General features: G+C 38.0%; 2 protein-coding genes across 4 annotated transcripts; one reads left to right on the top strand and one right to left on the bottom strand.

The window, feature by feature from the left end:
• Window positions 1–18,840: 18,840 nt before the first annotated feature.
• On the top strand, window positions 18,841–56,300 carry FAM3C (FAM3 metabolism regulating signaling molecule C). Of its 3 annotated transcripts, XM_087969362.1 has the most exons (11): window positions 18,841–18,898; window positions 29,385–29,418; window positions 36,279–36,337; window positions 39,158–39,262; window positions 40,042–40,071; window positions 45,219–45,342; window positions 48,823–48,881; window positions 51,153–51,203; window positions 52,018–52,102; window positions 52,401–52,527; window positions 54,091–56,300. In XM_087969362.1, exons 3-11 carry the CDS (start codon window positions 36,325–36,327, stop codon window positions 54,178–54,180), a joined length of 684 nt encoding a protein of 227 aa, XP_087825488.1. In that variant the 5' UTR covers window positions 18,841–18,898; window positions 29,385–29,418; window positions 36,279–36,324; the 3' UTR covers window positions 54,181–56,300. The 3 variants fall into 3 exon arrangements, with proteins under 3 accessions (XP_087825488.1, XP_026524853.1, XP_087825489.1); XM_026669068.2 differs by lacking the exon at window positions 29,385–29,418; XM_087969363.1 differs by lacking the exons at window positions 18,841–18,898; window positions 29,385–29,418 and adding an exon at window positions 32,545–32,620.
• A 780-nt stretch (window positions 56,301–57,080) lies between these two features.
• Window positions 57,081–65,876, bottom strand: WNT16 (Wnt family member 16). Its single transcript, XM_026669070.2, has 4 exons — window positions 65,688–65,876; window positions 63,165–63,442; window positions 62,276–62,562; window positions 57,081–60,977 (listed from the first exon to the last, which is right to left on the bottom strand). Exons 1-4 carry the CDS (start codon window positions 65,783–65,785, stop codon window positions 60,513–60,515), a joined length of 1,128 nt encoding a protein of 375 aa, XP_026524855.1. The 5' UTR covers window positions 65,786–65,876; the 3' UTR covers window positions 57,081–60,512.
• Window positions 65,877–72,089: the final 6,213 nt, after the last annotated feature.

Here is a 72,089-nt window from a genome sequence, read left to right as displayed (position 1 = left end):
GAATTTGATAGGACACTCCCAATTTTGACCATTTGTTGTCTGTTTGACAGGAATGCTTCTATCCAGTAATGCAGGTGTCCAGAGATACCGTAAGATTTTCATTTTAGGAGTAGTTTGTCGTGTACCACTGAATCAAAGGCTTTACAGAAGTCTATGTAGATTGCGTCTATTGCTTTGCCCTGATCGAGTTGTGTAGTCCATATGTTTTTGCAGTGTAAGAGTTGCAGATTACATGATAGTTTTTTCTTAAAACCAAATTGTTTATTAGAGAGTAGGTTGTTTGTTTCTAAGTGGAGGATGATGGATTGGTTAATAATTGATTCCATGACTTTACAGGTGATGCAGCATAAAGAGATTGGTCTGTAATTTTCAACTAGACTGGGGTCTCCCTTTTTGAAGATGGGGATGACCGTGGCTTGTGACCATAGTTTTGTCAAGGAGCTGGTCCTGAAAGATTTTTCAAAGATTATGCTTAGAGGTTCGGCTATGGCAGTGGGTAGCTTTTTAAAGAAGTAGGCACATATTCCATCCGGTCCAATAGATAGAGATGGTTTTAAATTGCGTAGTGCTTTTTCAACATTGTCTTCTGTAAAATCGATATGTATTAGATCATTGTAGTTGTCTGTGGTTCAACTAGGAAATACTGGGCATGATCCATTGCTGTTTACAAATACTGAGCCAAAGAATGTGTTAAAGAGGTTGGCTTTAATGGTGTCATTGTTGCAGTCTTTACCATTAGGTCCTATCAGAGGTGGGATGGACCTTGAGTATTTTAGTTTGTTGTTTACAAAATTGGAATTGGTGCATAGAAGGTTTTCCTCTTGTTTAATGTGATAATTGGTGCATTCAGTCTTTATCTGGTGGCATAAATTGTTGTATCAGCTTTTGAAGTTGGCAACGTGACCAGATTTGTTTTTCCGCCAAAGTGATTTCTTTTTGGATTGAAGCTTGCTTATTGTTTTGGGTAATTTGTTTTTTCTGTTTTTGGGAGTTGTTAATGGTACATATAGTTTGATGACTCTTTTGACTTCAAGTAAAAATATGTTGTAATGGTCTTCTGCAGTATTGCATCCAGAGAATAGAAATTGCCAATCAAGGGATGAGAGATCATTGTTTATAAGATCATAGTTGCCTTTTTTGAAGTTATAATTGGGGATTCCGTCGTTGTGATTATTTTTGTGTGGACGTATGTTGAGACAAAAGTCAATCATGTTGTGGTCACTGTTGGAAAAGGGTTCTTTAATTTGTATTCTGTAAATTGAATTCAAACTATTGCAGAAGATGAGATCGAGGCAGTTGTTAAGTCTAGTGTTGTTGGTTACTAGTTGTTCCAGTCCCAGATTTGTTACTGCATTGTAGAAGGTTGCATGTGTGGGTTCAGTTGTACATTCGTTTAGTGTCCAGTTAATGTGAAGTAGATTGAAGTCACCAAGAAAGATAAAAGTGTGTGGGCAGGATGTTGCCCGTGTTAGTAATGTATTTAGCTTGTTTGCATGTTCGATGTCATAATCAGGGGCTCTGTAACATAGTAAGAACCGAAATGTGATATTTAAGGACAGTTCACAGACGATGGTCTCAGGAATAGCAAGTTCCTAGGTAACTTGGATGTTTTTTAGATTAGGGACTTTTTATAGAAGATAGCAACACCACCTCCTTTATGGATTTCATGATCTGATTGATAAACATGATAGTCTCTTACTGTGGTAATGGAGTCAGGAAGAGATGTGTTGAGCCATGTTTCACAGACAAATATAATGTCGAATTTAGCTGTATTTAGTAAGAGGAGAAATTCAGGTATTTTATTTACAAGGCTTCTTGCATTGAGTAGCTTGCATTTAAGGCCAGTTGTGGTTGGAGTAGAGGTTGTTATTTCTTTTACATTCTTATTTTTCTTTCTTCTCAGGGCATGATTGGTCCATCTAACTTGCTCTAATATGCTAAGCCCAGATTCTCAAATGAAGGAAAAAAACAGTGGTGTATCCCAGGATTAACAACTTGTAACTGTTGAGTCCGGGGAAAGGAAGATAGTAGTAAGTGGTTCAGGTTGATTCCTATCTGACTTGGATATAAGCAGGGAAGAAAAGCAGGCTCCTATTACTATATCTACACCTCAATACAATTCACTCCTGGTCTTCCAACAGAGATAATTTCCTGGTCTGACTACTGTTGTACAACTGTTCAAAATTTTGTGCTTTCCATCTCAGCTGAAGCATGTTATTAGGATAAATAAGTCTGTGCTGAGAGTAGGATATAAAGGTTACTGATAGAAGCATTCCAAGATTGTTTATTTTAAATGTTCGCTCTTTCTCTTTCTATAAATGTGCTTAATTACTTTCAATCCCCTTTGCAATGTTCACAGTTCATAACACATTAGTAAGATAACAAGATACAGCATGTTAATCGGAGAAGAGAATCTTGCTTTCCTAAAGGAAAACAATTTGGCAACAAAACAATATTTACCAGCATTTTGAAAACACCTCCTTGATGAGACATTGGGATATTTACATTAGGAAAGGTGATCAAAAATTCTCCGTGTTGCCTACTTTCTCTTGGGTTGCATTTAAGAGTGAATCCTTTGCTATGATTAGGTCTCTTTGTCTTCCAGATAAAACTAAGTGCCACTTAGGATCTCCAGGAGTAAACAGGCTGGTTTAGATGGATGGGTTGGATGGGTTTTCGAAGATACTTGGATGTAGGGGATGTCCGATGATGTTATAGGCAGGTCTAGTAGAAAGGGGAGGTAACACAGACATTGAATGTGATTGCTCCTGGAAAGCTTCTCTCTATTGGCCAATCCTGGTGGCTCTACCATTTAACAAATAGCCTTAAGAGACAGAGTGGACAGAAATAGGACTTAGAAAACCAGTGGAGGGAGATGAACCTGACTTGAGCATGAAGACAACCTCAAATTTGAGCCATATAGCACAGTGATAGGGAGGTGACATGCCTTATTAGTGACCATCTGCACCCTTATTTCATCAATGGAGCATAGAGAAGGGGGCAGCAATTAAGCCTCCCAATTTTGACCCATTTTCCCAGCACTTTGCCAGTAAAGTCTGTCCAGTTCACTCTAGGTTTTTTAATAGGCAGCATTCTATGTGATGTATGGACCTGTGGATTCTGATGAAGTAAATAAATAGTTGGCTTTTTCATGCCCCACCAGATAAACTAGATCCATGCTCTGGGGGTAGGTTAGGGATGGAATGCTGCTGGAAGTCTTGAAGGAGGCTGTGACGTGTCCATTCCTTAAGACATCCATCTTAAACTAGTTATTCTTGACAAAAAAATCAACCTGATGATTTTCTTTTCTGAGGCAGTTTATTAAGATGGTGGTACCTTTACAGGAAATAGATTAGCTATGCTATGTTCAGCCAGGTTTCAGACACAGATATGAAATGGTGATGGCATTAGCTACTCCTGGGATTAGCTAATTTGGGTGACATAGTGCCCTCCTCCTCTCTGTCTTAAATCTCTTGGCAGCCTTCCATACCACTGACAATGGCTTTGGTGTCATCGTCATTTCTTTTAAGATTTATATGAAGGTGTTGGTTCAAGATACAATACGATGCCAATGATATTCAATTGTACTTCACTTTGCAGGACCTTACCAGAGATTCTATCTTGTGTCTTGACTGAATATCTGGAGACATTTAGGGTCTATATAGGAGGAAGCAAGCTGAAGCAAATTGGAGTTATTTTTTTCTACATCAATATACTCTGTAAGCTCCAATGCTGCCTCTTGATGGAATGGACCTATATCCTGAAAGACCTAAGATTGAGGATGGCGGTGTCCTTCTGGGACTCCACTACTGCTAAATGAGCAGGTGGAGAGTGTGACTTGGGGCATTTTAAGACTGATGCGACAGGAAAAGAAGTGGGGCTTAAAGATTAAAGGGAGGTGTTGTTGGTTTTCTGGATGGCCCTGGAATTTTAGAGTCTAGGAAGGCTATGAAGACAATTATGACAGGACTTTAGAGCCTGGAGTGATTGTCCCACTATATTCAGTTATGTTTGTTGTGTTACTGGCTGTATTTATAATGCAGACAATATTCTTAGATGAGCCACCTAGAGGATTGTTTCTCAATCTAAGCAAATTTAAGATGTGTAGACTTATTTTATTTTATTTATTTATTTTATTTGTCAATCGCTTACAAGATAATAGATATAAGTATACACATAGTTATGAATCCATGAAATGGGTACATATAAGAAAAATAAACAATAGGACAGGGACGGTAGGCACATTGGTGCGCTTATGCACGCCCCCTACAGACCTCTTAGGAAAGGGGTGAGGTCAATAGTAGACAGGTTAAGGTTAAAGTTTTTGGGGTTTGGGGAAGAAACCACAGAGTCAGGTAGAGTATTCCAGACATTGACCACTCTGTTGCTGAAGTCGTATTTCCTACAATCAAGTTTGGTGCAGTTAACCTTGAGTTTGTATCTATTGTGTGCTCTTGTGTTGTTATGGTTGAAGCTGAAGTATTCATTGACAGGTAAGTCATTGCAATGTATGATTTTATATACCATATTTAGATCAGATCGGAGACGGCGTAATTCAAGGTTTTCTAGGTCTAGAATTTCAAGTCTGGTGGCATAAGGTATTCTACAACGAGTAGAGGAGTGGAGAACTCTTCTTGTGAAATATTTCTGGACTTTCTCAACTGTGCTAATATCAGATACGTAATGTGGGTTCTAGACTGATGAGCTATATTCGAGTATTGGTCTAGCAAATGTTTTGTATGCTCTAGTTAGTAGTGTGATATTACCAGAGAAAAAGCTACGTAAGATTAGGTTAACAACTTAATGCCTTTTTGGCTATGTAGTTACAGTGGGCTCTAGCACTTAGATCATTTGAAATGAGTACTCCAAGATCCTTGACAGAGTTTGGATCATCAACAAGGTCTTGACTTGTTTTTTTTATTTTCTGTTTTTTTTTTTTTTGCCAATATGTAAGACAGAGCATTTATTTGTTGAGATTTGAAGTTCCTGGAGTGAAAGTCTACACACCTTAAACTTGCCAAAGTTGAGGAATACTGTCTGCTGTCCAATATTTTTTGAGGTAGAAATTATATAGTGAGTGAATGAATATCAGATTTAGCTCATATGAAAGCTGATGTTTCCCCATTTTCCACCAATATCTTTGAGTAGTTGACATGTGCTTAGTCCAGATTTACTAACCTATAAATAGGGTTAATGCTTTCCAGAAATCCACTATGAGTTTCAACTGACCCGTTCACTGTGTATGTTAGAAACCTTGGGGACAATTATGAAGATTCATTCTCAGTTCACAGAGGGTTTGAATGAAAGGGTTTAATTTTAATTTTGTGTTTAACAGAAACTCACATACACAAGGCTTATCTTTGTACTTTGGAATCAAACACCCAAAATATGTTTCAGAGCTGTTTTCATCATTTGAATAATGATGGGAAGCTTCAGCTAGTTTTTAAAAAATGCAATATTTAAATTTGCGCTATCTCACAAAATTGGATTTCCTATTATTCATTAAGGAGACCAAAATGACTTAATCTTGCATATGAAGAAATGACTTCCTTCCATATATTGGCTACATAAACTATAATTTCCACTGGAAGATCTGCCAAAGATGACATCCTGGATTTTATGGTAGTCCTTTTCTGTCAAGAATCTGTATATTTTTTTAAAAAAATATATTTAAATCTTAATCTTATAAAAAGTTGGAAGTTGTGAATAATTATTTCTTGTTTTGTCTTTGGATACCAGTAATAAAAGACTGTAGTTGCAGCACATATTGATAGAATGGACTCTTATTCTGTATGCTACCATGTAATTAACCTATGCTAACCAAAATAATCTTTTCAACAGTCTATATAGTGTTGGCCAGTAAAGTGGACAGAGCGTCTAGAATAAAGCATGGAACTGGCTTCATTCCACTGAACTTCACCCTTCCAAATTCTTATGAGACTAGATTAATAAACCTGCTTCATTTAGGCAGGGCATGAACCTGCAGGAAATATATACATTTCATTATTATAGAAAGGTTTATGGTATTTTGAGCCACATAAGACATAAATGAAGAGTGACTCTACAAGCAGTCATCCTATAGCTCAACATTTTAATTTCAGTACTGAAATCCAGCACCAGTGAATCAGTCTATTAATAGCTCACGATCACTAGAATTACAGAGAATCTCTAAATCCTTTTCATTGCCTGACGGGGATAATTTTATAAATGTGCCTTTTTGGTGAGATAGTTGCATCCCAAGAAAGAGGTTTAAAAGACTTTATTGTTTACATATCTCTTCATCATGTTGTATGTTAATACTGGCACTATGTATACACTTTATTAATCTTTAGAAAAAAAAAAAAAAAAAATAAAAAGCGGTTTAAAAAGCATTTCGATTGACATGTTGTATGTTAAGCCAAAAAACATTTGTGACAGTTGATGAAGCCAAAAAAAAACCCTCCCATAATCTATTACTGAAATTCTCATATTTCAAACAGTTTCACAAAGTGATGCTTTATTTATTTCCTTCATTAAAGCAAGGTTTATTTTTATTACAGCAGTATGCCCCTGTAAGCTGCAATTTTTGATAAAATCCTCCCTTTTGTCAGATATACTGTAATCGCCTTTTAAATTAATTACATGTAATCCCACATGGACTTCTGTATCAGAGATGGCGGCCCAGCTGCTATTAAATCATTCCTTTTCATTTCTCACTGTTTAAATGGCCTTATCCAAACATACATAAAACACAATTTTGAAATGCACCAAAAAACACACACACACTAGAAAAAGAATCACACCGAAGGGAAACCCTAAAATGAAACTCACTTTAATATATTCATATTAATATTTCTGGGAAGTTACCCATATTATATTTAGATTTCCTCTTCTGCTTTAGATCATTGCCCTGAAGCTTGTTGTCATGCATAAATTGCCCAGGTCAAATACTTCACTTTCATCCCACAGCAGAAATTTCCGAGGTTAAATTACTGCCTAGTGTGCAAACGTATTTTATGTATTATTTTTTATTTAATCAGACATGAGTGGATTGCTTTGCAGTAGTGAAATTTTAGATTTATAGTGTAGGGTGCTATATCCGGCATTTTTTAATTTTGCGTGTGAATATTTAAAAGCCTTGTGGAAAGTGTCTACTAAAGAAAAAAGGTACACACATCACACACACACACACACACACACATATATGAGGGAGGGAGGATGCAAATGTGTAAGAGTGCAAGATTTGGACAGCAAAAGCAACCATAATTTTTTTTCCTTAACAGTTTATTTGTATATGATTGTTAAGAGGTGTGTATTCTTGCTTTCCTGCACCTATATAACCAAGTTATTCCACATAAACCTTTTCCCAAATTAAGAAAAATCTGTCACTTTACAATCCCCGCTGGTGGGAAAGCAACGAAAGCAGTAGTGGGGGAAAAAAACCCCACTTTTATAAACACTGCCAAATAAATTATATGAGGCAGTCACTAAGAGCTGGCTCAGTTTCAGGGCTTCTTTGCATTTCAAACTTTTTTCAAGTTATCTCAGTTCTGATGATTCACCCTTCGGCTCCAAGCTATACAGAAGACTCTTAATCCTATTTTTGGTAATCTCCACTAGAGGGCATAAAATACTATCTAATTATTTTAATCCTCCCTTCCCCCCCCCCCTTTTTTTTAAAGGTTCAATTTAATATCTCAGGTGCTTCTTTCCCCCCCTTTACACATACATCCATGCATATATACATAATAGTACCTCCATGATTAAAAAATAATACTGATTTAAACTCATATTGGATGACACATATTCTGAAGAAATACACGTAGTCCCTGGGCATTCATTTAGTGACCGCTCGAAGTTACAATGGCCCTGAATTTTTTTTTGACTTATGACCAGTTTTCACACTTACAACCATTGCAGCATCCCCAGGGGATGTGATGTGATCAAAATCCAGAACCTGGGCAACTGGCACCTATTTATGGGAGTTGCACCATCCCATTTGGAAGCTTCCCAGCCAGCAAAATCAATGAGGAAAACCAAGATTTGCTTAAACACGGAATGATTCATTTAACAACTGTCATGAATCACTTAACAACGGTGGCAAGAAAGTCGCAAAACTCACTGAATGACTGTTTTGGTTAGCAATGGAAATTTGGGGCTCCATTGAAGTCATAAGTCAAGGACCATTTGTGAGGCTGTCTTTTTAAGCACTTCAGGGAGAGGCAGCATTGTTAATTAAATTTCGACCTGGAAAAAACCAACAACCATCCTTCTCATTCCTCCTCTCCCCATTCTGTTTTATTGTAGGCTGCATTCTATTTTTGCTTTCTCTATGTTGCCATTGGTCATCTACACACCTCAGAGTCCTTGAGTCTGAAGCTGGTTTTAAACCAATGAAATAAGTGAACTCTGACTGGAAACACTACTTTCTACTTTCCACGTAGAAAATCTCCTTTCCTGAATACCCTGATTACTTTGCACCGAGGTATATGTGAGTAGCTAGCTTCCAAGAGTGTTTTACAATTAAGAACTAAGAGCTCTGCACCAAATATCCTATTATTATTAATGTTGGTTTAATTGCTCATTAAATTTAATAGCTGTGTCAATGTTACCATAATCTACCTTATGAAGGACTGCTTAGAAAAACTTCTCAGAACATTCTTCCCTGCTGTTATCTTCCTTTTTTGTCTTTTGCGGGGAGATTTTATGAATTCAACAGCTTTACTGATCTGTCTTACATGAGCAATTCTATGGCTAGTGAATTGATGCAGACCAACTGAAGGCAGTTCCACAAGGGAATATTTTCCTTGTGACTTCTCCTGTAGTGGGGCTGACCAGGCTAGAAATCTTTGCTCTGAAACTTTAGGATAATAACCACAAAAATAGACAAAATAACACAAAACGGAGAAGCTAAAATGCTCTGGACTTTAGAATTCAGACAAGCACCTGTCATACAACACAGGATTTCCAAGATGGTTTTTTTTTAAAAAAAATAAAAACCTCTGGCCACTAAATGATTTATTCTTCTAGCCAAGGATATGCTAGTTGGCACTACTAAGTAACCTGACTGTAAGTGCACAACTTCTTACAAGTTATCACAGAAGAATAAGGCGCATCAAGAGAACCGCGTGAAAGGTTTTGCAAAGCTAATTTCCAAGCTTCATTATGTTTTGTAATGCAGCCCCTTCTCATTTTAGCTAGAAAATCCATTAAAAATGATAGTCCCAGGTCACAGCATGTTCTGACGCTCAAGGAATACTGCTTAAAATATGAAATATTAACGCTGCCTTTAAACATATTAATTAGCCATTTAAAATGATCTTTGTAATTAAAAATTGCCATACAGCCAAATTTGTTATAAACTTTGAACAGTTTTGTGTTGTTTTAATACGTGGCAGCTAAGTCACTTATTAAAAAACTTGCCCCGATCTAATCCTTGGAAGATAGCAATAGAATAACACTTAGACTTATATACTGCTTTACAGTGCTTTCACAGCCCCCTCTAAGCGGTTTACAGAATCAGCATATTGCCCCAACAATCTGGATCCTCATTTTACCCACCTCGGAAGGATGGAAGGCTGAGTCAACCTTGAGCCTGGTGAGAATTGAACTGCCAACTTGAGGCAGCCAGCAGTCAGCAAAAGTAGCCTAACCATTGTGCCACCAAGGCTCATTCAAGATACTCAAAGATGCAGCTTACTCTGGAATGATTCAAGGAAGACTGGAAGAACAGTTGTGCACAGATCCAGATATGAATGGCTTTTAATGATGGTTAGTTTTCAATTGATCACTTAGCGACTATTTGAAGCTTTGACGGACCTATTTATGAGCGAGATTTGATGTTCCAATGGTCAGCCTGGTCAGATGATCACATTTTGGGTTTCAGCAACTGGGTCACCTTTATGGCTCTTTGCAATGTTGAGTCGCCATGGGCGAATAGGCGGCAATATCAATCAAATAAATGAATGAATAAATAAAATGCCCTACCATCACACAATCACATTTTATAACGGTTTTGCCTCAAATCAGCATTTACTTCTGGTTTTCTGCAAAACTGCATACATAGCAAACCACTGCCTTGCTTAATGAACATGGTGTTCACTTAATGATTATAGATTTGCTTAATGACCAGGATGGTTTGTTTAGTGACCACCGTAAAAAAAAATTATAAAATTGCGTTTGTTACATGACAGACCTGCTTTACAACCATCATAAGCTACAACTGGGATGGACAGGCTCCATTACGGTTATACCTTAAGGACTATTTGTAACAGATCTCATTTCTTTGAATTGCAGGAGGTTGGAGTATTCTGTGCATGCATTTGAGCTTGGTGGCAGGCTGCCACCAAGAGTTCTGTTTCATTAGAGGTCTTTTGTCAGTGACTGATCTCTTATAACATGCCTTCCAACTTTTTATGTTCTAATATAGATATCCTTTTGGGGGGGAAAGTGGCCTTTTTACATCTGTCAAGGGAAAAGCCAGCTTCTTTTATTGAGGACAAATTCAGAAAACCAGTCCAACGTGGCTTTCACCAATCTGGTGGACTGGGCAAAGTATGCCAGCATAGACTTTCCCCGTACTCACACTTAACCTCTGCTTTGATCAGATCAGTCATAACGTACACTGAAGATGGTATTTAATTTCGTTGTATGAGATGCAATGACAATAAACTCAATTAAATCAGGCAAGACCCAATGATATTAGAACTACTTATGGGAGAAGAAATTAAGATGCAATAATTGGTAAGGGTTTTTGGTTTTTTGCCAGCATCGAGCAAACATCCAATATTTAGTCTCAATGATGTGGAATGGGACTGGAGTTTCGACAGATGGCCAGAATGGTGGGTTTATTCATTTGTTAGCATTAGATCTGTGGGGACTTTCTTCTCCTGCTTAACAAAGCAGTCCTTACCTACCTGTGATTCACCTGAAGCACTAGACCCCTAGGGGCGGAGTCCCTGTAAAACAGTGGGCTGTTCTTTTTGTCGGTCTTCCTCCATAGATCAAGGATTGCAATTGATCCTTATGGTGGGTTGTCAGGCTGGTCACTCAAGAAGTCAGCATTGGTTAAAGCAGGATTTCCTTCCTTCCACAGCTCTGGTCCCAGCATGTAATCTGTTGACTGGGTGTGCAGAAATTTGGTATATGGAATTACACGATACATACCTCCTGGTTCTGATGACCACCAGTTCAGTATTGCCAAGGTTATGGAGTGTGGTGCTGGCTGATGTGGGGGGGTTTTCTTCCTTCAGCCACTGCTGAACATAGCACGCAGTCGGGAGAACCATTTGCCTGCCATCACTCACCATTTGCTGTGTGAACCTAGAAAGTGACCATATGACACACTGTCCCATCACTGATCTCTTTATAACCAGACTTCTAGTCATTTAAAAGCTGAGGAAATGGCAGGTTTCTATAAGAAGATGGAACTGTACTTCCAGAAGTTGAGTTGATCCTAGCTACGGGTTGTGAGGGAGAAAAATTGTATCCTATGGGCGTTCTGTGAAAGATTCAGCAAGAAATCTTCCACCTGAAGGTAGGGCAACTATGGGTGTACTCAAAGTGATTCATGGGACACAATAGAAAATGGGAAAGATAAACCTAGGTGCATCACAGCACACATGCATTTAATCCCCTGAAAACTCCGCGTGGTGGAAATCTTGCACACCACATTTTCATCCGAATGCAAAAGCTCAGCAGCCAAATGAATACATTAAACAACTAATTTCATTTTAAAACTGTGATTTCTTTATTGGTCACAAGAGGGCAGAGGAGGATTTTTTTTTCCAAATAAACACAATCCATCATTGACTTCCAACAGTGAGAGTAGAAGGGGAATAAAAAAATGCGTCTTACATCTGCTTCTTGTTGTCATGAGTCTTCCATAGTGTGCACTTTGAAACTAGTAATTCAACTTTCCAATTTAGGTCAGTTCTGTTCACTCTAATTAAATACAGGGAAAGGGATTAATCTGAGTGCTGATTTGAAATAGCAGCATCATTTTAAAGTTATTATATGAATGAAATGTTTTGGACCCTGTATTCTTTTAAAAGTAAACCGGGAGCAAGATGGCCAAGCCTGCTTCTATTTTGGATTATCAAGACTATTAACAATTAAAAACAATTATCTGTTTGGCTTTTGTGGGCGTTAACTTTTATGAATAAAGCTTTTTGGTCTTTCTCTTCATTCTTGAATTATTTTCATTAAAAAAAAAAAACCATTCTAAGCTTCATAAGGATATTTAAAAAACATTGTGTATTTGTATGTGTGTGTGCAAACAGGCACACACCTTTCAATCAATTTTTGATTGCTGGCAATTGTCTGGACTGGTTCCTTGCTTGAACCTACATAGCTCTCAGTTTCATACATGGGAGGCCAAGCTAATTAAAACAAAGACTATCGTTATTACAGAAGGCCTGGCAACAGTATATCTTTTGGAAATATCCTCCATTCCTTAAAATAAACAACATCCTAAACTGAGCTCTGTCCTTTCTCAGGCAGATATATCTGAAATCAGCTCAGCCTTCATCCTTTACAATTCTGCTTTTCTATTTTAGCGTCCTTCTTTTCCAGTCTGAATTTCCCTAATTATTTTTTTCATATCTTTCCCCACCTGAAATATGTTTTTTATTTATTTTGTAAATAAAGCATTTGTTATTCTATGACTCCAGGGCCCATGACATCACCCTGAATATCGTAGACACATTGCAAACTACTGTACATCTAATGCCTAAAGTCTTTTCTTCACGTTTTCAGTGTTAAGCAAAGCAAGCAGTAAATAATATGTTGGCCAAATGTAGCTATTTTCTAATAACAGTCATAAGATTATGTTATATAATACAAGTTTTGTCATGTGGCTGATCAATCCCATTACTGCAAGGCAAAGATGGCAGAAGAGAGCATTTAGAACACTTTATTAATTAAGACGAAATTAACGAAAATATATGCCTTCCTCATCACCAATGCTGAGATTTTCCCAATGATATTTTTTTGTGACCAACAGCCCAATTCGAACCAAATTGATGGACAAATTAGGCCCATTACTTTTTAATAAGATTGGTTTCCAGTAAGTTTGGAAGTCCATGCTTCTTTTAACTGCATGTCTGTTAATCTTGAAATGGAGTTGCGTCTGAAGACCACCCAGAAGCTTCAGCTGATGTAGAATTTCTCCTGGTAAACACAACCTCCCACCCATTGGAGGTTTGCTTGTCCCCGCATTATCTCCATTCTGGAACAAGTTGAATGATCTTACCTGGACAGTTTTAGGGTCTGACATCAAATGCGTTGTACTGTAGCTGAGTTTTAGTTGCTCTATGCTTAAAGTGTTTTGTGTATCTTTATTCTGTGGGCTGCCTCCAAAAATCTTCCAATAATAAATTGTCTTTTATTATAGAAAATCTGTTAGATTTCAGGCCTCATCCACTCCACCAAGGAGTGTCCAGGAATTATATCTATAGTCCCACAATATCTACACAGCCAATAGTCCTCCAGTCCTGATTTAAAGATTTTAAGATTACAAGAACATGGCATTACTTCCAACCTCTGAATCTCTTGCGGCAGCAACTGCAGATTTGGGGCATAAAAATGATTACATCCTTGTTACATTTCTCACTGAGGTTTTGTAGGAAGTTAGCACCCACCCCTCTCCTAGAAAATTGAAATATCCTAGGAAATATTAAAAAGGCAGAATATTTCCCCTAAAAAGAGTAGAAACTCAAGAGCAGAAACCCACCTCAGAAGCAGAAACTCACCCCCACCTTTGTTAATGGGTGGGCCATTAAGGCCTGGGCCAGAATACTTTACATAACAAAGATCTCCAGGTAAAACTGTAGCAATTGCCGAAAGCCCTTTTTAGTGCATCATCATCCAGCAAGGCTCAACCAAGCCTGGAACTCAGGACAGCCTACAGAGTTGCCCCTGCATGGCCCCATGGGAGTCTGACAACCAATCAGAATACAAGCTCCAATTCAAATCCCAACAAAGGTTATAAAACCCAGGCACTCTCAGCACCTCAGCTCTTCTTGACCTTCTCTTCTCACTTCGAAGCATGTGATCTTCCTTTTCACTTTGGAGCTTCGAGCCTTGTGGTCCTGCTGTCCACCATTAAACCATCTTTCCCAACGGCCTCCATGTTTCCAGTGTCTTTTCCCCCCACTTGGAACTAAACCCAGAAGGATATTTCTTCCAACAGTTTCAAAAATACATTTTGTTTCTACATGGGTGTTTCTCAACCATGGCAAGTTGAAAACATGTGGACTCCCAGAATGTCCCAGCCAACATGACAACATTGTTTGAAGTTCTGCTTAATGTTTCTGACAGTTTCACAAAGAATAGTGGGACAGGTATCCTTTTTGGGGGGCCATTTCTCAGATTGAAGATTAAACGTTGTACTTAACTAGTGATTAGGACTCCTTTTACAGGAACAGGTTAATTGTTTTAATAACTTAATTTCCTCCTCTGTCAAATTTACCCAGTCACATCTGTTTCTTTGAAATTTGAGTTCAACCATGTTAAGTCTGCAATTTTCAGAGAAAAGTAATACCCTGACTTTGCAAGAATCATTCTTACAAAATGCTGGTTGGCACCTACAATTTATGGACTGACAAGCAGTAATCTTTTATATTCCGCAATAGCTACTTAAAGAGTTTCTCATGCCAACATATTTTAGGAAGAGGCAGAGAAGGAACAGATATTCAAGCTGTTCCCAGGCCCAGAGCACTGGAATTCCGAACAGAATGCAGAAGTTGTCAAGTGGTGACATTTCTATTGTAAAGTGTATCCACAAATACTCAGGAGTAAACAGTTTTCAGTGATGCATAAGAAAACTAGCAGAGTCAATACTAGGGATTTCAAGTATTGAGCCCGTTTCTGGTTATTTCAGGCAGAAGGGGAAAAATAAGGAAACTGACAGTGATGGGTGGTGGGAGAAAGGGAAGGGACAGAAAGATTGGGGGAGATGGGGCAATGAGAAATTCAGTGCTCAGACAGTAGACATTATTATAGATGCACATATATTGCACTGGAGTATTGGTGGAAGCAGCTGAGCAGGGCAGAGTTGGGCAGAGCATTGATACTCAACAGGTTTGTCCTGTTTGCTCTGCAAAATTTTCAGCCCTTCAGCACATTTTCCGTTCCATGCACACACTTATTTAAACTAGGGAATGAAAAATATAAGTCATGGATGCTTAATCGGGAGTATCAAAAATGCTTTCTCAAGAGGAAAGTAGACTTTCTGGTTTTTATTTATTTATTTATTTATTTGATTTGTCAATTGTTTACAAGATAATAAGTATAAGTGTATACATAGTTGTGAATACATGAGATGGGTACATATAAGAAAAATAAAAGAATAGAGAAACAATAGGACAGGGACGGTAGGCACGTTGGTGCGCTTTTCCTGAAGATTTCGCTTCTCATCCAAGAAGTTTCTTCAGAGCTGATAAACCAGTTGCCTCTTGAAAAAACACCTTTGGGACAACCATGACCGGGATGACTAAGAATCTCCATAGACATTTAATCAGGAGTAAATGAAAGAATGTTTGAGCATGAAGAAATATGCTGACCCTTGAAGGCATATTATTATTCAGAATTTATGAGTATGACACAGTGTGTTCAAAATTGTAAAAAAAAAAAAAGCCTCTATTTTGGCTTTCAATAAAGTAGGTTATTTTTAAAAATTAATCACATTCATTTTTGTACATAATTTTTGAAATAAGTTGTAGTTTAAGAATCATGATTCGATTCTACAATTGCCTGCTAGAGTTATGCTATACCATTTCTAGTGTTCCCATTATGTTTACATTGAGAATAGATTCAATACAGGCTTTTGTGCTGTATTGTGAAAAAAATGTGGGTATTTTGGGCAAAGCTGCTTTGAAAGTTCTTTGCTATTCCAAACAACTTAATTGGCATATTGTCTTGTATCATTCCAGGATTTTTAAACATTAAGTCACGTCCCTTCTATTCATGTAGGATGAAGGCAGGGTGAAACAGAAGGCAATATTAGAAAAAGGAAAAGCTATGCTACTCTTAATGGAGGCAAGGTTAAGTTCCTCCACTCTGTTTAAGTCAAAACAGAACACATTTTACTGAGTTAAGTAACCACACATTTTAACACAGCTACTCTAATTGCTAGAAATACATGCTTTAAAATTATTTTGTTGGCTATGTACATTAAATAGAAAGCTTTGATTTTTTTCCCTTAATGCCAGGAAGTCTATTAAAACAATATTTAATCTGCTTGGTTTTTTAAATTAGCGTTGTTAATTAAATACTGTTCTGCATTATCATTTTATTAAATTTAATATAGCCACCCATTCCAGTGGATTCTTGGCAGCTTACAAAACCCAGTACTTAATTATTACTTTTGCAGGGAAAAGTTGGAAATGTCTTTCAGAGTCGATTAGATGTCCATGTTCCTTCTCCACTTGACTAAATGAATCTTTGGATTAAATATCCCTTTCCACACACATCCCACGGGCAGCAGTTGAGGTCTCCCATCTCACTTGTCAACAATTGAGTTAATTCTGCATAAGGCTACTGTTATATATTTGCATACTTGTAATACTGCATTATGATTGGTCTGCCAATGCTGCCTATTGATTGGTCCATCCTGAATACTTGAATACTGTTTTGTAATTGGTCCACCTGACGGCGGGAAGTTTAAGGAGCCATCATTGGCCGCGAGCCGCGAGCAGCTGCTATAAAAGAGGCTGCTGCGGCTCCGGTTTTTTTGAAGTTACTAAGAGCAAATAAAGAGCTGAATTCACACTGGTCTCGAGTCAGATCTGTTCCCGCGACAGAACAGCTACTGCTTTGCCGTATTGTGAAACCCCACTTAACAAGTCAAGACGTGGATGAACTGTGGCGCCCTTGCTGCTCTCCCATGGTTGTTTTGCTTGCAGACCTTTCGCGAGCCAACTAGGTAACATCATCAGTCCAAAGGAGTTGCGGCCTGTTTGCTTCCTGACATTCGGGTGCAACGACGGAGCTACTACGTACTCTGGCAATGAACTGTCTGCAAGCCAAGCAAGCAAACTCAGAGAGCACCAGAGAGTTAACTCCGAGCTACAGATATTCTTTTCTATTGGAAGTTCCTTGAAACATAGCTCCAGCAATGTTCAGCCTCTGCAAATAATGTATTTAGGGACACATCCAACGTTAACATCAGGGGTCCCCCAAATTGGCAGCTTTAAGACTTGGGGACTTCAACTCCCAGAATTTGACCTCACCCCGTTCCTAAGAGGTCTGTGTAAGGGGCGTGCATAAGTGCGCCATCTTGCCTCCCGTCCCTGTCCTATTGGCCTCATTTAGTCGTACCTATTTCCTGTGTTCTTACTCATGTTTATACTTATACCTATGGTAAAGCGATTGACAAATCAAATAAATCAAACAAATACATAAAATAAATAGAATTCTGGGAGTTGAAGTCTACAAGTCTTAAAAGTTGCCAAGTTTTTTTTTTTTGGGGGCGCTCCGGTTAACATCCTCACCAAGAAGCAGCATTATGCAGTCCTCACTCCTGAACAGTGTGTGTTTGCACATTATTTATTTAGATTTGTCAATCGCTTACAAGATAATAGGTATAAGTATATGCATAGTTATGAATACATGAAATGGGTACATATAAGAAAAATAAAAAAGAAACAATAGGACAGAGATGGTAGGCACGTTGGTGCACTTATGCACGCCCCCTACAGACCTCTTAGGAAACGGGTGAGGTCCATAGTAGACAGTCTAAGGTTAAAGTTTTTGGGGTTTGGGGAAGAAACCACAGAGTCAGGTAGAGCATTCCAGACATTGACCACTCTGTGGCTGAAGTCGTATTTCCTACAATCAAGTTTGGTGCAATTAACCTTGAGTTTGTATCTATTGTTTGCTCTTGTGTTGTTATGGTTGAAGCTGAAGTATTCATTGACAGGTAGGACATTGCAATGCATGATTTTATATACCATATTTAGATCAGACCGAAGACGGTGTAATTCAAGGTTTTCTAGGTCTAGAAATTCAAATCTGGTGGCATAAGGTATTCTGCAACGAGTAGAGGAGTGGAGAACTCTTCTTGTGAAATATTTCTGGACTTTCTCAACTGTGCTAATATCAGATACGTAATGTGGGTCCCAGTCTGATGAGCTGTATTCGAGTACTGGTCTAGCAAATGTTTTGTCGCATTTCCTGCAATCAAGTTTGGTGTGATTAACCTTGAGTTTGTATCTGTTGTTTGCTCTTGTGTTGTTGTGGCTGAAGCTGAAGCATTCATTGACAGGTAAGTCATTGCAATGTATGATTTTATATACTATACTTAGATTGGAACCGAAGAGACGGCGTAATTATGACGAGACGAGCGGTAAAGCACCCAAAAGGCAGCTGCTTCGGGCAGGCTTATAATTAAAAAAGGAAACAAGCTCCTTCAAGCGCGGCCAATGCCTTCCTAATCGTTGTGACGGCAGACCTCGCTCCGTCAGTAGGCAACCGCAGCTCCAGAGCCTTATCAGGCTCCAGCACACAGGAGCTCCCCACCCTTCACACCCTTGGCCAAGGAGGCGAACTTTCGGCCCGGGCCTGCTCCACAAAAAAAAAAAAGCAGCTCGGTCCTCCAGCGCTAGAGGGCGGCGCACTTCCTCTCCTCGGCGTAAGACTTGGGGAAAAGAGACAAGCGGAGGGAGCGTCGCCCGGAGAGAACGCGGGATCACGTGGCTTCTTCTCCTTTTTTTTTTTTCTTCTTCTCCTTTTTTTTTTTTTCCTGACGCTTCCTTGCTCGGCCGCCGCGTGGGTTCAGCCGGGGGAGTCTCCAAAGCGCAGGCGCCGACGGGGCGGGGAAGAAGAGAGGAGGAAAAAAAAAAGGGACGTGGGTGGGGGGGCGTGTGTGTGGGGAAGAACCGACGACGACGAGGCGACTTGGCTGCGCCGGAGGTCGCAGGTAAGGCGCCACCGGCGCGGGGCTGGGGGGTTCGCCGCCCCCTACCTACCCGCGTCCTTTTTCCCCTTCGCTGCCCTTCTCACACAAGCAAGCCGCTTCCTCTCCGTCCCCTCCGTCCTTTCCCTCCTTGGCCAGCCGAGCTGCATCAGCCCACTGTGGCTCGCCTCTGCCCTTTCTCTTCTCTCCTCCCTCCCCCTGCGCCGTTTCTAGTCTTTAGTTGCCTTGAAACTCCTGGTGAAGGGCGTTATTATTGCTCGGCTTAGGGCAAAAAAAAAAAAAAAACACCCCCAAAAACCTCGGGGTTAGATACTCTAATATGCAGGGAGGCTCCCGGGAACCTTTGGCCACTTGAAGCCTTGGCGGACTTCAACTCCCAGAATTCCCTCAGCTAGCTTGGCTTCACACCCAGAATGGCGGGGCGGGGGGAATTCTGGGAGTTGAAGTCCACCCAGGCTTCAAGTGGCCAAGTGGGGGGGGGAGCTTCCCTGCTCTATAATGTCAAAATGGGGGAATGTTTCCTTAAGCAGCTGCTGCTGCCAGCGCGTGATTGTGTTTAACGGTGTGTGTCTTCTCCGGTTCCTGCTTCTTGTGGCTCCACCGGTCTACAGAGCGTAAAGTACAAGTTTCTCAGGGCCAAATTGGCGTGAGGTTTTGGAGGCAAGATGCCTGAAGCGTGCCTGATGCAGGGTTGTTGTGTCTCTTAAGGATGTTGTGGAGGGCATTGTCCTCAGCCAGGAAGTAACCTCCTCTTGCTCTTTGTGCCTCTGGAATGAGAAATGGGGAATTTTTAGCAGGAAGGATGCTGTTTCTAGCCATTCTGAGCACTAATCTTTCTCCTCTAAATGGATAGAAATTCTTTTATTGGCCAAGTGTGATTGGACACACAAGGAATTTGTCTTGGTGCAAATGCTCTCAGTGTACATAAAAGGAAAGATACATTCTTCAAGAGTCAAGAGAAGAAGGAGGAGGAGGAGGAGGAGGAAGAGGAGGAGGAGGAAATAGAATAGAATAGAATAGAATAGAATAGAATAGAATAGAATAGAATATAGAATAGAATAGAATTCTTTATTGGCCAAGTGTCATTGGACACACAAGGAATTTGTCTTGGTGCAAATGCTCTCAGTATACATACAAGAAAAGATACATTCATCAAGAGTCAAGAGAAGAAGGAGGAGGAGGAGGAGGAGGAGGAGGAGGAGGAGGAAATAGAATAGAATAGAATAGAATATTGGAGTATAGAATAGAATAGAGAATAGAGTAGAATAGAATAGAATATAGAATAGAATATAGAATAGAATAGAATTCTTTATTGGCCAAGTGTCATTGGACACACAAGGAATTTGTCTTGGTGCAAATTTACTCTCAGTGTACATAAAAGATACATGATACAAATGGCATTCTTTTATCTTTTTTTGGGTGGTGGGGGGCAGGCAGCAAAAAAATGATAGGGTGGATTTTTTAAAAACTGAACTTGTTTCCCAGGCATGGAAGACTATAATGTATGCTGTCAGAAGATTAGAGCTGTTGCATACCCAGATTAGCCTGATCTAATTATCTTTTTTTTTTTTTGCTCCTATTGCTCTTTGAGTCATGAAAGTGAATTTTCAATTCTCCGTAGGGATAGAGAGGATCCTTAGGGCGAAGAAGTAATTTTTGTGACCAGTCCTCGTGTTTATGACCTTCACAGGTCTGTAAAGCTAAAGAAAGCTGAAGTAATGTCATTATAAAAATCCGCTCTGTTTTTTAGGCGCTGCACAAAGGTTCGTGCAACATATTTAGCTGCCAGTGTAATATGATGACAGATCATTTTCGATTTACAACCACAATTGGTATCAGAATTTTGCGTTGCTAAGCAAGGTGGTTACATGACCCCCCTCCCCCCTTTTATGAACTTTCTTGCCATGGTTGTTAAGCAAAACATTGAGTTGCTAAAGAGAATCGTGTAGTCACGAAACAAATTGGCTTCCCCCCATTGACTCTGCTTGTTGGACCTAGTAGAAAGTTCACAGGTAATAATCATATGATTGTGAAATGCTTCAGCTGTCACAAAGAGTCATATGAGACTGATCGTAAGTCACCTTTTTCAGTGCCATTGCAGCTGTGAGTGGTTGCTAAACACATGGTTGTAAGCTAAATAATACCTGTGTACAGTGTAACTTCTGTATCTTACTTTCCCTCACCATTGTCTTGTTTCTTTCTCATCCTTCACCAGATTTTAGCTCCTGTTGAGGTAGGCCATCTGATACTCCCGAAATCATAAAGACTATCTTATAACAAGTTACACCTGGCTTTATCTAACCTTTACTCTTAGTGCTGACTGGTAGTGCTGTCAGGCACAATTTTTCTTGCTGTCAGGCACAATTTTTTCCAGCCTAAAAGGTGGAACCAAAGGCTTGACACTTAACTGCAACCTTGTTTAAAGGTCACAAGATTTGGGCAGGTATATATTCCACTGTTTCATTTCTTCTGTTTTCTTACTGTGCCAGCCATTTATATTTGTCCTGCCCCTTTCTTCTCTTCTGCCACAAGTATTTGAAGTGTTTCAGTATTGTGGGATGGGGGGGTGGGGAATGTCTGTCCTTTCGGAAATATATCTCTTGGGCAATTCTGCATCTATTGCTAATACTTTGTCTACAGCCTTCACCATTTATAGACCTATTAAGATCATAGGTTCAGATTAGGTGGATGACAGATTCCTAAGCCATGAGTAATTGTCAAGCCCTTTTCCATGGATATGAAGGAATTGGGTAATGGAATTGGAATTTTGGTATGTGGCACCAAAAAGAAGCCATGTGATTTCATCTTGTTCTACAGCACCATCTCTCTGCATTACAAGCTGACCCCAAAATACCTCCCCCATAATGAACATTCACTGTTCATTAAACTTTGTATCTGAATTTTAGATGGATGGGATAGGGCCTGTCAGATCACAGAAGATATTCTAGAAGGCAGGGGCTGCAACAGAAAAAGACATGCTTCCGAGGGCCCACAAAATTGCACTGTTTACGGGAAGGAACACACTTCCCCTTTCTGTTCTGATGGAGCAGATATAATTGCAAGTTATGGAGCTTTGTTATTCTGAATTCCCTTGCCATCGCAACCCTTCATTTCTTCAAATTACTTCTTTTAAATGTCTCTCTACCTTTTTAATGAAGTCTCTGGCCTTTCAGGTGGTCTCCACTCAATGTAGGTGTATATATAGTGAAGGAAAAACTAATGTTGTTATTTAGGTCTGCCTCTATTTTTCCTGCGCCTCTCTTGTTTTAAAATTATAACCCCTGAAAAAAATGATATGGCCTACTTGAATTCCATTTATGTTACAGTTGGCAGTTGAAAAAGGTATATCTTTTTGCACCTTTCCATTACATTAGCATTTTAGAATTTTTCAGGCTTGATGAAAATGTCATCTTTTTAATAAATAGCATAATTATAACAAATGTGTCAGTTGACATGTATTTTTTGTAATATATGTATCTTACTATTAAGTCATTGAAACAGTAAATTGCAAAACAATTGATTCAGAATATTTATACTAAGGCACAGTGTGTATTTTGCATGGATCTTTGGAATTTTTACAAAATGTAATGCGATGACCATGATTGTCCCAAAGGTGCTTTTTCAAGAGGCAACTGGTCTTTCTGATTTTCTTGGAAGACATTTTGCTTCTCATCCAAGAAGCTTTTTGAGCTTGAAGGCCAAGGTGATCAATCTTCAGAAGGACACTGCTATGTCTGAGACTCTGAAGAGAGACCCTCACCAGCAGATACAAGAAAAAGGTCATTGAACACTGAAATCACTTCTACCAACAGAAATATTGGAACAGGTCACAGAATTTATAAAAAAAAAAGGCACAACTAACATAGCACAACAAAAGCAAAGAACAACAAAAAGGCAAATTTTCTACCTTATAGTTTAGATAGGAAAAACACACAAAACAGAAAAACTAACCCAGATGGACAGTGATATGACCGATGGGTGAGAATCTGTCTGACAGAGAGCTTACCCAAACAGAAAGTAATGTTTTGGCCAAAGGACTGAATTTTTTAGTCACACCCATACAGCTACCAACTGTAGATCTCCTCACAGCCATGGAGTCAGCCATCAGGAATAATAACTAGCAGAACCACAACAATTAAAGGATGAAGATATCTGCAATCCTCACCAGTGCTGAAACACCCCTTCCAACTTCACAATTCAAGAAAGGAGAGCAGTGACATCCCTAGGAAGACACCCCAAACACCAACATCCTACCAGCTGATAAAGGAAGATGCAGTCATCTTGAACACTGATTGCTACAAGGTGAACAATCTTCTGAAGGACACTGCTATGTATGAGATTCTGAAAACAGACTCCACCAGCAGTTACAAGAACAAGGTCATTGAAACATCTTCAAAGAAAAATTGCCTCTTGAAAAAGCACCTTTGGGTCAACCATGACCTTGATGACTGAGAATCTGCATAGACAGATGGCCATGATTCTTTGTATTCTTTATTCTGTAGGTACTCTTTTGTCATTCTTATTGTGTAATCTATATATATAAAGAGAAATACAACTCACGCATCTCCAGAACCATAAAGCCTACAAAAATTGAAATTTGGCACATATGTTTTTCTTGGCTTCTAGGTGCTCACTAAGAAAGGATTTTTTGAAATGACCATCAGCGCATTAGTATTTCATATATTACTATTCTCTGATACTAAAGAGTTCTACTCCCCACCTGAAAAGAAATCTGTTCCAAATGCAAAACACAAGCAGAGGACAGGAGTTTCCGTTTCGGTTTCACAGCAGCAAACAGCTTTAGTACAGAACAGTTGAGCTAAGACATGCCCAGGCTCCTTGCTGTTTCCTTCTTGCTCACACAGCAAATACTGTTTCAGTTTCCATGTTTCAGTTTCCAAAGAGCCCTCAACTCTCTCACGCACTGACAGGACACTAGTCAGATGAATACCGATGGATGCTGGTAAGCAGAGGCAGAGGTGATATTCAGCAGGTTCTGACCAGTTCTGGAACACCGGTAGCAGAAATTTTGAGTAGTTCGGAGAACCGGCAAATTCCACCTCTGACTGGAGATTTTACAGTATCCTTCCCTTGCCATGCCCACCAAGCCACGCCCACAGAACCTGTAGTAAAAAAAAATTGAATCCCACCACTGGGCAGAGGCACAATTTTTGTTTCCTTATTTTCCTCCCCCAAAACTAAGCCCAATCGCATAGTTTCATAGCAAAGCATGGGTATAGAGCTAGTTAAACATTTAACCATGTACAGGAAATTTTAGAACAAACTTGTACTGCTTTTTTAGCTCTTGTTCTGTGCTAGACCTATAAACAATTATATGATTGCAGGCATGTAAATTCATATTTGGCACAAGCAACAAGCAACTGAACAATTTTCCTTCTTTCACTAAAACTCTTGACATTTAAGACAGAAGGTTAGGTGAAAGTATTTGGAACAAAGGATGGAGCAGATTTGTACAAGTAACACTTTGAATATTTCATGTAGTTTCTTTTCTTGCTAGTAGAAGGAAATATGTTAAATACAATACTTGCTTAATTTATACAGAATTTTTCCATGTTTGCCATAACTTTTTTGAGAGTAGCCACCATGCAGTTTGGATGGGTATATTCAAGTCCTGGCTACAAGATTTTCTTTGAAGAAGGTGCTTTTTTAAAATAATTTTTTCATTTTGTTTTTTAGCGCCAAAGTCAATTTATCCATTTCTGCGCATTTTGAGATTTTTTCAATAAAAACAAAGACACTTCACTATACTATGATAGCTGGAATTGTTGGTATAATTGGATTGACCAAAGATAAATAATATATTAGAAGGCATAAAAGAAAAGTATCAATACATAATAACGAGGTAATGATATAAGTTAAAAACAGGTGTGGTTATATGACACAAGTTAAGGTGATGAAAACAAAAGAAGATCTTGCAAACTGTTAAAATAAGAATACTTTTAATCCTGTAACCTCTTTCTTTCTTTCTTTTCTCAAAATTCTTTCCCTCTCTTCCTCTTCTCTCTTCTTTCTTTTTTTCTTTCTTTCTTTTGCTTATTTGTGTATGTATTGTGACTGGTTTTAATTGTAAAAATTTAATAAACTATATTTAAAAAAAAATAATAATAATTTTTTCATTGCTCTAATATTGATTAGCACATGGTTGTGCATGACTTTGAGTTGAAATAGAGAAAGAAGGAAGCATTCCTCAGTTGAAGAATACCAGCAGAGACAGTGATTAGGGATAAGAGGAAATACAATTTAAAATATCTGGAAGACATCAAATTGAACAATGTTGCTTGACCAGTGGTGGTGGTTCTCAGAATTGCTTCTATGTCTGAATAAAGCCATAATCATTAGAGTAAGTAATAGGGAGTTTTAATACCTGAAGGTTTTAAGAATATTTGAAGATTAAACCCTTACGTTGCTTCATCTTCAATGAAACACACACTGATACAGTTCAGCCACATCTGCCTATATGCCATTTGTTGTTAGGTTTTTTTCATGGAACCTGGTAGATAAAAAAATATCATATTGACCCAATCTTCCACCAATTTATGGTGTGACAATAGTTCTTTGCAGAGCTTTGTTACTTTTTTCCTTTCTTTCTTCTAATGATCCTGTCATTTTAAATATCAATTCCAAAATTACATTTAATTTCAAGATTCAGACCTTTAGCATTTGGAAGAACTAAATGTGTGAAGCTTGATGAAGTGCTTTTTTTGAAATTATTTATTGACAAAATGTTATATTTAATGTTATAATTGTAGAAGCATTAATTGAAGTTTAAATAAGAGTTGAATGGATAAAAATTAAAAGATACAAAGGTGTCATACTCCAATTAATAACTACAGGGGAAAAATTTTTTTAATGAGAAAAGAAACTATGAAATTGAAACAGGACAGACAAAAGTATAAATATGATGACTAGAAAGGTATTGAAACTTAGAAAAAGGTGTGTGTGTGTGTGTGTGCATATATATATGTGATATATATATGTGTGATTATATATATATATATATAATTATAATTTATATATATATATATATATATATATATATCATATATCATATATCATATATCATATATATGTGTATGTGTATGTGTATATGTATATGTATGTATGTGTATATATATATTTGAATTTAGAAAGGAATGAGATAATTAAAAGTAAGATTGAGAAAACTAAGGGAAGGGAAAAATTATTGAGAAAATGTTAAAATAGTAATAAGATATGGTATAGAACACAAAGATGAATATGAAATTGAATTTGTGTCTGTATGGAGAAGTGATAACCCGGGACCATGCTATTCTCAAAAAAAAAAAGAAAGAAAGAAAGAAATGTTACTTGTATTATGTTTTGTGAAAACCCAAATAAAATTTTTATAAAAAGAAAAAAGAAAATGCCCATTCTGAGTTATTGATGATAACCTGTGCCCTTTGGTGCAGTACTCACTAATGATAATCATAATAATGACAAGCCTATATATAGACAATTATGTCCTGCAGCTGATAAAAATAATATGTAAAATGAAGCTTTGTGTGTACATTGTATAATGTCCTCAAAATGCATACAGTTTTTGGAGGATCACAAGTTCTGTATATGTTGTTCTTAGCACTTGCTTTGTTTAATACTACTCTAGTTCTTACAACAAAGCAATTAATGGGTGATGGGTGTGCATATGTTATCAGGCACCTTGCTGTAAAACCTGACACCAATTAGGGCAGAGAGGGAGGGCCTAGCTGGCTTCTGTGCCTCAGGAAGGACTAAACTGTGGGTGTCTCCATTCCTACACCAACATCATGCATCACATTGACTTTCGTAAGCTATATATACCATGCATGATTTTGCAGCTGTAAAGTTTCCAGAAAAAGATTTAGGAAGCAGCAGTGTGCAAATTTTCACTGGCTAAAGACTTTTTTTAACTGAACCTGATTCTCAAAGTTTTCTATGATTACTTATATGACTTTTAATATGTGAGCAGCAGTTATAATATTTTTATTTACTGGAGAGTGCTCAGTACAACCAAACAATTACAACATAGCACAAATAAATTGTTATCTATGTACAACCATTTATATATCAGTTAAACTTCTAAACGCAATCATAATTCAACCTTATATTGGGTGCTGCAGTACAGTATGGAAAAAGGAGGATTTTCAGCTTCATGAGATTGGGCTCCAGCGATTGTTCAAGGGAAAACTGATTCCAGAGCAGGTACAAAATGAGTGAAGACTCCCAAAAGTTAGGTTCCGTTCCCACATATGGGAACACTAAGTGACTCTGGTTGCATGATCATTCAAGGAGTTCAGTTTGGCCACAAAAAGCATTCAAGACTGGTGTTTGTCACAGCACATTTGTGTGAGTTACGTTCCCTTTTCAGAAGAATTAGAGAAACTGCATCTAAATTGGCATACAGAAAGATAAATTGTGAGTATTCATGCTTTGCTTCACTCTTCATTTAATCATAAATATTAACTGCCTTTCTGCCTCATGCTGCCTTTCATAATTTCAGATCTATAATAATATGAGAGAGAAAGCTAATGTTGGATGGTAATAATTGTGATGAGTGTACTTTTACACCACAATTAGAGTTGTCATGTCTCTCAGTGCCAGAAGTTAGACACCATGAACAGGAGATTGCAATTATGTTAATGCCCTGCATATAGATGCTTTCTTGGCATCTCTTGAGTTACTCTGGAAAGAATAGAAGTTAAATATATGGTTTGATTCAACAGGTTTCTTCGTACCATTCCATATTAATAGTTAGGTTAAGATAGCCGGTTTGGTGTAGTGGTTAAGGCGTCAGGCTTAACCTGGGAGTGAATCCAGTTTTGTGTAGACACAAAGCCAGCTGGATGACCTTGGACCAGTCACTTTCTCTTAGCCCTAGGAAAGCGGCAATGGCAAACCACTTCTGAAAACTTGACCAGAAAACTTTATGGACTTGTCCAGGCAGTCTCTGAGAAAAGAAAGGTTAAGTTGGATTGTACAAAAGATGTAGGTGGTAGTGACGTGCTAAGGTTTTAAGAACAGCTTAATGACATCAAGTGAAATAGAAGAAAATGGTGCCCCAAAAATTATCATGGCGGTTATGTATAATAATGGGACGTGGATCAGTAGTAGAAATTGATTTATACAAATCCAGTAGTGTTTGAACTTTCAAACTTATGAGAAAACTATGGCTTAGAGCTTTGTGTCTTGTTTCATTTTCCATTCTTTGCACACTTAGGGTTTATAAATTCAGTCACATTTCTCTGGTGCACTGTTACTGATCTGTTAAATGCTATACCAAGAAGTAGGTATAGCTAGCAAGCATGGCTTTGAAAAGAACATGCTTCATTGAATGTTTCAAATACACTTGTGATTTTCTGTGCAAACTAATGGTTCCATAAACTGAAACTTGACTTGTTGATTCTCTTTAAAAAAATATTTTTATTAAACATATTTTATCATTTTATATCACTTTTACAATCTTTGCAGTGTTCCATCATCGCTGGTACTCCTATATACATATCAATTACATTCCTTTTTCTTAAATTACCTTTATATTTAATCTTTACTTCTATTTTCCAACCATTTATACCATGTGTCCCAGACCAAATAATATTCCATTTCCTCTCTTTATTTTAATTCTAATGTTAGCCTGTCCATCTCCACACAATCTAACACCTTTTTTTAATCACCATTCCCTCAGAGGGCGTGCTGGCCTGTTTCCAGTGTTGCGCATATGTTACGTGCAGTCATTATGTGCAATATAATATATTGAATTTTCTTACTATAGTTTCCTCTTATTATCCCTAGTAGAAATATTTCGGGTTTTAACTCAATTCGTTGACTCATGATTTCCTCTAGCCATTTTCTTATTTTGGTCCAGTACTTCCTAGCTTCCAGACAAGACCACCACATATGAAAAAAATGTGCCTTGGTTGAGTTTGCATTTCCAACATTCTGCAGATCTATTTGGAAATATTTTTGCCAATCTAGCTGGGGGGAAACGCCAACGATAAAACATTTTATTCAAATTTTCTTTATAAGATGCCAACATTGTTAATTGATAGTTTTTTCCCCAGTGTTTTTCCCAATCTAATTCAATATTATAGCCAAAGTTCTTTGCCCAGGCTGTCATGGTTTCTTTGGCCATTTCTTCTTCCATTTTAAATCGCAGGAAATAGTTATATGTTGTTATCATTTTCTCCTCCGTCCCCTGTATTATTTTGTCACATTCTTGTTGTTCCTTATAAAAGCCATATTTTTCTAGATCCTTTTTATATCTTGCCTGAATCTGCAGATATGGCCACCAATCTATATCTATTCCTTGTTTTAACTCTTGGTTTGTTTTTAACTTCCCTTGGGCATCTAATAGTTTCTTATACCTTACCATTTTATCTAAGTCTAGTACATTTGGGTATATAATGGCCTCCACAGTTGATAACCAAACTAATATTTTAATATAATGATTTTTCTTTATTTCCCCCCAAACCTGTAGAAGAGCGTCTCTCACTTGGTGTCTCTGGAAATAGATGGGTATTTTGCTTTTCCCTTCCCAAATAAATACCTGCCAACCTAACTGCAAATCTTAGCCTTCTATTGTCAATATCCTTTTGTTGTTTAAATTTATTCAATCCTTTATCCACGTCACAGCTGCTGCTTGATAGTATAATTCCCAATCTGGGAGTCCAAAGCCGCCTTTACTTCAGCTATCTTGCAGTAGTTTTAGTTTTAACCCTGACTTGTTAATTCTCTGATGGGCTGCTAAAGCTTCACGGTGCTTCCTCGTTTTCATCAGTTAAGGGGCATTTCTGCTGCTCGTGCCATTCATATTGTCTGCATACTTCCTTCCACCTGCATCAGCAATTAAGACATTTTTTTTCCTATGGGAAAGGCCAAGTCTTATGATGTAACTGTTATTACATCCACTGCTAAATAAATATTTCTTCTGATGTGTTATATTCCTTAAATGTCAACATCTTATATACTCTAGCTACAGATACATTTAAGGATGGCAGTTATCATTGCCAGTATATATTTGTGTTATTATGCCATTATAAAATACAAAAAAAGATCTGTTGATATTTTATTTTCAGTAGTGGCCTACCCTGTTTTATATTCTGACTTTAATCAAATGTGCACTTCACAGTCTAGCATAATTTATCAGACTCTTGGATAATGTCACTTGACATCTGGTTCAGTGTGGAAATAAGTCTTGAGATTGTGTGCTTTCCGTTCATATCCATGTACCAGTTTCACTTGTGAGACACTTGTTTGTGCAACCTTGTGGTTTATTCTTGTATTTGCATTTCAGTTAGTTCAGACAATGGTTACATTATACGTAACACTAAGAACCTTTTAAAACAGAGTTGTTGACTTACGGCATTGGTTAATTATTCATGGATGGATTTGCCCTACTGAGCCAGATAAAACAAATTTGATCACAGATAAACTGACTGGCCTATGTCATCTGTATTGTCCACTTTCTTAACGTAGCCACATCTCATCTCTCAGCATTTGTCTCCCAGTCTTTGGTGTTCCAATATCTAAGGGGCTGCCACAAAGAAGAGGGCGTCAACTTATTTTCCAAAATACCTAAGGCAGAACAAGAAGCAACAGATAGGAAATAATTAAGGAACCAACCTAGAACTTAGGAAAGATTTCCTGATAGAACAATTAATTAGTGGAACACCTTCAGAAATTATGAGTGCTCCAACACTGGACATTTTTAAGAACAAATTGGACAGCGATTTGTCTGAAATGATATATAGGGTTTCCTGTTTGAGCAACGGGCTTGGACTAGAAGATTTCCAAGGTCCCTTCCAACTGTGTTATATTCTGGGTTTTTTTCTGGCCAGGGAACACATAAAATGGTCCTTAAGAGTTCATAGGAATCCTGTCCATCTACCATCAGTCTATTGTTGGCAATCACAGTGATGGTCAGTTTAAAGAAGATAATTTCTTTTTAATTATTTTTTAACAACTCAAGACACTTGGGAAACCTCAGTGGAAAAAAAAAAATCCAGAATTAGAGTAACTGCATTCGTGTAGGATGTTGTAGTGGAATTCTGAATTCTGGCTTATTACGAATGGGTTTGTGCTGTGTTGTGTGCATCCATCTTGGCTCTTTTGGTGACACCCACAGCTAAAAGGACGATAGTTTAATCAGGGATGAGGATCCTATGAACGTACAAATGTGGTTTGCACTTCAGAACTGCTGTAAGTAGTCAAAGTACTGGAGGTCTCTGCTGTGCTTTTTGTAGCAAGTTCAGAGTGAAAGTTCAACGGAAAGCATTGGATGTATTATGCTTCATGCATTATTGCATTATATAATAAATACTGTAGAAAAAATATTTGCTAAAGATACAATACAAGCCTAACAAACAAATGACTGCCAGTACTGTAGCTGTGTGGATTTTACCAGACTTACTTATTATGTGTTCTTAGATTCATATCCTTGAAATACTTCAAAAATGGAGGTTTTTAATAAGGGTTTTCATGCAACAAAAGGTTAAATGTTGTCAATCTCCATATTTGAATTAGATTATATGCTGAGTGCCTGGAAAAGGTTAGATAAATAAAATAGTTTAGAGTTGTACTGGATGTAGAATCTAGAGTATAAAATTCCTAGTACTTTAGTTATTTTTAATTTAGCCAATATTAAATTTTCCAGGCACCTCTCTTCAAATATATTTGTGACAATAATAAGTAGAGGAAAGAAAAAAAATGAAATTAAATCTATAAAAGTTATATTCCCAAGTAATGTAAACAACTCAAATAAAAAATACTAAATTATTAGGAAGGAGGGAAAACTGTTAGAACTTCACATATTCATTGGCAAAGAAATGGTTTATATAAAAGCTGATTCCAGGTTATAATATATATTTGTAACAAGAATTATTCCAAGTTGGTTCAGAGGCTTTGGATTTTGAGGTTTGCTGTATTTCAAATGTATATGAACGGATTCTAATGCTTGGATTCTGGCTTTTAACCCAATGTTTTACTTTAAAGTATCAAGAAAATAATTCTTACCACTAATTTTTCTTTATTCTCAACAGTCCATTCTCATTTTTATCAGTATTTACTTTTAGTTGGGAGTGCCAAGTAACGATTATTAGCGTCTTCTACTTTTCATCTTCTATTCTGAACTTTGTGTGTCTTGACTTAGGAAATATTCATAAATGTTGCAAACTGTCTTTAGCTGGAAATCATTTCGCTTTTCCTCTTTCTATGATAGAACAATTATTGCACTGTACAAATAATGAATCAAAGAGTTTGTGAACTTCAGTGGCATATTGTCCCCATTTTAGTTTTATTTTTAAATTATACCATGTGACATTTCTTCAGGTGTTTTTGGAAAATCTTTGAGAACTGAAAGCTGATTAAAGAGTTTTAGTTTTCAAACTAGTTATGCAATCCTTTGCATTGATTTCTTGGATAATATAATTATCATTCTTTCAGAGTGAAGTGAAATTGTAGCTGATTGTGTGCAAATGAACATAGTATACTTGCTGTTTCTTAATTTATACCATATGCATCAGTTTGCAACTGAGTGATGTAGGGAAATACATAGTGGATATTCATGATTCCACTAAGGTAGAAATAAAAAAAAAAATCATAGCTGTGTTGATACATTAAATGAGTTTCTGTCATATCTTTAGGGTTATGTATCCTGTACAAGTATTCCTCAACTTACAACCGCAAGTGGGCCCAGGGTTTCTGTTGCTAAGCAAGGTAGTTATTAAGTGAATTGCACCAAATTTTATGGCCTTTTTTTGCTGCAGTTGTTAAGTGGATCACATGGTCATTAAATGCGTTCAGCTCCCCCATTGATTTGTCTGTCAGTTGCTGGTTGGGAAGGTCTTGAATGGTGATAACATGACTCCAGGACACTGCAGCCATCATAAATATATATAATCCCAATTTTGATCACATTAGGAATGCTGCGATAGATATAAGTTGGCAAAAAAGCCAACTATGATCTCATAGATGCTGACCTATCTCTTGATTGGCACATTCTGTTCTCTAGCTGTAAGACCATTATAATGCATTCTTGTTTGAACTTGAAAGAGTCATTAAACTACATGTACCATTAATAACCCCCCCCAAAAAAAACAAATTACCCATAACAATAAGGAAACTTCAATCAAAAAAAGATCGCTATGGTGTAAAAACAAAACTAGCTACGTAGCAAACTTTAAAAACCAATACAATACCCTATGCCGACAGATAAAGGCAGAACGCACAAATTACCACTGCAAGCAAGAGGAAAACCTCCTAGGTGCAAAATCTACGCATGCCTTGTACAATTTTGTGAACACTAAACTTAAGGAATCAAGAACCATCCCACCCCTAAAAGGACCAAATGGGAAAGACTGCAAAAATGAAGCTGTTAAGGCCAATCTCTTCAACACATTCTTCAATTCAGTCTTTGTAAACAGCAATGGTTCATGCCCCTCATTTCCTAGTCATACCACAACTAACTGTAACAACCTACTACATATTGACTTTCAGAAGATAACTAGAAAAGGCACTACGAAACCTAAAACCATCCCTATCTATTGGCCACGATGGATTGTGTGCATACTTCTTAAAAAAGCTCTCCTCTGCCATAGTGGAACCCCTAAGCATTATATATGAGATATCATTCAGAACTAGCTCCTTACCAAACCTATGGTCTTTAGCTACAGTCATCCCTATCTTCGAAAAAGGTGACCCCAGCCTGGTTGAAAACTACAGATCAATCTCACTGTGTTGTGTCACATGCAAAGTCATGGAATCAATCATTAACCAATTAATCACTCTCCATTTAGAGTCAAACAACCTACTGTCCAAAAAACAATTTGGTTTCAGGAAAAAATTGTCCTGCAATCTACAACTCCTACACTGCAAAAACATATGGACTACTCTACTTGACCAGGGTAAAGCTATAGACATAATTTACATAGACTTCTGCAAAGCCTTTGATTCAGTGGTACATGACAAACTACTGTTAAAACTAAACTCTTACGGCATTTCCGAATCCCTCCATAAGTGGATTACTGCGTTCCTGTCAAACAGGCAACAAATAGTAAAAATAAGGAGTACTATATCAAACCCTGCTCCAGTTAACAACGGTGTCCCTCAAGGCAGCATTCTAGGACCCACACTCTTTATATTCTATATAAATGACCTTTGTAAGCTCCTTATAAGCAACTGCGTCCTCTTTACAGATGACATAAAACTATTCAGCACCACTGACAATGCTACTATCCTTCAAAGCAACCTTGATTATGTGTCTGAATGGTCAAACATCTGGCAACTCCAAATCTCGAACAACAAATGCTCTGTCCTACACATTGGTTAAAAAAAATCAGTACACCAAATACAAACTAGGCGGATATGACCTCGTTGATGATCACTCTGTCAAGGACCTTGGAGTTCTCATATCAAATGACCTAAGTCATTTACTGTAACAGCATTGCCAAAAAGGCATTAAGAGTTGTAAATCTAATCTTATGAAACTTCTCCGGAAATATTGAATTGCTAACTAGAGCATACAAAATTTTTGCTAGACCAATATTCGAATACAGCTCATCAGTCTGGAATCCGCACTGCATATCAGACATTAATACAATCGAGCGAGTCCAGAAGTATTTCACGAGAAGAGTACTACACTCCTCTGCTCGCAACATAATACCCTATATCAGCAGTCACCAACCGGTGGGCCGTGAGAAAATTTTGGTGGGCCACAGAGAAATCTCACCCCCAGAGCACCCCCACAAAGCAATCAATACAGGCTGCGCTGAAACACAAGGCTGCGCCATCCACATGGCCTGCAGGAACCCTCCCCACCCACTTACTCCTTACCCGTTAAACTTGCCTGCTAAATTGCTATTTTTCCTTTTTCCGACCATCATCTGTTCTGCTGTGCCAAGAGATTTAGATTAGCTAGGAAGCAGGAAATGGTTGGATTTCTTGCTTTCCAGCTAGTCTTTAGATCTTCGGCTCAGCACAGCCGAACCTCCCTTAGGACTGAAGGTTTGCTTGCAAGCAAATTCAGTGCAGACTCACAGCAAGCAAATTTGAGAGACTGAGCTAGTTGATGGCTGATAGATAGATCACTGAATGATTCTGTGAGCAACTCAATCTGCCTGCTTTGCCTGATTTTGGGTAAAAGTTGCTCTTTTTTTATAAAAAAATTCAATATTTACATGCATGGTGTATTGTGAGTTAATTTTGTGAGTTTGCTTGCAAGCAAATTTTATGTGACAGACTGAGCTAACCAATGGCAGATAGATCTCTGAATGAATCTGTGATTCTGTGAGCAACTCAATCTGCCTGCTTTGCCTGATTTTGGCTAAAAGTTGCTCTTTTTTATAAAAAATCCAATATTTATATAAATATTTATAATATTTACATACAAGCCATGCCCAGTCAGTCACATGACCATCAAGCCACACCTACAAATTAGGCCATGCCCACAGAACCGGTTAGTGGTCCCTGGGATCTAAAATTATGAGTTTGGTGGTCCCTGAGGTTCAAAAGGTTAGCAACCCCTGCCCTATATCACCAGGCTTGAGATTTTGGGCTTGGACAACCTTGAACTACCCCACCTACGGTTAGACTTAAGTGTAGCACACAAAATTATCTGCTACAATGCCCTACCAGTCAATGACTACTTCAGCTTCAACCACAACAATACAAGAGCACACAACAGATACAAACTCAATGTAAACCGTTCCAAAATTGATTGCAGAAAATATGACTTCAGCAACAGAATGGTCAATGCCTGGAATGCACTACCTGACTCTGTTGTTACATCCTCTAACCCCCACTCCTTTAACCTCAAACTAACCACTATTGACGTCACCTCATTCCTAAGAGGTCTGTAAGGGGCGTGCATAAGTGCATCATCGTGCCTCCTGTCTCTGTCCTATTGTCCTCATTTATTGGTACCTATTTCCTGTATTCTTACTCGTGTTTATACTTACATCTATTATCTTGTAAGCGATTGACAAATCAAATAAATAAAATAAAATAAATAAAGTACAAGGATTGGTTGTAAGTCACTTTTTTCAGCGCTGTTGTAACTTCAAACATTTGCTAAATGAACTGTTGTAAGTCAAGTATTACCTGTAGTTTCTGTTTTTAATCTTCTATTTTAAAAATGAAACGAAAAGTATGTTTATGGGATGAAAATGTATATCAAAATTAAAAGATCTAGTTAACCCTTTAATAGTCTCTGACCTGACCTTTATTTTCCTTGTGTATTTTGGGTACAGAGATTATGATATCATTACTATTATCATTGCATCTTAGAGAATACAGGCTTTTTCGGTGGAATAAATGAATCAAAGCATCTCCTTGCTTATACTCTTCTGATTGAAAACTATTTTTCCTTATTCTACAGGTAGCTGGTTAAATGAAATTGTGCCAGTAACAGAGGGAAGATAAACATGAGAATAGCAGGTAAGAATTATAATTTTAAAAAAAAATCTCCGGAAATCAGTAGTTCATTTGAGTCACAGTGAGTATTTCTATCCTGTAACCATGATGAATGATGAAAAAGAAGTTTTACTGGTTCTATTTATCTGAAATCCACATTCCAGTGAAGCTTTAAAATGTGAGATAATGGACCCGTATTTAGGTTGATTGCCTTGTGATAGTTTGAGAAGTGTCTGTTGTGTTTAAACTCAAGCTAAATGGTGGTTCATATCCAATTTAATTTAAGTGTAGTTTGAACTACATCACTTCACCAATTTCCAGCGCATCAATAACTAGAAATAAGAGCAATTTTGGTCTTATAAGTTCTTATAATTGACTTGGAACTACTGTTTTACACACACACACACACACACACACACACACACACACTAATGTTTACAATGACGATGTTAGTATTTCTTAGGCAGGAAAAAACGATTAATGGTGGAAAATATTTTAGGTAATGACATGGCAATTTGTTTTCCTTACCAAGTCTAGCCAGGAAGAAATTTTAAGTTAAATATTATTATTGCCTGACATATACAGATTACTCAAAAAATTATTGGGTAATGTCACCTAATGCATGATTGGCAGAAGTTTAACAAAATGAAAAGTATCTTGCAGTATCATACTACATTTATGTCTGACATATTAGAGTTAATACCCTAATCTGGAGGAGAAATGGAACTGAATTGCTTTTCCTATTCAGTTCAGAGGGAAATAACTGCGTGGAAAGGACTAGAAGCTTAAGACTCCTTCCAGTCCTAGAGAGGAAAGCCTCTCCTTTTAAACTTTCTATTTTCTAAAAGAAGCAGCAGGTTTTCTCTTGGCTGCAAAGGAAGGGAAGGTAATAGGAAAGAACGCTGCTAGGCAAGGGCAATTAATATTTCTAGTGTTACAGATAGCAAATTTCATTTCTACAGGTGAAAGAATTTAGCTTTATTTCCTTCTTATTTATTTACCTATCTATTTCTTAATTTTCCACATTTACTTTGAATACATGAATGAAGACATGTGTACTGCAGTGAATCCCCAAGTTTTGAGGAACTGAATTAAAATGTAAAAGAAACAAGGTTTTTTACAAGAATCATTCTGCAACAAGGAATAGGTGCTTTTGGGAAGTTTGTGCCCAGACGTGCATTTCAGCTATCCAAAATGAAGCAGACTTTTTTTTTTTTCCTGGGGATGGAGCAAAACGTGGTTTTTCTAGACCGAAGTATTTGGAGAGGGGAGGGTTAAAAGTGGGAAAGAGTCCGTAAAACGGGGAAGAGAAGATCATGGGGACATTGGGAGCTGCTGAGCGATGAGGGAGCGAGATGCCCTCCCTCTGTTCTAACTCGCCTTATCTCTCTCAAATCACTGCAGATTTTCTTTTGGCTAAAACAAATAAAACCTTTGACTTTCATTTCATCCAAAGCTTGGTCCGCCTAGAATGGTTTGGCTGAACTACTGTAAATGCAGGGTTTCTTTTAAATTCAGAACAAAACATTTCATGCACACCACCCTCGACTTAACAACAGCGCATTTGGTGACCGTTGAATGTTACACCGAAAAAAAGCGACATGACCATTATTTCACACTTATGACTTGCAAAAATCCTATGTGGTCAAAATTCAGACACTTCGTCTACTGGCTTATATTTATAACAGTGCTTTGAGGTCTTGCGATCCCCTTTTGCGATTTTCTAAATAAGCAAAGTCAATGGGGAAGCCAGATTCACTAAACATCCGTATTACTAACTTAACAGCTGCAGAGATTCACTTCACAACTATGGTAAGAAAGGTTGTAAAATGAGGCAAAGCACACTTAACTGTTTCACTTAGCAGCATTAAATTTTGGTCTCAATTGTGGTTGTAAGTTGAGGACTACCTGTATGTATGTATGTGAGATAATGTAAGTCTAATTGAAAGTATAGCACCATTTTTACCCTTTCTCATTGACCAGACTGGTTACCATGCAAATAACTATATATATATATGTGCTTATGAGAATCTTAGATGTACTTGTTAATAGTTCTTACCTATAGAATTATGACTTCAGAACTACCGTATTACTGTTATTTTAGAATGTATAATTTAAAGGTCTTTGAATTGCTTTAAAATTGAAAGAACCCTTAAATAGCCTTTCCCTGTCTAGTCACCCAGTTGGTTTTATGCCTAAAGGCAGAACTGGAACCCCCAGTCTCCCAGATTCTAGCCTGGTGCCTTAATTATTACAGAAAACAAGGCTACAGGCATTTCTATGCTGCCCTAAGATATAACAACTCAGAACGCCTATGTTAAATTGGAAGGCAGCATTATGGATATGTGAATAGGTATGTTTCCACTAACTGCCTTTTCCAAGGATTTTGGGATCACATCACAAAAATCTCACTTTTATTGAGACTCTTTGGTGACTATAGAATGATCATCTATAATCCTCCCCCCTTTTTTGTTTTACAAAAACAAAACAACCCAGGACTTCTGTTTTCCTGTAATAGTTTTAAAATATATTTACTGACTTATACACCTGAAATAAGAATAAGAATAATCAATTTGTTTCTATTCAGCGGAAAAGAAATTTCACATCTGTTCTCACTACTATTGTTTCTAAATCATATATTTATGCAGATAAACTCCTATAATTTGCTTCTAATCAAATTAACAAGAGGTTCTTCATCAAAATATTTGTTTCATGAAATATTGCCATTGCTTTATTTGGACATAGCTGTATTCCCAATATTATTGTAGTAGCAGTGAGGATGTTTTATTATATTAGGCAGTTGTAAAGTTGTTCAGTGACTTCTTTTCGCTTTATTTAAATTAGGAGCAGCAAAGTTGGTAATAGCAGTGGCTGTGTTCTTGCTGATGTTTTATGTCATATCTCAAGTATTTGAAATAAAAATGGACGCCAGTTTAGGAAATCTGTTTGGTAAGTGACCCACTTAAGTTATTTTCACTCAGAATTGCATTATTTAAGCACAGTGCAGTCATGTACTGGTGTTCTCAAACATAATCCTATTAGTGAGACTTACTCACACGTAGATCAATTAAGGATTGTAGACAAAAGTACACTTCATATACTTTGGCTATGCTTTCAGTTCAGAATCCCATTTCTGTCATAAGATTTGTCACGATAAGTATGGTAATTTTAAATTATATCAAACAAGTCAGTTTTGCTTTTTTAAATATTCCCTTCTGATTTATTTACATTGATTTAATGGATGTTTTGAGGGAAGGAGATGACCCTTAAATACAATTTATAACATTGGTGTAATTACATACTTGACATAAATGGCATCATTTACAATAATGCTTTGATTTAACAATCAAATCCTCCAGTTTAAAGGCCATTAAAAGGTTGTTAAATGAGAGGGAAACACAAATGAAAAAAATGGTCATTGTGTCTGAAGTCCACCAAACTGAGATCTTTTAAACTAAAGCTTTACTGTATGACTAATTAGTATATATGTGTGTATAACTCATGGTATATATTCTGTAGTGATCTTCTCTAGTACAGCATAATGTTGTAGTCAGTTGGACCAAAATGTTACTGTGCAATTGGTAACCATGTCATCAAATATAATGATAAGCTATAATTTTCAAATCTTAATTTGGTTAGTTAGGAATTATGACCTACAATTCCATAAAAAGCATAATTAAGAAAGACATTTTTCTAATATGTATTTATTTCAATGTTAATTTTTCTAGCAAGATCAGCATTGGACCTACCATTGCGAAGTGAGTTTTCTGCATTACAGTTGTTACTTATTGGTATTTTTAATACATCATAATTAAGATCCATTAGTGATATCTGGTATAGTAAGGATGTCTTAGTGAGCTATGCAAGGCTGGTGCCGATTTTGAAGGGGAAGACTTGTGAAATTCCTCAGAATTCAGGTTGTCTAAGAGCTTCCTAGTAAGAGATAAATAAAAAGTCAGCAGTTCAAGAGACAGGGAAAGATTTAGAAAGCTTTATCTTCTCCAGCACTTATTTTTTTGATAAAGATCTTTTTAAACCTATGACTCTCATTCATCTAAATGTTTAGTATTTATTTTGATTTGGGTTCATTTTTTTTAAAGATTGAAGGGTGTGAAGACTTAGGCAAGGAGATGCTGACTTTCAGATTAATGCCACCCAAAATAATTTGGTAAAAATATGACATTTTCACTTTGGTCTAGAGCAAAGCTGGCTGAGGAATTCTGGGAGTTGAAGTCCACAAGTCTTAAAGTTGCCAAGGTTGGACACCCCTGCTCTAGAGCAAGGGCCCCCAACCTTTGGGCCGCAGTCCACTACCGGTCCGCGGCCTATTTGTAATCGAGCAGCATGAGTGGCTGGCTGGTGCACAAGTGTGTGTATGCGCTCACAGCCTCCGTTGTGTAAGGGCTCAGTGCCCCACTTACACAAGTGTTGCAGGTGCTCACTCTCGTGGCCCACTTGTGTGAGCGCTTACAGCACAAGCAATGGGTGTTGCCATTTGAGCATGCGCCTGCCTCTCCCACAAAACTACCCCCCCTTTCCCCCACCGCTCTGGGCCACCAACCCAGAAAGGTTGGGGAACTGTGGTCTATAGCAAGTCACTTCGTTTGAAAATTGTCAAAGGAGTTGATTTTTTTTTTGTCCCCTACTTGTCACAGTTTATCATTAAATCCACAGAAGCTGGACAGAGTCACTAAAACTGGAGAAAAGGAATTAAATAAACACATAAACCTTCTTAACCAAGACAGATTGAGCAGCCCTGACAAAAGGGTCTTAGAAATTCAGAGGTTCATACTGCAATGGAAATATGTATGTTTTCAGTATTAACAACTCTCTATTTGGGCCAGCTCTGTATGTGTTTATTTGACACCTATTCACTCTTAGTGGTGGCCTAAACCTTTCAGAGCAGTAGTGTTCAACTTACAACCTAGCACTTAGTTACTGTTTGAAGTTACGTTGGGCTTCCCTAGTTGTCTCCAAGTTCCGATTCTCTGACATCTGCCCTTCCCCCCCCCAGTCACATGACTGCATTTTGGGCCTTGATAACCTTGCCTGCATTTATGTCTGTTTGCCGCATCCTGCAAACAGCATTTTATGTTTTCACCCAAAACCAGCATTTCTGGTTGTAGCATTCCCTTAACAATCACCGCAAAAGTTTTATAAAATTGGGTTGGTCATGTGGGTTTTAAGTCAAGAATTACCTGTATGCAGAATTTAAAAGTAAGATTTGAGACCTTATTGGTTTGAGCCAAGAATATGTATTGGAATGGTTGGTTTTGAATCTGTAGTCCAACAGCAGAGTTGAACTTCTATTGTGTTGGCTGAACCAGCCTAGAAATGTAAAATTCAATTAGCATAATAGAGAGTAAATTCCAAGTATCTAGTTGGCCACCTTAAAGAAACTGAAAGCTGAATAAATGAATGAAGCTTAAGTAATGTCACTCTTCTGGTCCTAAAAGAGTTCTAAGAGGCAGCCAGTTTAATTAGATGATTAAATATATTAGGTCACTACTCATGTCAAGAGCTGTTCACGCCACTCCTCATACTCCCTCCAATGTTTTCCATCTGTGGAAATGAATTTGGAATATTGTGTAAAGCCTGTAAAAAAATCAGAAACAGAAAAAAAAGCCTGAAATCTAAAAAAAAAAAGTGGTTTGCAAATCTTTGTAGCTTCCTGATACCGTTTTAAGCATTGGAGCAAATCTCCATTCATTCTGAAAGCCTGCTTAGATTTTGATTGAACCGTCAGATTGAATCTATGAAGCTTTGCAAAGCACTACAAAATAGGAAACCAAATAAATGAAAGGCATGAGAAAAGGGACCGGTGGGAGGGAGGAGGATATGTAATTAAATTAAAGGGTTATCTGAGGGAAGGTCTCTTGCCGGTCACATCTACTTGACCCATTAGAGCGAGGAGGCAGGGAATGTTACGGGTCCCACCCCTGAGGGAGATACACCTGGTGGGACCCAGAAGAAGGGCTTCTCCGTGGTGGCTCCCTCTCTCTGGAACATCATTCCCCCAGAGATTAGAACGGCCCCTTCACTAATACTCTTCCGAAAGACACTAAAGACCTGGTTTTGCCAGTGGGACTGGGGAACCCAGAGAGGAATGAAGCCCATCAAATGGCTCGTGTGATCTGTCGTCTGGGGGGTGGGGGGAGTTGGTTTTTTGGTTCTTTTTTTTTTTCCCAAATTTTGTTCTATTGTACTTTACTAATTGATTTGATTCTTTTTGTTAGTTTTTATGGCTTTTTATTTTTATTTTTTGTTTTAAATATGGTTTTACATTGTGTAAGCCGCCTCAAGTCGCCATAGGCAAATCGACAGCAATACTAAATAAAATAAAATAAATAAATAAATTTTAGAAGCCACATTCACTTTGTTTCTTCATACATTTCTCTTTATTCAAAATCATCCTTGCTTCCACCTCAGCCAAATACTCTTCACATATTGCCTTAAATTATTTGTGTGTGTGTGTGTGTGTGTGTGTGTATCTTTTGTAGCTTTGAGGCTCTATCAATTTCATCCACAATTTTCTTGTTTTCTTAACCGTTTACTCTTCCTTCATTTATGTATTGTGCAATTTGGTCCACATTTATTCTGTCTGACTAAACAACCTCTGTTGCTTTCATTCTATTAGCTCACTTTAATCATTCATTCAGGATACATTCTTGACACTATTTCTTCTTGATTGGCAACATTCAGGTAATTTCTTTTAAGTGTCCCATTCCGGTTGCGTTCAGCTTACTTAATTTTCTCTGGACATATTCAGCTCTTCACACAACAGTATGGAAACAAGCATGATCTTATATACAGTTTAGCCTTTTAAAATTATTTCAAAAAATATTCTTTAGATAACAATGTTCACTACTTTTCTACAGCAATTTTCTCCTCTTAAAATGTACTGATACACAATTTAATTGCCTTGCTAAAGGTTTTTTCATATTGTTATTACTTACAGTTCAATTTCCTTTGTCAAACACAACTGCTTGGGTGTTGATACCACATCCATTGTTTGGATATTGCATTACATTACACATTCATTGTTCAGATATTACTTTGCAGAGCCAACATTCATTGTAAATCATTGGCTTCTCATTCAACAACATAGGATTGTCTGTATACCAAAGCACACATATGTTCATGCTTCCATCATCGCCACCAGCTTTCCTTACACATTTATCCATAAATGCATTAAATAAATGATTTAATGAAAGGCATTAAACTTTTCAACTTCATTCTTTGACATGTCATTGATTCCCAAATAATACTCTAAAATGCTTCTGGCATTCCGTCACTTCAGTTTCATTTGGAATCATTTCATCACTTTTGTTTTTATTTCTGTTCACTTTTCAGGAAGCTGTAGTTTTGGACTTCTTCATCCTCTTCAGAACTCCTTTTGTTCAACATTTTCTCAGACTCCTTTAATCTTAACCATTCACTGCTTTCTATGACTACTTTCTTTGCAACTGTCTTTCTCCCAGTACACATTACACAATATCTTTCTCTCATTCTCATTTTTCTTCAGTTATTCCCATCATTGCCTCTTTTCTCACCCATAGTCTTTTTTCACTTTCTACTTACTGTTCCTTTTCATACTTCCCTTTAGCTTAACTTCACACACTTGGGGAATAATCAGTAACATATTTCTTTTCACTCCCTTCCAAGCATTTTCTATTTCCTCTTTCCATTCATTTGGTTAGGGGAGAGTAATCTCTCTTCTAATACTTTTTCATACTGGATTCACACTTTTTATTTCTGCAGGCTTTCTACTTTCACAATAGCTGTTTGTACATGTTTTATTTTCCTCCACATACTTTCTTGTCACTACAAAAAAAGATCCATTTCCACATTCAGAAGCATTCATCCCTTGTGTATCCTTTGATAATAGTCCCAATATTTCATTATAAACAATATCAATCACGCCTTTAGATTTAAATTTGTTCCATTGCTATATATATTTATGAATGGGCTTATGCTTACGTCATGCATTTGAAACAGATCACTTTCTTAGTAAAGATTCACAAGCAGTCACTGTTCTCATTATTTTCACTCAAAACTCTTTCCTCTACTTGCATCTCATTTCCACTTATCTGTTCATGTTACATAACAAAATAATTTGCTTCCCTGGATTCAGAATGTTTCACAGTTCGTCCAAGAATTCATATCTAGTTCCTTATTTATCATCATGCATTAGAACATAAAATTCATTCATTCATTCATTCATTCATTCATTCATTCATTCATTCATTCATTCATTCACTTATATCCCATCTTTTATTATTTTTACAAATAACTCAAGGCAGCGAACATCAAAATATAAAAAACCAACTCCCACCCCACTCCCTGACGACAGCAGATCACACTAGTCACCTGATGGGCTCCATCGCTCTCTGGGTTCCCCAGTCCCGCTGGCAAAACCAGGTCTTCAGTGTCTTTCGGAAGAGTATTAGTGAAGGGGCCGTTCTAATCTCTGGGGAAATGATGTTCCAGAGAGACGGAGCCACCACGGAGAAGGCCCTTCTTCTGGGTCCCAACAGGTGTACCTCCCTCAGGGGTGGGACCCGCAACATTCCCTGCCTCCTCGCTCTAATGGGTTGGGTAAATGTGATTGGCAAGAGATGTTTCCTCAGATAACCCGGACCCAAGCCATGAAGGGCTTTAAAGGTGATAACCAGCACCTTGAATTGAACCGGGAAGCAAATCGGCAACCAATGCAGCTCCTGCAGGAGAAGGCGACACATTTCCCTCTTCAAATGACTCATTTGCTTGCATTTTACCGTTATGCACTTTGCCTTTATTTTGCAATGTCTGAAATTGTATCTTTTTTTTTTTTTTGGTATGGTCTTTAGTTTGAATTTTTATTGCATTCCTTAAATTAAAATATATTCCCTTCTTTCCCCCAAAGCTACAAAGCCCCCAAAGTATAAATGTGGAACGACGAAAGCATGTCCAGCGAATCATTTTGCTTTCAAAATGGCAAGTGGAGCCGCCAACGTAGTTGGACCTAAAATATGTGTAGAAGACAATGTGTATGTATGAACCAATTTCTGTAACTAGAGACGTAGGGGGGGTAGTAGATATCTGTATACTGTCCGTAGCTGCAGCATCTCCCATTCTGTCTTGCCTGCATCCTAAGATCTCCATGGGCCATTTGATTCCCCCCCCCTTTTTTTAATATAAACTCTGCTGCAGTTTTGGTTTACTTGATTACGGTGGTTTTAATTATTCTCTGTTGCTTTCTTTCTCTTTTTGAACTCTATTTTTTCAGTAATATATCTTTGCATCTCATTAACAGCCTTTGGATATTGTTCTGCAGTGCAAACACAAAGTACAGATTTTCTTACTAAATGACGTCTGGGGAAATCCTGAAAAGATTCATAAACCTTTACCAAAGATTGCCATAATTATTTTTTGCGAGATGAACGGGTGGAGTATTTCTAATTATGTTCTGAAGTATTCCAAACTGTCACCAAATAATCCCCTGTGGTAAATGATAAAAAAAAAAATGTCAAGATGTATTATAATTAATTTGAAGTCTTCTATTTAACATGCTTGGCATAATTTTACTTCAGTGATTATGAACTGCTCCTTGGATCATAACTATGACATAGTGTTGTAATGGATATGACCATTTTCATTGCAGATCTAACCTGTCATGAAACAGGTTAGATTTTATTGCTAAATGGTGTAATATCTGTGTGGCATAGTATAGTGATTAGAGCAAAGGATTATGACTATAGTAATCCATGTTCAAATTCCCAATGAGTCCATAGTTTCTGGATGTCCCTGTCTGTTACTGTCTACAGCAGACAGCAGAAGGAATGTCCTGGAAAGTTACTAAACAAGTCCACAGTCAGATAAGAGAGGTTTGACATTTGCCTAAGAAAATAACTTGATAAGCCCCTCCCTAGTTCACACAAAGATAAAGGAATCAGACTTGTAAGATTCAGTTACCGTAGCTACTATAATAAAAATGGTTGGCATTGGTTTCTTAATCTGGTCTATCTTGTAGGGCAGACTCTCTCATAGCATTATTTTGTGTCAATAATGTAAAATGAGCTAACCCATGTATATGTCCTTGAACTTAGGAGAGGTTTAATTATAGATTTTTCATTCTACAGCAGGGAGAATATTCAGAAAAACTCCAGAACCTTTGGTTCTCTTTCCCACCCATACTGATATGGCCATTCCAGAGCGATCTAGCAATTTCCAGAAGTAAATTTTCTGAAACCATTCAGAAGTCATGTTGTTTCAGAGGTCGTGTTTTGGGGGAATCAGGCCGTGTCTGAAAGACCACACATAACTTTCCGTTCAGGAAAGTTTCTAAAATTACTGTCAAACCATTTACAGGTTATTCAGATTATCAGAATCAACATATTGAATGGGAATGTTCTGGAATTCTTCAGAACAATCATTTTGAATAAATGGTTGTGCATCAATTCAAGGTGATCTGATGATAATCTGAGAATCATTTATAACAATAAAGTAATGCCTTTCCCATTATGCCCTAAGGATCAGGGGCAGAGTTTTCATCAGAGTTTCCCTCCTAATGCAGAATATATTGGCCTGACCTAATTAAAATATATATTCAATATTTGCTTCCAAGGCAGCATGCAATCTTCTGCAATTTGCTTGCAGAATCTCCCAAGACAGGGTTTCTACATCTTCTTTATCAACTGGCCTTATCCCTCCCTTAGCAATTGGCCAGGAAGGGCTAGATTTAATTCACTAAGAGGTTAATTTAATTTAATTCACTAAGAGCCTCCATTCTACCTCTAGGGGTCTTTGTTTAGCAGTTTCTATTTTTTTCAGCATCCTGACCTATACAAATGGTTTTTGGAAATAGACACACACACACACACACAAATCTGTCTTGAACATCTAATTGAAGTATTTCGTTTTGATATTTTTTTTTATTAAAACTCAAATTCCTGCTTTAATCAGGAAGATATTTCAGCATAACTGGATGTCGGGTTCAAAGGCTCCAGGTTGTTCTTTCATTGTGGGACACAATTCCGTAAGCTTAGTTACCAAGTCAAGCTTGTGATTTCAAACCTTGGTGCAGCCAAGTGCAGGATAACAGCTTTTAAACATTCTGCTTATCTTGATTCCTGAAGTGATATTTGAAGTAGAAATTCCCTCTCCTTGTAGACTCAGATTCAAAGCTTTTGTTCATTTTTTGAACCCATCCTAGTCAAGCCAGATGAGGAAGAATATCTGTGGCAAAGAATGGCCTTTTTCTCCCAACTTCAGTTGATGGCATTAACCAATGTTTGGACTTCAAATCCCATAATTCCATAGCCAACATAGCTCTGATGAGAATTCTGGGAGTTGAAGTCCACACACTTGGAAGCTGCCAAATTAGAGAACTCGCCTCTAGGTGAGCGAAATATTCCATCAGAACTGTATGAAATGTTAATATGACTCCAAATCTCGTCTGATAAATCACTGAATGGTATTTTACCGCCCTTTATTTTTCACTCTTCAGGAACAGTTCAATATTTGAGTAGAAATCTAAAAGTGACGTGTTGTTCCCCTCTTGTGGTAAATCCTCTGCATTACTAAATGTCTTTTTCAAATGCCTTTGCTGAGATCATATTGTGTGTTAGATTCTGATCTTTCCAGTGAAGTCTTTTCCCTATGGTTTGGATTATGTTCATAGTGACTGGGAATAATGGGAATTGTAATTCGACACAGAAGGGAGGCAACAAAGTGTCGAATATACTACTCTTCGACCCTTTGCTGCCTTCCTTCTGTGTTGAATTACAATTCCCATTATTTCCAGTCACTATGAACATAATCCAAACCATAGGGAAAAGACTTCACTGGAAAGATCAGTTTATACTAAACTATGTAAAGCCCCCAAGATCACATCAATATTTTATTGCTCTCTGTTTATATTAAACAACTGTGATATATTGAGCTTTATACTTTTATTTCATATTCTGTACATAAACTATAATCAGGGATAATGCCCGACATTATCAGCTCGTTCAGTTAGGGATTACGTAACAGGAAAAACAGTTCTAGTTTCTTAAGAACAAAGGGCTATGAGTTCAATTAACTCATTTGTGGCCACCTTGCTGCTACGTTTCAAGATGTTTCCTATGAGAGGGGCTAGGAAGGTTCTTGTGTCTAATTCCGTAGATTCTGTTTTATGATTTCTTGCTTTCCATAGCTGAGTAGATCTAATTGTGTAAATTCCATTGACTTGATTCAAGCCGAAAGGAAATCTGTTCTGCTGTTCTTCATACGCTAGAAGCTTGCCTGGTGATAATTAAAACGACAGCGGTGAAGAGAAGGGGGCAACTTTTGTGCAGATTTTATTTAACAAATTAAAAAACCCACAAGAAATGTGGCCACCTTTCTGAACAGCTAAGAAGGGTGGCCACATTTCTTGTGGATTTTTTTTTGTTGGCAAGAGTCACGCCCCTTCCCAAGGTGTGCGATCAGGAGAAATTAACAAGACGAAAAGCTTGTTGTAATTATCTTCATTTGTTTTGTTTCAGCTTGATGAGTGGTGTTAAAAACAACGTGGGGAGGGGAATTAATATAGCCCTAGTAAATGGTAAGTGTTCGTACATGTCTGACCGAGACATCCTCTTTGCATCCATTTATCTTCTTCCATAATTAGGGGCCTCTCCAAAGGATGTTCAAATGTGAGCATTTTCCTTCTCACTTCTGTGCCTTGTTTCTTTACTCTGGCACAATTGATTGGTTCATTAATTGTGGACAGGATCAAAGTAACATATCCATTTCATATTTTGTCTCCCTTTTCAACTCCCTCCTCCCCAAACTTATCTGGGAGTATCTAAGCACTGTAGTAGCTCCAAATATTCCATTTTTGGGATGCCACTCCAGGACTTTGTGTCTGCCACATAAAGCAGCTCATCTATGTGGCCTCGGAAACTGGGAAAAAAATACTTGCTAAGCAACTGGCCATTAAGTGAGGACCTTGTCATTCAACGAGGACCAGTTAAATTTGGTTTGCCATTCACATGGCCACCTGCCCTGCCCTCTCCAGGGTTCCCCTGGCCTTGGAAAGTGGCAAAAAACACTTGCTAAGCAACTGGCCATTAAGTGAGGATCTGGTCATTAAGCGAGGACCACTTAAATTTGGTTTGCCAGTCACATGGCCACCTGCCCAGGGCCTCTCCAGTCACATGATCACCTAGCCACGCCCAGCCAGCAAGCCACTCCCACCCCAGTCACATGACTATCCAGCCACACCCACAAATTAGGCCACGCCCACAGAACCGGCTGTTAAGAAATTTGAATCCCACCCCTGCCTGAGCTCATCGTCTGCCCACATAAAGCAGCTCATCTCATGACATGCTTGTTGGGTAGGGCGGGGATTACTTTCGTCCCAAACAGGCCAATGATGCTAAGCCTTAGACCAGGGGTGTCAAACTCGATTTCATTAGGGGCTGTATCAGGGTTGTGTTTGACCTCCAGGGGGTGGCATGGCAGGCGTGGTATGGCCAGTTCGATGTCCTACTGCTCTCTGCCCCTGAAAACTGAGCTCCGCTTTCACGGGCAGTCCTCCCGATCTCCGTTTTTGCTGGAAGAGACACCATGGGTCGGTCCTTCACTGTTTCCAGAGCGTCCCCACAGGCTGGATCAAAGCACCCCGTTGGTCGGATCCGTCCCACGGGCCTTGAGTTTGACACCCCTGCCTTAGACTAACAGATTTTGGTTGTTTGACTATTCTGCTTCCTTCCTCCAGTGTTTCAATGGAAGCAGGGCCACTTTAAGCCAGTATCCATTTTCCATATCTATAAATAGATCCAATTATTGCATCTCAAGAGTTATAATATTTCATTCTTGACTGCTTCTGCCACTGTCACGTTTCCCTTTTTTTTCACTTCCTGGTTTAGTGTGTGTTTAACTTATTTATGGATGGTGCTGTATTGATAACACAAATAACCGTGTTGATTTTTAATACATAAGGGTGTGCTTTCCTTGGCTGTAGAATAATTAAATAAAATTTCAGAGGGTTGCAATGCCTATTACTAGGCTCAGAAAGGAAGCTAAGGATGGATTTCTTGACTGACACAATTTTTTTTTAAAAAAAACAAAATATAACAAGCCACATTCTGTCAAGAAAATTATGGATGTCTTTGTATAGTCAGCAGAAGTCATCTTTATCTTTCTTCTTTAACTTAAGAGTTTTTTTAAAAAAAAATTAGGTGGAATATGTTTAATTGATTTGTTTGTTCTCTTGGAAATTAAGGCATTAATTTAACATAAAACGACTATCAACTGATAAGAAGTGAGAAGCTTCTTCTGGGCCAAACTTGTTCCTGCTACTAGTGGGATGAGGGGTATCAGTAAAAATTAAAAATAATGCTAGAAAAAGGGGAATGCTGCCACTCTCTCATTTTCATTAGCTGATCAAAGTGATAATTTCCAAGAGGGTCTTGGATCCTAAATATCTCTGGAAATTTGGAAATCATTATTTTGTCAAAGTTGCCCAGTTGTAGAATCTGAAGGGCAGCACCCCTGATAAATATTTGCTCTTGCTAAAGATTAATGTTACTGTATACAAAGATAAAAAATGTACTTCAGCGAATTCAGTATTTGCCACTTACTAAGAGGTGAGAGATTTTGCCAATCACAAGTCGCCAATACAGCATTGTTTTAATGATAGCACTTGCCGTTCTGTACAAACAAAGCCATATTAGCCCTTACCTGATTTTGAGTATATATATATGTTCCCAGATTATTCTTTTTATTATAAACCCATTAATATAGAGCAGTTCTTTTTATCTTTATATATTACTTCTTCATAAACAGTATATGGTGATTTATTGATATCATATGTTATTCCTTTTGCTAGGCAAAACCGGTGAAGTAGTGGACACAAAATTCTTTGATATGTGGGGTGGAGGTAAGTGCAGAAATATTTGCTTATTTTATAAAATAATGCGTACCTTATTTTACTTCGCTTGTTTAAAGTAGAAATTAGCATGCTTATTAATTAAATTCAGTTCGTTAAAGTTTGAAAACGATTTTATTGATTTTTAAAAACAAACAAAACAGACAAAATGCTAATCTACCTAAGATACCTAAAGAGACTGAAAAAATGTTAGAAAGTACTATAACAATGATGGAATTAACTGAAGCACTTAAGAAGCAAAATAATGGGAAAGCACCAGGTCCAGATGGGCTTCCGGCAGAATTTTACAAAACGTTACAAGAATCGTTGAGCATTCCATTGCTAGAAGTCATGAATGAAGCTATGTCAAAGAAGATGATACCTAAAACATGGTCAGAAGCTTATATTACACTTATTCCAAAAGAAGAGGCTGATCCACTGCAAATTAAGAACTATAGACCTATCTCTTTACTAAATGCAGACTATAAAATCTTTGCTTCAGTTTTGGCAGAAAGACTTAAAAAATACTTAAATAACTTTGTTCATCCAGTTCATTAAAGTTAAAGTAATTCTAATAATCAAAACTTGACAAATGTTGCTTTTCAATTTTGCATTAGATATTTTGAATTAAAATGTGAGATTGGGATGAAAATCTTGTAAATCAAATGGAGTGGCCTTTCTTTTTTGATAGTCATATATAATTTATGTTCTTTTTTTGCCTTTTGTTGTTATATTAATGTTTGTTATCATGTTAGTCGCTTTGCAAGATGAATGGCTGTATAAATTTAATAAATATTAAATGTTGTTGTGCTTCCATTTGGTGTAGATGTAGCCCCGTTCATTGAATTTCTGAAGAGTTTTGCAGATGGAACTATTGTATTAATGGCAACATATGACGATGGTGCCACTAAGTAAGTCTGTTGGAAATACAATACTTATTTGTCATATTTGCTTTCTAGTAGATTACAATTAGATAAGAGCTAAAGAGGGAGACATGTTGTCCTTCCAAGAATGTGGTCATTTTCAAAAGGGGGTCATCGTTCCGCAGAGGTTGCTGAATAATGCACATAAGTGTGAAAGTGTACATTATCTGTACAAATAAAGAAATTTTCAATAAATAGGAAACAAAGTATTTATATGAATCAATTTGGTAGATTATATTTTAGATAATATTACATTCCTATAGTAATTCTTAAAATTCTGTTGAAGGCTTACTGAAGAGGCACGGAAACTAATATCAGATTTGGGGAGTACATCCATCATGACTCTTGGCTTCAGAGACAATTGGGTTTTCTGTGGTGGGAAAGGAATCAAAACTAAAAGCCCTTTTGAACAGGTATGTTTTTTTTAAATTTTTATTGGTTTTTAAAACAAACATAAACAAAACATAAAAACATCAAGCCATCTTCCATATATATATATATATATATATATATATATATATACACATACATACATACATACATACATACATACACATACATACATACATATATACATATACATATACATATACACATACACATACACATACACATACACATACACATACACATACACATACATACATACATACATACATACACATACAGGTATTTTTTCACGTTAACGTTTAGATGACATATTGGAGCATCTTTTGAGCCCAAAACATACATTGCATCCTGGAAGTTTTGCTGATTCCTTTTGGTCAGCAGAACCTCAGCTAATCTGGGAGATACACTTCAATAACTGCAAAGATACTTGATTGGAATTAGGAAGAGGGTTGACTTGGATTTGAAGAAGAAAAGTCTTTGGAGTCATATATGGAGAGCTGCTTAAATCAAATGTATATCAAGTTGCAGTTGGATGGTACATGAGCACATGTGTGCTCAAAATCACCACTCTCCCTTCAATTCTGTATCACTGAACAGTCTTAGTGGCTTGCTCAGAATTTCCTAGGGTCATATCAATGGTTTGTGGAAGATTTTGAAAATGAAATGTAAATGTTCTCACTGTGAATATTCATTTGTCCCCTGTCCTTTGAGCATCTTAACAATTTCTATTCCTGATGTGTTATTTTGGTGCCATTTTTCCTGTTTGAAGCTACTAAATTACTTCTGATTCTACTACTACATATTACTGTTTTATAATTATGGTTGCAGAGTAATCCAGATGTTTAGACAGGATTTGGTGTTTTTATCCACCTATTGAGTCCTCCTCAAGAACCTGGGATAGGCAGATGTTGTTATTATGTATGGATAACCTACAGTTAGTCTAAAACTGGTGGAAATTTAATAATTCAAGTCCTAGTAAGGATCTAAGAAATATTAAGGTAGCACTTAAGAGCACAGACAATTCTAATCAGGATTGTTTTTTTGTAAATTAGGATGTTCAGGTCTGAAAAATTAAACATTTCCAGATATCAAGGAAGTCCTTTAAGTATTACTCCAAGGGCTTCAATCATGATTGGTTAACAATAGATTTCTTTTCAATGTCAACTTCATTCAACTTCAATCTGCAAGTCCTAATATTTCGTATTGTTTTCCAATTGCTTTTCCTCAACCCCTGACATTATGATGATAATGGTGGTCAATCACTATAGATTCTTAGAAGGAAAATAAGGTTCTGTGTATATGTTATTTGAAAACAACAGCAGAAAATTCTTACGCTGATTTCTATGCTAATATTCAGACTTAAGAGCATTGTTGTCTATTAGCTCTTATATCTCATACAGCTTGTTGTTCTTTACTCTAAAACTTTTCTTTTTTTATATATATTTCTCATCTTGGGGAAAATGCAGCAAGGTGTATAATTTTGTACCACCCAACATAAATACTGTTTTTTTGTAAGTTAGAAAACCTTGTTTCAGTGCTACACTAACTATACTTAAATTGAAATTGAAATGGCTTTCTCTTTGCAGCATATTAAAAACAACAAGGACACCAACAAGTATGAAGGATGGCCAGAAGTTGTGGAAATGGAAGGATGTATTCCACAGAAGCTAGAATGAACAATCTGCAATTGGAAATAGACAATGCAAAAGAACAGTGGAGGAGGAAATGCACTTTTCTGCTGCTGTGAGATTGTGTGATTTGGGAAATAGAAGCCAAGTGTGAACTCTTATCATACTAGCATGGCTTGATGCACAAGGCCCATTAAAAAGCTGTGCAAAGTGATGGTAAATTGCACCAATTCATTTGACCGGGCATGTGAAATACATATCCTGCTGGATTGTGCCCTATGTAAATAATTTCCAGGCATGTTTTCACTTTAAAATGTGCATGAACTTTTTTTTTTTTTTTTAGATAACATCAGGCTTATTTATTGTTAAACTGAAGAGATTCTTTTTTCTCTTTTTTTTTCTTTTTTGTAAATAAGCCCTAAACGAACAGAATTGTTTCTGAGCACATTCTTATTCTCCCTTCTCTTTCTCCCTTTCTTCCTTTTCCTAAACCCACTTATTGTATGTAAATGTCTTTTAGAACGACCCTCAAAAGTAATTAGAGACACAATGAATAGTTGAGCTAATCCTGAGCTTTGTTGTATCCTGTTCAGTTACAACATTGCTGTGAGTGCATATATTTACATGGATATGTAAATTTTAGAGGAAAAAAATAGTTAACTATTTTTATGCTATGTTGGAAAACCACATTCTTCAGTGACCCCTTTCAAATAGAGGGGGGTTGGTTGTTTGATACAAAAATGTAGGACTGCTCTACAAAGCACAATTAAATGCTTTTCATTAAAATGAAATGTATAACACTGTGTCTGTTGCAATTGTCAACTCATCCGTACCACATATTTGTTAGCAATGCAAGCTGCTAATACGGCAGAATAATGTGATTGTTTCTTGTGTGTGTTCAACTAAGAGTTTTTTTTTAAAGACCTGAGATCCAGAAGACATGTGAACCGGTTGGGATCTTGCCAAAATCATAAAAAGAAGCCAATGTCGGCAGTTACTCTGTTTTCCTGGAAATATGAAATTACATGTTTTTTTTTTTTTTAAACACCTTAATTCCTCCTGGAGGTGACCTAGTGCATAGCGCTTCTCAATTGGACATCTTTAAGAGGTAGTTTCAGTTACATGGTAGGCTCGTCTATTGGGGAAAGAAAAATCAACTGGGGAACATGTTTTCCTAGAGTGAAAGTTATCGTTTAGATTGGCTGATCTAACTAGACAAAACCACACTAAATCATATTTTTGCAGGTGCCTACACAGAATGCATTTGAGGTCTCCAGACAACTTCTAACAAATGTTGTCATCCCATTTTCTTGTCCTACGTACAGCAGCAGGGAAGGGCACAATGATTCCCCTTTTTAATAATTCACATGGCTTCATGACATCGTGTTAATTGAATTACAGCAGTTGGCTTACAGGTCTAGGTGCCTCTTGTGGCATTAGGGAGTTTTGGGACGCCCAAGAAACCTTCCTCTCTCTCGGTATCATGGAACTACATTAGATCACAATGCCTGCAAAAATCATTTCCCCCTTCATTTTCAGAAAGCATCTGGAGAAGGGAAAACTAAGATGCCTCTTGTGGGAAGATGCTTGTAGAAAGATTTAAGTATGACTCTTGGAATTGTCCTTTCCCCCCCTTTTTTGTAAAGGCGACAGTGGCAATTTTGCAGTTCTGTTTTCCAATTCAAACAATGAACAAGCATTTTGGACATCTCTGCTTTACAGAGAGACTTTAGCAAGAAGTTAAATATGAGGTGTTTGCTGGGATGTCAGGATAGCTCCTGTCAATACGTATATTGTCAGTCTGAACATGTGATTAAAAATATCCATTTTAAAAAATACTGGAAAAAAAGTTGGGCTTAGAAGCTAGTATTGTTGGAGTAATGAAATATTATTTGCACTGAAAATGTTAAAGCAATACTGGAGATTAATTACTAGAGAAACATCTAGCTTTTCAATGCTAAGATTTAATGACTGGAATATGAGCTACTTTACTGTTTTAACTGTTCATGTTATCTTTTTCTTTAATTTGCTGTAGCTTAGCAATAAGTACATCATAAACAGACTGATTATTTGTAAAGTACTTTGCAGATTCTCCAGCTATGTTCATGAAATAAAATCACTTGTCTGTGTATTATATTTTTTCATTAAATAAAGTTTTAAAAACAAAATATGGATCTGCTCAGGAAGAACCCCTTGTACTTGGTATATTTTTTTGTTTTGGGGGGAGAGAATAGACAAGAATGATAGGGATCAGCATTTTCAAGATATGGTAAGAATATGACAAAACCATGAATTAACAAAAATATACTGATTAAGTGCTGCTCTCAGTGACTCAGTACTGATATCACAGCTGGTGACAATCAGTTGACCTGTAACTTAAATCACAAGATATATAGTCTGCCAAACTGACTTACCTGATCAAAATATTGCTGATTAAATCCTTCTTAGGAACTGCAGGAAAGTATTATTTGATTAAATGTGTACGTCTCTTGGCACTGTATGCTCCTTCACAGAACAGAGCTACAGAAGCATTGCACTCTGAGCCATCAAGGTTAACATCCTCATGCTGTTGTGAACAAGTGCTGTGATATTGTATTGGTCACTCAGATTAAACTATTTTAAAATATCTGCCATGGGGAATGGGTGCTTTGTCTAAAAATATACTTTCTTCAGCCCGAGAAAAGTAAGAGTATTTAAATATGTTACAGGTCCCTATAAGCACATCTCAAGTTCTATTGTTCTGTGACCATTACAGTTGACTTCAATCTGATGTTCCATTATAATTTGATTTTTGAGAAAATGGGTTCCCACATCATAAAACTATTAAAAATAATCCTGATAATTTAAGTATGACAACAAAAAGCTACTGGCAACCTTTCTTTCTCCAACCACCAGCTATCTGTACACTTGCTACCATCTGTTTCTGTTAATTGGTTCTGATAATAGAGAAAGACAAACATGTTAATATTTTATTGACAAAATGAGAATAAACAAAAATGAATAAAGTAACCTCAATATAGCAGCAAAAATTATTCTTAACCTAGAAAAACAGTGACATACATTACTCCCAATGTGTTTTGAAAGGTGCTCTTGAATCTCAATTCTCTTTTGGTAAATAATCTTAACAGAATTGAGCTTTTCTGTCTGTTTCTGTGTTTTTGAGAGGCTGAAGAGCATTAAGTAGAAGGAACTTAGGCCTTAATGTGAATGCAAGTCATTTTGCAGGGCAGTGTTCTTATATAAAACTTAGAGGTAGCGGAAGCAGTAAATATTTTTACGATTATTATTGCCTACTATTTCATGAGAAAATGTATTTCATTGGAGAAACTAAATCTATAAATATAGATAGTGGTGGAGTTAGATGCAATCTGATGTATATTTACCATAATTGGGATTCAAACCCACTGAAATCAAGAACATGCAGAACAAATCCAAGCAGAATTGGACTGCAATGTGTGGTATTGCTGGAATGTTTATAGAACCATAAGCCAACCCATTGCACTTTATTTTCTATTAAACAGTGGCTGGGAAGTGAGTTCAGTGAGAGCTAATAAACATTCTGCTTTGGGCTAAAATTAGAGGATTTTTCAAACCCTCCATTCTTATATTGTTGATGCTGGAAAAAGTGTTCAAAGGCAGAGATACAGCAAATCAAGCCAAACCAACCTATTGAGGAGATCATAACCAGATGAGTGTTCCCTTCAGATCAAGGGGGCAATTTTTTAAAATAGCCAATATCTTTACATGAAGCAGTGGAATATTTCTGTAGCTATCTGTGAAAGGAAGAGAAATCCTTGGTATGGGTAATTAATTAAGAGAAGCACTGCATGTGCGCAACTTTCCATAACCACAAAAAAATACAATAGATCTATGGATATAGTCCCAAGAATGAGGCCTATAGTCTTCCAGATATTGCTAGTTACAATTTGCCAACAGTTGGTATATCCGGTGGGGGGTGGGGTGTTGGTCAAGTTCTTTTTATGCATCAGAAAATTCAGTTTCAAACAATGAAAAAAATCTTGGGGAGTGAATTGTGAATTGATTGCTTCCAATTCAACCAGAGTAATATTTAGAGTTGCAATCCTACATCCTGAATTTAATGTACATACAAAAGAACGCTAGAAATGCCTAATGATGCACCACAAAGAAAAGCTCTCTTCATCCCAACACAATACCAAGCATCATCTTTCCATTTCTACAAAAAGTAGTTGATGTCAGCAATCTGGTCCTCAATACTGGGAAATGAAGACACTTATGAAATATAGATGCAGAAGAATGTCTTTGATATCTTGCACCAAGATAATTCCCTTTGGTTTGGGGATCAGGGGTCCCCAAACTTGACAACTCTTTAAGACTTGTGGACTTCAACTCTCAATTCTGGGAGTTGAAGTCCACAGGTCTTAAAGTAGTTTGGAGACCTCTGGTCTTGATGATACAGGTAGTCCTTGGCTTAACCATTCATTCAGTGATTGAAGTTACAATGGCACTGAAAAAAGTAAGATGACAGTTTGTCATATTCTCATTGCAGCATCCCCATGACCATATGATCAAACTTTGGATGCTTGGCAACTGGCATGCTTTTATAAGTTTAACAATATATTGTATAAGAATTTATAAGAATAACGTACCACTCTGATAAAGCTATGTAGGCAGTTGTGTAATCTGCAATTGCCTTCATAGGCGACTTGTATTTATTCCATATGCAAGGGAATAAACAACAGGTACATTATTTATTTGATGGTACATTGTACAGTATCTTTACAAATCAGTGTCACACCTATTTATTTTTTTAATGAGACTGCTCTGAAATGCATCACAGTATAGACCTAATCAAGATGCTCAAGGGAAAACAGGAACACACTTCAGTACTTGAATACTATTGTATTCAATATTGTATAGGAGTCTCTGTGGCACAGTGGTTAGAGTGCAGTACTGCAAGCTACTTCTGCAGCCAGCTGCCTACAATTTGGCAGTTCAAATCCCACCAAGCTCAAGGTAGTCTCAGCCTTCCATCCTTCCGAAGTGGGTAAAATGAGGACCCAGATGGTTGGGGGCAATAGGCGGACTCTGTAAACCGCTTGGAGAGAGAGAGCTGTAAAACACTGAAGCGGTATAGAAGTCTAAGTGCTATTGCTATTGTGCAATTGCCACAAATACACAATTCTCTGTCTCAGATAGAATATTCCTAGTTCAGCAGGGGGTCCCTGGTGCCTGGTCCCTGGTGCCCTCTGAACTTGGATGTTTTCTTGCAAGATGTTTCATTACCCAAACTAGGTAATATCATCCGTGCTAAGATTGATCAGTGATAACACTAACAAAGTTACCCAGTTTGGCTAATGAAATCTCTGCGGGAAAACCACCAAGCTCATTCTGTTTCTCTGTCTTAAATGAACAATTAGAACACTGGAATAGAAGAAGTGGAAACACATGAATACCCTGTTGCTGATGACTGTCCCAATGACATTAGCTCTCGACTTACGACACTAATGGAGCCTGCGGTTTTGGTTGCAAGTTGTGATTATAAAGCAGGTCATCACGTAACTGCTCGAATTTATTACTTTTTTGGTGACAGTTGTTCAGTGAATCAGCAGTTGTAAAGGGAATGCCATGGTCATTAACTGAACACCAGAGTTATTAAGCAACCCATTGTTCACTATGGGGCATTTTTTTGCTGGAAACTAGAAGAAAACAGTTGTTACTGGGGGGGGGGGACCATATGTTGATCATGGGATGCTGCAAATGGCTGTAAATGTAGATGGTTTCCAAACATCCAAAATGTAGTTACAGGACTGCAGGGAGCAGGTCATACATAAGACTCCAGGTCGCAAATCCCTTTTTCGGGATCCATTGTAACTTCCAATGGATGCTAAGTCACCAGTCATAAGTCAAGGACTACCTATATAAAGTCTACCCTAAGAAACCTACCTAGTCAATTTTTTTGGGTTGCAATTGGTTAACCAAGTCTTGGGTGCTTTGCTTGAACATCTGGGTCATTCCCAACTACAAATTGCTGTGCAAGTGATTGTATGGTGATTTATAAACAGAATGTTCTCCATATAGGAGAGCAAGACGCCTGAAAGGGGATATTAACTTCTGAATGTTAAAACCTAAGCTAGTCTCATTTGCTTGGCCATTAAATTCACAATAGCACTGCATGTGACTGAAATACTGAAAATCCACAGTCCTTGTGGACTGAACTACACAAATGCATCATCCAAGTATGCCAATTCCTCATGAAATACAAGTTCCCAGTTGATTTGTTGCCATTTCTTCCAAGTTGCTTTTTCCACCAAAAGAAAAAAGCTTCCAACCTTGGACTCCGGAGGAAATGTTCATTTTTCTTTCGCTTGAGCCATGAAAGGTATTTGAGGCAATTACTTTCATTTGCAAGTGTGAATGTCAGTCATGGTCTCACATCTTCTGCAGCGTACATAGCAACACCAAACAAATTTGCACTCACACCTCTCCACGTGCCTAACCACCTGTGTGTTATATCCACGGCCACAGCAGAGGAGGTTGCATCCATCCGGTCCGGCTGATGTGCGGTTGCATTCCCTCCCTTGTGTTCCAGAGACCCCCAGTTTGTGATCTTCCATGCAGTAGTTGGGTGATCTGTTGATATAGAGCAAGTCTTCTCTCTGGATGGGGATGCTCTGCTGGCTTTTTTCTTTCCTGCGTATTTTTCGCCTTAGTCTGTCAGAAATCTGGATACTGTTCTCATACTTTTCTTTTAAAAAACTGCCAACTTTTGCAAAGGATGACATGGTTCTCCAGCAAGTTTTCAGGGCACAAGAACCAGATACGCCGTGACAGCGGCAGTCGATGGACATCAGTTTTGCTACTGCCTGGAGGAAAAATTAAAGTAAACCCCAATCAGAAAGGATCAACTCTACTCTTAGGTTACACACCAAGCATATTCCAAAGCATTTGAGTCCCTCTTTTTTAATTTAGAAATTGCTTTCCTCTTATATAACACAAATACTGAATGCACTTTTCATATGGAGCAAAAGACTAGTCTGCTTTTAAACTAGGCAACAGCTTGTTTCTTCAGTCATAGGATAAGTTACATTGAACATTGGACAAAGTGGCAGCAGCTTGCGTAGTCACCATCAGCTTTAGACACTTTGTAAGTATATGGCGGATAGCTTCCTACTCTCATTAAATCACACAAAATCCCATACACCCTACAACATCTGTATCTTTCTGCTCTGAAATCTCAAGGGAAAGGTGGACTGTAGCCTTTAGCATTTTGATAGCCTTTACTGCTTACTGCAATTCCTGGAATCATTCAGATTTCTCTATGAATAAAGAAGGGCCAGGACATCAATATTTAATCTATAGGAAAAACATATGGGTGATCTGTGCAGAAAACCAGAGATGATATCGAAGGATGAATGAGGTAGAATATGAGCAAACCCCAAGAAATCTTAAAGAAGACTAAAAAAAAAAGTAACACAATCCCTCCCTGATTCTCTTTAGTATAATAGGGAGGGAAGGAAAATAACCTCACGTTTTCTGTTACTCTAGTCCAGGGGTGCCAAACTCACGGCCCGTCTGCCGGATGTATCACATGCTGGCCCCTCCCCCGCCCGGTTTAGCGAAGGGGAAAAAAGTCCCAAACATCATGTGACAATGCCATGACGACGCGAGTTTGACACCCCTGCTCTAGCCTGTAACAGTACTTTAAATCAGAATTCCAATATTTTTTGTGAGACTATCTAACCTACTTCAAAGAATTTACAACTTCCCAGGACTTTCAGACTGTATGTAACCACAAATATATGTGGTTTCCTCAACGTTTATCTTCCACATAAGAAAGTGCATTATCTTCAATGCAGCCCATTCTGAAGAGCAGCCTGGTGCAGAAAGCTTCCTTAATGGAAATTCAGTTGTTACTGAATTACAACATTCAGTAGACCCAACCGCCATTTTCAATGGTAGGGGAGACTAGGATTTGTAATCCAGTAACCTCTCAAAGGGCCTCCATTCTCATTTGCCCAGGTGGGGCTAACATGGAGGACAAACAGATAAAGTAGCTATGATTGCATGAGGATCTAAATAAAAGAAACATGTAACTTCCTCTCATCAGTATTCATGGATATGTGGAAGAGAAGAAAGGAGGGGAAAAGATTTGAATCCATACCAGCCTTCCTGCTTCATTATTATGCAGATTCATGACCATTAATCCATTTCTATCTTTTCTGGAGATATTTTTGGTTTGACCATCTAAGAACTTTCTGCTCAACCACATTCCATACTGGATATCATCAGAACATCCACCCCAGTGCCAGCCTTCTCGGGCTGAGCCACTGTTTTGTAATATGGAATCACAAGCGCAGTCAGTCAGGTTCCCTGTGCTGCATAAATGTGTCACTGAATGCACTAGGCCAGCTGCCATCACAGCATAGATAAATGCTGTTTCTTTGGTACCTACAAAAAAAAAAAAAAAAGATTTGCTAAAAATATCAGCAGTATGTTCTGTGATTAATCATTAACGCTAACATGCAACTAAGAATTGGACCATCTGGTTTCACTCAAGAAAATCAGTTCTATCTGAGTCAATCCAATCCAATCAATGAACAACTTAATTTGAATCTGAGCCATTAATAAGACCAGTATGTTGAAACTGTTTAAACGAGAGAGTACATAAATCATAACTTGTCCACACGAATCTTTTGTTCATATTCCACAATTTCTCAGAAAAGAATATATTTATACGCTTTCATTTATGAAATTGGAACGACCCAAGTTGTCAGAAAGCATCACTTTGTCAGAAAGCATCCTGGGATAATGAAAACTGATCTAGCTTGGCCAATGTTGATGCAAGAGTTCAGGCTTAAGCCATCCAAAGCAGGGGTCTCCAACCTTGGCCACTTTAAGATTTGTGGACTTCAACTTCCAGAATTCCTCAGCCAGCAAAGCTGGCTGAGGAATTCTGGGATTTGAAGTCCACAAATCTTAAAGTGGCCAAGGTTGGAGACCCCTGATCCAAAGGACCTCCCAACCACCAGTCCTGCCACCTAAGAACCTACCGCTGCTCAACTCATAGCCAAAGATGGAGAAAGCAGGAGAGGCGGAGATGGATGAAAGATTAGTGGAAAGTGCAGGCACTGTATCCGGGGAGAGTAGACAGTTCCATCGCTCATGTCTGAATTGGCTCTGGCATTCTCGGATGCCCAAGCGTGCTCCTTCTCGGATGCTGTGCAGGAGGTAGGGCTTCTTCTTGCACAGGTCCTTTTGGTGACCATTCAGCGGCAGGTAACCACAACCCAATTTCTCTGGGACACCAAAGGAGGCAATACCCAGCCACCTGCAAAAGCATCTCAGGGGTGAGAGCCAAATACTATGTTTTTCATGTTATGCTAACAGACAGAAAGGATGGCCCATAATGAAACCTCTGCAATTAATAACTACCATAGCTCCACAGAGTGATGATGATGATTAGAAAAAATAAGGAGCCACCATCATCAAAACACATGGGGACAAAGAAGCAGAGACTCATGATGGGCATACTAAGTGATACTCTCTTTGCCAGTGGTTAATAAGATTATGCGCTAAGAATCAGGACCCTGAGTACCACATATTCCTTCAGTGATTTAAAAAATAATTGAGATGTTTAAATAATAATAAATAATAATAAATAATAAATAATAAATGATAAATGATAAATAATAATAATAATAATAATAATAATAATAATAATAATAATAATAATAATAATAATAATATCCAGGATACCATGAATTTCAGACTCATGCCTAGTTACATTTCAAAAATACTTTTTGCAGGACGCTAAACTTTTCAATTTTTTTCCATGCTCTTAAATGCCTACACTATTGTTAGACAGAGATATTTATTATCTTCAGCCACATGTTGACTATATTTACAATGAATGTATTCCATTTTTCCACACTGCCATTTTAAAGTGCAGTCCTCCACACCCAGTGCCAAACTAAATACAGATTTTAAGATTCCTTATTCCTATTATACTCAAACTGTTACAATGCCCTGTGGGTTTTATTTTATAAGTGCTGCAAAGAATATATATTAACTTTTATTGGAATATTTCTCAACAGTAATCAGAGTTTTGAATAATTTTTAAACTTATCTTGAACATGCTAAAACATTCACACTTAACAATTTGTTTCTAAATAACATCAGATAGCACAAAACAACAAGCCGTGGTGGAATACCCATCAATACAGCTATATTTTGTAATCAAAAAGATTAAAGGCCCCAGAATTCTGATTGTATTTTTATTTTTAAAAAATAAGGTTGTTATTCTAGTACAATTGTTGGGAACAATGCAGTTTGATTATATTTTAAAAATACACACATGCCTTTAAATGGCCTTTGGGCCTTCAGGAAATGTGGTAAGGACAGATTTAGCCAATGTTTTGGGCTACTTTCACACAACATGAAATAAATATGTATGTATACACATCTATACTCACTCAGATCTCTCTCTCCCTCACACCATTTACCATCAGATCATAATGTAAAACAAGCCGCTGGCCATTTATTTAGCGAAATAAAGTAGACAATACATTTCCTACGGGTTTTCTTTTTGTTCAAGCTGCTTTTGGCTGATCTACAATTTCCTAAAACCTCTGTCTTGATTTTAAAAAAAAAATCTGCATGGCATATTTTTTTCTTAACATCCCAAATTAATACACATTGACCTAGACTACAGTCATTGGTACGGTATAAATAGTGCTAAAGAGGCTCTATTTTTTTAAAAAAAAAATCTGCATGGCATTTTTTTTCTTAACATCCCAAATTAATACACAGTCTTGATTAAAAAAAAAAAAAAAAAAAAAAAAAAAAAAAAAAAAAAAAAAAAAAAAAAAAAAAAAAAAAAAAAATCTGCATGGCATATTTTTTTCTTAACATCCCAAATTAATACACATTGACCTAGACTATGGTATAAATAGTGCTAAAGAGGCTCTATTTTTTAAAAAAATAATCTGCATGGCATATTTTTTTTCTTAACTTCCCAAATTAATACACATTGACCTAGACTACGGTATAAATAGTGCTAAAGAAGTTCTATTTAAAAAAAATAATCTGCATGGCATATTTTTTCCTTAACTTCCCAAATTAATACACATTGACCTAGACTATGGTATAAATAGTGCTAAAGAGGCTCTATTTTTTAAAAAAAATAATAATCAGCTGAAAGATTTCAACCAGCCAGGGGTTTCTCTCCTCGTTTGAAGGGATTCAAAACCTCTTGGATGGAAAATAAAAAGTGACCTGTCTTTAACATCATGAGAAACTTTGTCCTCCTGAGCCTTATTCGGGGAAGGGCACTTTGTTATTAATTGGGATCGATCGGGCTCCTCCAGGACGTTTTCAGTCCAAATTATAGACAGGAGAGGCAGAGAGGAAAAAGCCCCATTTTGCAAGAAGAATAACGGGGATGGCTTGCTTAGCCCGCGGGCAGAAACCCCCTTCATGACTCTATATATTACAGACCCGGGAGATTCAAAAACTCCGCTTCCTCCTTCCCATCGCCCGGCTCCAGACGAGCGCCCCATCCACACATTACTCACATCCAGTTGGCGTGGGCGCCGCAGCGGCAGACTTCCCCCAGCACCGCCGTCCACAGCACGCACAGGCCGGGCAGTCCCAAGGGCGCCCCTTTCTCCATAGCCAAAGCATGGAGCTCCTTTGGGACAGCCCGAAGTTCTGCCTCCACACCCCAGCCCGCCCCTGGCTCGTCCCGACCGGACCGAGGTTGAGCTTGCGGGGTTGCGCCGGAGTCCGCCCTTCTCGCCTCCGCCCCCGGGGAGGAGCCGCCCTCGAAGGGGGAGAAAAGTTTTCGCCCACCGGCGTTTCTTTAAACTTCTTTCAAGCTTCAGGGCGTTTATTTTTGGTTTGGGTTGGTTGGTGTTTTTTTTTTTAAACTTCCTGCTCGCTGTTTTCATTGGCTAAAGAGAATTCATGACGGTGCAACCTTGCTCTTGATTGGCTGGAGACGGGCTGGGCACGCGACCACCATAATAAAACCCGAGACCTGAGGGGGTTTAAATCTGCCTTTTAGGCTCTCCGGAGAGCCGTCGCTGTTTCATTGGGTAAAAAGAATTCATGACGATGCAACCTTGCTCTTGATTGGTGGAGACGGGCTGTGCACGCGACCACCATAATAAAACCCGAGACCTGATGGGGTTTAAATCTGCCTTTTAGGCTCTCCGGAGAGCCGTCGCTGTTTCATTGGCTAAAGAGAATTCATGACTTGCTCTTGATTGGTGGAGACGGGCTATGCACGCGACCACCATAATAAAACCGAGACTTGAGGAGGTTTAAATCTGCCTTTTAGGCTCTCCGGAGAGCCGTCGCTGTTTCATTGGCTAAAGAGAATTCATGACGGTGCAACCTTGCTCTTGATTGGCTGGAGACGGGCTGTGCACGTGACCACCATAATAAAACCCGAGACCTGAGGGGTTTAAATCTGCCTTTTAGGCTCTCCGGAGAGCCGTCGCTGTTTCATTGGCTAAAGAGAATTCATGACGATGCAACCTTGCTCTTGATTGGTGGAGACGGGCTGTGCACGCGACCACCATAATAAAACCCGAGACCTGATGGGGTTTAAATCTGCCTTTTAGGCTCTCCGGAGAGCCGTCGCTGTTTCATTGGCTAAAGAGAATTCATGACTTGCTCTTGATTGGTGGAGACGGGCTATGCACGCGACCACCATAATAAAACCCGAGACCTGATGGGGTTTAAATCTGCCTTTTAGACTCTCCGGAGAGCCGTCGTTGTTTCATTGGCTAAAGAGAATTCATGACGATGCAACCTTGCTCTTGATTGGTTGGAGACGGGCTGGGCACGCGACCACCATAATAAAACCCGAGACCTGAGGGGGTTTAAATCTGCCTTTTAGGCTCTCCAGAGAGCCGTCGTTGTTTCATTGGCTAAAGAGAATTCATGACTTGCTCTTGATTGGTGGAGACGGGCTGTGCACGCGACCACCATAATAAAACCGAGACCTGAGGGGGTTTAAATCTGCCTTTTAAGGCTCCCCGGAGAGCCGTGGCTGGGTGCCTTTGCTGATTGTCGGAAGGGCAAAGCAGATTACAGATTACCAGAGTTGGAAAGGGGACCTTGTTAGGTCATCTAGTTCAACCCCCCCACACACACCACAGCGCAGCTGGCCTGGGATGTCGACCCCTCTCACGCCTGCCCAACAGGGAAGCAGGCTGTGCTATTTGCTTTTACATTCTGTTTTTACATTCTGTTCATGCTGTACTGTGAAACAAAACGAATGTATACTTTTTAAAGAAGTAACACATATATATTTGGGGGGGGGGGTCCAGCCCGACAAAAGGACTCACTTCATTGGTTGGCCATTGTAAGGAAGTTAGCACCCACCCCTCGCCTAGAAAAATGAAATATCCTGGGAAATATTAAAAAGGCAGAATAATTTCCCCTAAACAGAGTAAAGTAGAAACAGAGGCAGAACCTCAGCTCCCCCACCTTTGTTTATGGGTGGGCCCATTAAGGTCTGGGCCACAATACTTTACATAACAAAGATCTCCAGGGAAAGGTAGAGCAATTGCCCAAGAGCCCTTTCAGTGCATCATCATCCAGCAAGGCCCAACCAAGCCTGGAACTCAAGAAAGCCTACAAAGTTAGCTAAGACCCCCCACCCCTGGGAGTCTTGACAGCCAATGGGATACATTTCTTGCACGGGAACAGGAAACACTAAGGTGGGGCCCAACAGAGGGTATATATCAGGGTCTCTCAGCATTTTGGCTGGCCCTTCTTGATCTTTTCCTTCACTTCGAAGCATGTGATCATCCTTTTCACTTTGGAGCTTCAAGCTGTCCACCATTAAACCATCTAACAGCCTTCTAACAACCTAACAGCCTTCATGTTTCCAGTGTCTTTTTCCCCACTTGGAACTAAACCCAGAAGGATAATTCGTTCAACACAATAAAGCTCCCAAGATCTTTGTCTTGTGGGATGTAAAACTGGACCGAAAAAAGGTAAAAAAAATACTTGCCCTTGTCAATTCAGGCGTAGCATCCAGTTCTTGTGCAACCTTCACTCCCAGGTTTTGGTTGTGACCCTACAATCAGTAAGGTGCTTTTTTTTTTTTTTTTTTTTTGAAAGCTTTGCAAATGATTCCAAAAACACCATCAGTTCTTAAGGTTTCTGACTGAATGCCGCAATTCATAAAAATGAAACTGATTTTGGATGGGCAGTGCTGGACCATAGGTTTGCATCCTGGAAAACTGCAACGAACGGTGACGGTTCATATGGCCTGCACTGAGAGAGAATCCCTGAGATGTCCTGTGTTTCAGAAGGGCACCCCAAAATCTACAGTAGGGCAGCAAAACCAACACAATACATTTTGGAAGAGAACATTTTGGGGATGGAATTGTAGGAGAATATGAAATGAGTGGAGTGGTGGCCTAGTGGTGAAGACATTCGAATGATTGAGAGTTCAATCCTCTCTCCTAGGGTGCAAAGAAAAAAAAATACCAGGAAGTGCCTGTAAAACACTCAAGTGATTGTAAAACAGATGGGGGTTTTTGAGTTGTAAGGGAGTATGTAGGAGACGGGAGAATGACATTCTCTAATTCCAAATACTCAGTATAATACTCATTTCTCCGGATTTCATTTTTTGTATCATATTTTTCTTTCTATTTAAGTAATAATGGCATCATTAATGAGGTATAGACAGTAATTTGCACTACAAGCCTGTAAAAAATGAGAATAAGACAGAGGCTATAACAAAAAAAAGCATCTGGTAACAAGATTACTGTACTGCACACACACACACACACACACACAGAGAGACATAATTTCTTACCTGTCAACATTTCTCTTATAGAAAAATCTGTGTTCTATTTATGGCAAAGTATGATGAACGAAAGATTGCAATTTCCGTTACAAGAATCTGAATTTCTGAAAACATTTAAATGCTTCTCTTAATATCTTTGGAGGAAGGCATATTGAAGTATAAGTGGAGATTTTTTTAAAAAAATGCAAATACAAGAGCTTGTGTGTCATGTCATGTCATATCATTCCATGTGCTTTCCAGTTATTTAAACTATATGCCTTCTGGTGGGGAATGAGGAAACAGAATATAAATCCAGGTCTGCCAATAACTACTGAACAGTTAGTCTGCTGTACACAATTCTTTGTTTTGAAAAGATGATGAAAACAAAGCCCAGAGCAAAAGAATTTTGCACATAAATAAGGAGCTTTATCCAGCTATGACAGGCTGAGTTCATCAATGCATGTTCTGTAATTACAGCAGGATGTTACAGTACAATTATTTCTGTGCCCTAAAGATGTTTTTAAGTTGGTGAAAATAATGATCAATCACAGGGTGAGCAATTTGGAGCAACTTTACGACTTCAACTCCCAACATGGCTGGTTCAGAATTCTGGAAGGGGGTGTTCACAGGTCATAAAGTTGCTATCGGTGCCCACTCCCAACCAGCCCCATCTATGAGAATAATTCTTTTTTAATGAAAGATAAATCAACCAAATCAATACCTAATTATTATTTTTTTAAATTGTGAGTTAAAGACACATGGTTAAAATTTATGCTATTACACTGTTGATGTTTAAAATGGAACAAAGATGCTTAAGGAAAACCCACCCATCTGGAATTGGATGGTATATATGTTACTGAACTCTAATTTTATATTTTAATTTTAATTTTAATTTTATTTTGATTTTAAATAGCAATTCTATTGGTTGGTAACCTATAACAAAAACACCAAAAGGCTAATGATTGATATTATATAGTGATTTATATTGAATTTGGAAATGCCACAAAAGAAAATAATTAAAACTCAGTACAATTTTACAGTTCAATTAAAGCTATTATAGAGGAATTAGTTATAGATATTAATTCTCAATCTATTTATCTCCACTTCAATGCTGATTAACTCTGAAAACTATGAATTGCTCTCCTATCCCAATCTCTTACATCTGATTTTTACATTATCTAATTGTACTCTTTGCTATGTAACTGGAACCCAGACAGAATATTAGTTATTATTTGCCAATATTAGGTATTATTTGTCAATATTATTTGCCCTGTTGCTATCCTGATATAGTACTTTGCTCTTTATCACGTATTTTTTATCCATTATGCTTTTCCCCCCTAATGCTCCAAGTGCAATGTGGAAATCAGCCACATAGAAGTGCTAACTGGAATGTTTCAGCAAAGTATTAAAAATTGATTTTGAAACATACTTTCGTTTGAACTCTTGGAAGCTTTGGTATGCCACACAAGAAAGTTTCAGTGAACTAAATATGGCAGAAAGGTAGCTTGATTAAGAAAGCATATCTTGTGAGTAAATAAGTCATGATGGGTCAAAGGAACACCAAGAAAGTAAAATGCAAATTATTTGCATAGTTCAGGTTTCGAATATACTATACTAGCTCTATACCCGTGCTTCGCTACAAAACTATGTGATCAGGCAAGTTTTTGGGGAGGAAAATAAGGGTGGGAAATTGTGCCTCTGCCTACCAGCATCCATAGTTACTCATCTGGCTAGCATCCTGTCAGTGTGTGAGAGAGTTGAGGGCTGTTTGGAAATTGAAACATGGAAACTGAAACAGTATTTGCCGTGTGAGCAAGGAGGAGACAGCAAGGAGCCTGGCCATGGTTTATCTCAACTCTTCTGTACTAAAGCTGGTTGCTGCTATGAAACTGAAACTCCTCTCCTCTGCTTGTGTTTTGCATTTCGAACAGATCTCTTTTCAGGTTGGGAGGGGGAATAGAACTTCTTAGCATCAGAGTGTGTTAATAATATACTAATGCTCTGATGGTCATTTTGAAAAATCCTTTCTTGGTGAGCATCTAGAAGCCAAGAGGAACATACGTGCCAAATTTCACGTTTGTAGGCTTTACGGTGGTAGAGATTTTGTGATGATGCATGAGTGGTAATTCACTTTTACCGTGTTTCTCCAACAATACGGTCTCCACCAATAGGAAGGCCCAGCATGATTTCTAGGCATCAGGTGAAATTAAGCCCTGTCCCCCAAATTTAGGCCTATTTAAACCATGCATTTCCCCGCCATTTCTCACATTGTTCATTAGAACTACATGAGGTGAAGCGAAATGGGCGGGGGAAGGGCGGGGGGATGGGGAGAAAACTTGCCTTTAGGAGTGACCTGTAGGTAGCCTAGGTTCAGGTCGTGGCGTGGTGACCCGTGTCCCCTCGCCTTTAGGGCAGTCTCTTTTGGGCGATGGAAGCTCCCCAAATGCAGTCACCAGCCACTTTGATCGGCCGGTAGAAGTGGCCTCAGGGCGAGCGCACACACACACTCCCCTCACCGCGAGGCCGCTTCTTTCGGCAGATGAAAGCTCCCTTGAAGGCAGAGTCCCCAGCCGCTTCGGGGCGAGGCGGGGCTGCCCGTGTCCCCTCGCCATTAGGCAGTCTCTTTCGGGCGATGGAAGCTCCCCAAATGCGGTCACCAGCCACTTCGATCGGCCGGTAGAAGTGGCCTCGGGGAGAGCGCACACACACACTCCCCTCGCCGCGAGGCCGCTTCTTTTAGGATTTTGTTTCAGGTAATACCAATGATCTTTGCAAAAGTAAAATTTTGACTTGCAACCCAGCACTCCGAAATAAGCCCAGTAGAATCCACTGAGGATTAATAAATAAATATATTAAGAATTAGGACTTGTTTGTATACTGCATTTCACTTAAAAACATATTCAAGTGGTATTCACAGTAGAGGTAGTCCTCAGTTTATGATAATGGAGCCCAAAATTTCTGTTGCTAACTGAAACATTTGTTAAGTGAATTTTTCCCTATTTTACAACCTTTCTTACCACGGTTGTTAAGTGAATCACTGCAGTTAAGTTAGTAACACGGTTGTTAAATGAATCCCCATTGACTTTGCTTGTTAGATGGTCTCAAAAGGGGATCCTGTGCAATGTTAAGTTACTTTTTCCAGTGCTGTTGTAATTTTGAACAGTCT

This window comes from Notechis scutatus, chromosome 6, assembly GCF_049901735.1.
Source record: "Notechis scutatus isolate UNSWTSFEM ecotype Mainland chromosome 6, rNotScu1.2, whole genome shotgun sequence".
Lineage (NCBI taxonomy): Eukaryota > Metazoa > Chordata > Lepidosauria > Squamata > Elapidae > Notechis > Notechis scutatus.
This window is presented reverse-complemented; position numbering and strand designations above follow the sequence as displayed.

Excerpts from the sequence above, each read along its gene's own strand:
- FAM3C (XM_026669068.2), top strand. Across the intron at positions 39,263-40,041 it reads CAGTTTAGGAAATCTGTTTG|CAAGATCAGCATTGGACCTA; the intron begins GTAAGTGACCCA and ends TAATTTTTCTAG. Across the intron at positions 52,103-52,400 it reads TATGACGATGGTGCCACTAA|GCTTACTGAAGAGGCACGGA; the intron begins GTAAGTCTGTTG and ends ATTCTGTTGAAG.
- WNT16 (XM_026669070.2), bottom strand. The coding sequence starts at position 65,785 with ATGGAGAAAGGGGCGCCCTTGGGACTGCCCGGCCTGTGCGTGCTGTGG. Across the intron at positions 63,443-65,687 it reads GGCGCCCACGCCAACTGGAT|GTGGCTGGGTATTGCCTCCT; the intron begins GTGAGTAATGTG and ends ATGCTTTTGCAG. Across the intron at positions 62,563-63,164 it reads TGGCTATGAGTTGAGCAGCG|GTACCAAAGAAACAGCATTT; the intron begins GTAGGTTCTTAG and ends TTTTTTTTGTAG.